The sequence below is a fragment of the Sinohyriopsis cumingii genome, chromosome 16, assembly GCF_028554795.1.
Source record: "Sinohyriopsis cumingii isolate HCF-2022 chromosome 16, ASM2855479v2, whole genome shotgun sequence".
Lineage (NCBI taxonomy): Eukaryota > Metazoa > Mollusca > Bivalvia > Unionida > Unionidae > Sinohyriopsis > Sinohyriopsis cumingii.
The window spans coordinates 31,897,134-31,969,222 of record NC_142976.1 but is presented as its reverse complement, the minus strand read 5'-3'; the positions used below and the strand labels follow the sequence as shown (position 1 = coordinate 31,969,222).

The window sequence follows — 72,089 nt, the reverse complement described above, 5'->3', positions numbered from 1 at the left end:
AAATTTAACATGAGGAATAGATCGTGGGACTGTCTAGGGACAATGGGAAATTTAACATTACGGAAACCCCTGGGGATATAGCCTCAAGGGAATTTAACATATGGAAATTGAACATGGTGGGTCTGTATAGCGTCAAGGGGAATTGAACATGGTGGGATTGTCTAGGGACAAAGATGGTAGAGGGTCAAACACAACATAGACAGAAACATACATACACTAGTACAAGCGTGAGATTTATATATAAAGCATTACCAAGACCTGAAATCTTGCTGGGGTGTTCAAAAATTTGCATAATTGTAATGATGCTATAAATAGCTATAATCAAGGAAATGCTCAACGACACAATGGATGTGACTAAATGTAACGCTAAAATGACGAAATTGTCCCAGAATTTAAAGGAAAATAAACATATCCCCGGAAAGGAAGTTACAATGGTTGAGACTAAAATGGATAAAATTAGTAACTACTTACAATATCAACTTGTGTGACGATCGTGGATAAACACCCATGTATCTATTTATAGCTATAATCAGCTAAACTTCCTATGAAATCCCACTATCTATTTATACTACAACTTGTGGGTTATTCCTTTGGAAAATCCCACTATCTTTTTATAGCCTCAGCTTGAGTGACGCTCCTGTTTATAAACTCTAGTACATATGTATAGCTACAACCTGTGGAAATCCCCAAGTCCATATTTATACTCTCGAAATTTCCAGCGTCAGTGACGTCACTGTACTGAACACTAGGGGATAAATGTCAACAGTGTTGCAAGTGGCTGACCTGAATACACGCTACTGCATGTACGTAGGTAGAGTGTATCTGATAGGGATAAAGTGAGTTTTATAGAGAAAAACAGAGACCAATACACACACACACACACACACACACACACACACACACACAACGTACGCGCGCAGACATACACACACACTATAAAATGGATAAAATTAGTAACTACTTACAATATCAACTTGTGTGACGATCGTGGATAAATACCTATGTATCTATAATCAGCTGAAATTCCTATGAAATCCCACTATCTATTTATAGCTCCAACTTGTGGGTTATTCCTTTGGAAAATCCCACTATCTTTTTATAGCCTCAGCTTGAGTGACGTTCCTGTTTATGAACTCTAGTATATATGTATAGCTACAATATGTGGAAATCCCCAAGTCGATATTTATAGTCTCAAAATTTCCAGCGTCAGTGACGTCACTGTACTGAACACTAGGGGATAAATGGCAACAGTGTTGCAAGTGGCTGACCTGAATACGCGCTGCTGTACGTAGGTAGGTAGAGAGTATGTGATATGGATAAATTGAGTTTTATAGGGACAAACATAGACCAATACACACTCACACAGACACACACACAACGTACGCGCGCAGACACACGCACACACACACACACACACACACAGAGGGAAGAGGAAAAAACAAACCCCAAATATACTATCAACGCAGAAGGGAGATAATACAAACCCCAAATAAACTATCCACACAAACGTACGCGAACGCATACAAACCCCAAATATACTATCCATACAAACGTACGCGAACGCATACAAACCCCAAATATACTATCCACACAAACGTACGCGAACGCATACAAACCCCAAATATACTATCCACACAAACGTACGCGAACGCATACAAACCCCAAATATACTATCCACACAAACGTACGCGAACGCATACAAACCCCAAATATACTATCTACACAACGTCGCTAACGTATACAAACCCCAAATATACTATCCACACTTGGGAGGAAGAAGAGAAAAACAACCAAATATACGATCTACACAACGTACGCGAACACTCACACACACACACACACACACGCACACCACAGAGGGAAGAAGAAAACCATTATAGACTATCCACACAGAGTGAAGAAATAACCCTTTATATATACTATCAGCAGAGAGTGAAGAAAATAATCCATTATATTCCATCAACACAGAGTAAAGAAGAAAAAGTTTTTTGAAAGCACCTAAGCCCTCACCTGCAATGACCAACTCTGCCAAACACCTACACCCCACACCCCACTCCCAACACTACAAAACCCATTTAACCCGTTATTTTATGGCATCAGTGTGTGATTTAGGAAACATCAAGACACAAAATGATGGATGAATAGACTGACTATTGTTTACCGACTTGCATGCCTAAAGAGCGTGCGTGAAGGAAAACATCCTTCCATTTCAATTCTAACTAAAGCATGATCCAGAGGGATAGAGAGAGGTGAAAGAGCACAATTTCATAAAGTGTGAGTAAAAGCAAAACACGCCATCCTTATTATACAATGTCAAGACCAAGAGACACTTACGTTTTCTTTCTGGTCTATTCTCTTTTAGAAGGTAGTATGAAATTTCACATCAGGGCCAACGCATCGGCTCACATTGTCAATTTTTCCATTTCCATGTCTTTACTGCCACAAATTCTTCATCTTCTTCAATTTCTTCTTCTTCTTTTGAATCCCTCTTCTCTGTTTCGTCTTGTTTCTGTTTCTTCTCTTTTCTCGTAGGGCACTGTGAATTCCAGTGTCCTTTCTCCTGACAACGATATTAGGTATCTTGACTTTTGTCTCTCTTTCTTAGACGAAGCAGGTATTCTGGAAACAAATACCCATTTACCTTTGCAGATATAGCAAACTTCATTAGCACTTACACACTTTCGTATGACTCTCATCAAATCAACGACCAAAAGAGTAAGTTTTGTTGCCACTTTCGCATGTGAATTATGCTTTCGTATGACTTTTAGCAAATATTTGACCAGCAGGTCGATCTGTGCTGACTCTTCCATCTTCTTGATCATTTGAGAGTGGAATGAATACTCTGACGCTAAGACACTCTCCTTATATACAGGGACCTGCTGCGTATGAAACCTAGTCAAATGTAATTTTGCAATAAGATGAAACGATTTCATTGAGAAAGTAAAAAGCAATGACGTGCCGTGTCGCCTCACACAAGACCTGAAGTGTTAGCTCAGATCCGGGTCAGCGATTTCGAAGACGACATAACTGAGCTTTAATCAATGCTCTCCATTTATGCCACAAAACCACGAGTCCTGATTCACGCCAAAAGAAATTTCGTTCGGTCCATAAAAAATAGTATCACATCTGAGAAACGCAAAAACGAACTTCCAGAAAACTGAGAACGACGGCTTACACCTACAATGTGAAATGTATGAGTTCAAGTAGTGCGTAAAACTAAGTCAAATTAAATTTTTATGGTCAAGACGAAACGATCTCTTTTCGAAGAAGAAGAAAGCAGACACCAAGCGACAATGGCGATCCGTGTCACACAACACTTTTCAAAATGTATATTATCAGAGGTTTGTTCTAGCGATCTGCACGGTTAAATTACATGTTGATGTATTTTGCAATAAGACGGACACAATTTCCATGGGATCGCCCATGGTACGATTGTTCGTGCATTAGTTTAATTTTTTAAAATATTTTTTTATATAAATCGCCTATAGGATAGACTCAGTAAAGCATGGCCATTCTCGCCACTGTCTGAATAGCTACTCAAGTCAATTCGAAGTGAACGCGGTAAGAAAATAAGTATAGCCAATGAAATGGCTTACAACGGGTGATGCATTGTTTTGTTCAAGGACTGTGTGGCATAATAATCCCTATGTTCTTGCGTTGTTACCATTACAGTGCAGACAGACTAAAATGTGAACTTACAAGCCCTCTTTGTGTGTGTTGTACCATTTCTTCTTACCACATCAAAATACTGAGCGTCACAGTATTGGTTCGCGTTTTCAAGCTGACCATTATTTTATATCTCACTTAAACATTTTAACATAAACACTCACACTCACATCGGTAGAGTCAGAACAGACGTGTTACAGTATTGAGGGGCATGCTATCTTTTTTTTCTTCAAACTAATAAATTTGGGGTTTGTATGAAGTAAAGAACCGAAAGTACAGTGAACCTCAAAGATTATGACCCAATCTGTCTGTCTATTGATGCGTGTATTTACTTAAGAAGAAATATGACCTCTAAAACACAAAGAGATACGGCAAGCATGATTAGATTAAACACAACGATGTTTTCCTTCACGTCAGTGTAATTTAGAATTTCAATCGTCTTTGAAGACAAACTTGGTCTCCTTTTGTAGGGCTTGAAATAATAAACAAAACTGAAAAATCTTAAGCGCTTTGCTATAGATAATTTCATCAACAGACTAAACAACATAAATACCGTTACAACAATAGAAAGCCTTAAATCTTCTATCAAAAAGAAATGCATCAAAAAATTAAAGATTAACGATAACTAACCAATGAAACCGAATTTAACAAAGGCAATGACATGTGAAGAAATGCCTCTCACTTTGGAAAGGTAGGCGAATGTACTCTGTCATGCACCATCAACTTGAAAAAAATTATAAACAGAGAGAAACCTGAATTCAAAATTCAGTTGTTTTTTTCTTCAAAATTGTTTCGTTTCTTTTTTCGTTTTTTGGAACAAATCTAAGCACTAATATAGAGTGGAAAAGGCAAAATGCACATACAAGCTTTGATATTTCTGAAAAAAGGAGGGGATATTCCTAACGTTGATAACCACCTATGGACTTGGACTTGTCTGTGACTTATCCACAAAACAAGATGTACATATTTCTGGTCAAGCTGCAAGTGTGTGCGTGTTTTTGAAAATGGTAAAAATGGGATATACAATTTTCTCGTGACACTTATAAAGTGAAGAGTCTGTGCAAGTGTCAAAAGCCAAAGTCATATAAGTTTTGTATTTTGTACGGCTTGTAAAGATTTCCACTTTAGAAAATGTGAAGTATCACAAGTTATTATCACAAACAGAAGTGGAATATAGGGGCTTGCAAGAAAGAAAATAACCCAGACAGTTGGTGTCATCAAGAGTGCTAGAGACGGTACCCGAACTTGCTTGCTTGCTTACTTGAATTAAAGTGATTTTCGCTCTAATGGAGCATGTATCACTGGTTTAATAACGCACCGCGTGATTTTTAATTACTCCTGGGGAAGGAAAGAGAGCCTCATCCCCCAGGCTTTTTTGTACTCACAGACTACTTTTAAATTTAGCCAATCAGGTGTAGGACTAACTAGTCCTTAACAACCTGACTGAAAGGCTTTAAACATCAGTGGGAATTGTCTCACCACACACTCATTTTTCTGTCCGAGCGTGGTAAAGGAGGAAAAAGGTGCTCAGCAAGACAGCCATGGATGTTAAGTACTCACCAAAACGCTAGCCCGTACTTATTTCAAATCAAGTCGTGTCACCAAAAAAGACGACGTGTACGACATCAAAGGCATTGTCAAACGCAGAATGCCTCAGTGCTAACTGGCTAGGTCTGCATTTCTTGCTCCCGCTGCTGTTGCGTATATTTCTTCCCTCCACACCGAGTTCTGGGCCTAATTCTTTTAATTTCGTTGTACCCGAACTTACATTATCCATATTATCACCAACAAAAAAAACGCACATACCTAAAAGAAACACTCACTCACTTTTTTACAGAACATTACTATTTTTAAAATTTTGATAAGCGAGGAAAACGAATAACTTAGAGTCACACTTTCTAACCAAGATAAAGAAATCATGTGCTGATAGACTCACTTCTGTATTTTTTCTTCTAACTGACTAACATATCATAGGCAATGGAATGTTATTTCTTTTCGAGAGTATGGGGTAGCCCTGAAATATTTTTTTTGGGAACTTGAAGCTATGACGATCGCTTAGGTTATAAGATGGCGGCCTACTCTGACGACAGGCTTTCTCACAGGATAAGGTCTCCTTCTTCGGAAAAGAGAAGAAGAACTCTTTGGTGTCGATACCACTGAATACAAAGCCTCTGTCAGGTTCATGCTGCTGCTGTTGCTGCTGTCTCTGCTGTTTATGAAGTCTGTACTTCTCCATCCATTCTTCTTTCTCCTTCTTGAATTCCTCCTTGAAGAGCTCTTCTTTCGGGTCTTCAGTGACTTTCAACATTATGATATTGTCTATCTCTTCAGGTCTCGGTATCAGACTTGTCATGACCCTATGCAAATTCACATAGGCTTCGTTCAACTTGGCTAATCTTGAGAACATCTTCGTAGGAATATAAGTTAACAATGGATGGGCAGACTGGAGACTACCCCGTTTTTATTGTCAAAGCGCGGACGTGAAGGAAAACATTACTACACGGTTTTCGAGCCGGAACGTTCAAATAGTGTTATGGGAGGGATAGAGAGAAGTCAAAGAGCATGAATCAAGATTCCTATAGCCAAACAAACCACAAAGGCATTTTTTTCTTCAAAACACAACATTTTGTATTCATACTAACAAACAACTCTAACATATTTAACAATAATCCAACAATATAACATCAAACATTGTTTTCAAATACCAAACATTTTTTCAACTAACACATTATTTTGGACAGGGCTGACAACGTTGTGAATGAAATTGTTGTTGTTGTTGTTGCTGCTGTTGCTGCTGTCTCTGAAGTCTGTACTTCTCTGCCCATTCTTCTTTCTCCCTGTTCACTTCTTCTCTGAAGAGCTCTTCTATCAGGTCTTCAGTGACTTTTAACATTCTCACATTCTCTATTTCTTCTGGCTTCGGTATCAGACTGTGTCTGACCCTATGCAAATTCACGTAGGCTTCGTTTAGCTTAGCTAGTTTGGAGCACATCTTCGTAGGAGGATGAGTCGACAATGGATGGTTAGACTGGAAACTCTCCCCGGTTCTTAAAGTCAAAGCGCGGACGTGAAGGAAAACATCCGTCCACGGTTTTCGAGCCGCAACGTTCAATGAGTGTCATGAGAGGGATAGTAAGAAATTAAAGAGCATCAATCAAACATTCTTATAGCCAAACAAAAGACAAAGGCATTTTTTCAAAACACAACATTTTTTATTCAATAATCACTTAACACTAACAAACAACAACACTAACATTTTTTAACAATAATCCAACCATATAACATCAAACATTTTTTCAAATCACAAACATTTTTTTTTAATTTACAGTCTACTTTAAATTGGGCTGACAACGTTGTGAATGAAATTGTGATTTCCACTGTTGGAAGTCATTAGGCCATTGATGGTCACTACGTTTCCTAGCTTGAGACAAAAGATAAGCATAATGGTCACAGAACCATCGATCTACTTTCACATCGTTTCTAGAAGAAGAACGAGGATCAAAATGAGTCACTAAATGTTCTAAGGAATAACGCAGGCTGCATTGATGCAGAAAATACACACAATATTGTCCACACACCAAGGAATCTGTGCCTTGTAATTTCACATTATTGAATCGGGTGGTCTGAGCATTTCTTCTCATAAAGTCAATGATATCGTCTTCCAAAGGGGGCAATCCGTACGAATCGAAATATTTCACACATCCTTCTTGAGGAAAGTAGATGGCTACCCAGTGGGTTCCTGGGAGATGACTGTCGTCCGTGTTGATCACATAAGCTTGATGGTTTTGAGGTGTGCAATGAGGGAGTTCATCTTTAGCACAGACGACAGGATTCCAAGAAGCAGTGTACAAACTGTGGTTCAAAAGGTAATAAAGTTCTCAGGTATCCATTTTTTGTTTTTTTCTTCTTCACAGGTAATGATAAGTGATCAATTCGATCCTGACTTTTTGCTTGAAAATGTCTGACAAGTAACCGTTTCTTCGCCTTGTCTCCCAACTCTGATCCAACAGAGCTTCGATGCGATGGATCTCTTGAGTTGTTAATGGAGGACAATAATGTTCACGCAAGCCTTTATACCACTGTTGCAACTCCAAGCTTCGTCCAGATGTTCGTCCAATTTTTCTTCTTGACTCAGCATCGGGCATTTATCGTGTTGAATTTGACTGGGATGATCGTTATGATATACATAGCAATCTTTCTTGATCAATTCCTTAATTTTTTTTCTGTCAAGACTATAGCATAACAGGAAACTAAATGTGATTCTTGTTCTGGCCATCTAGACTGCATCATGATGACTTCTTCGTCTTTGTCTTGGGGTTCTCCTTCCTCAGGATCTTCACATTCCAATTCCAAAGAATCCCTACTATACAAACATTGATAAAAGTCTTCCATGACTTCTAATAGCCTAGAATGACTTCTCTCAAACTGTTGGTTTATATCGTATTGTCCAATTCAGCATACAGGATGACGTTCACCGTAATATCTGCGGGTAGATTTTCTGCAAACTGAAATTCTGGCCGGATTTTATAGGGTGAAAATGTCCCTCCTCGCTGTCTTGACTTACAATTCGTTAGAGAACCGTTTTCGAAAATGGAGTTTCACTGTAACTTTCCCTTTGGAGAATGGAATATTTTGTCCCAGATCTCCTTTTATAGCAATGTTGACAGTGTCTAAATACGACTTACTGACGGGCAAATAGTGAGGATGTACAAATTCACGGTGTACGTGATAGGTGTTTGCACCTTCCTGGTCATTGTTTGTGGTACTATCCACTTTGAAATGAATGACACGCAGTAACGGAACATGGGTGTGTCCCACCACGTTGTACTCCACCACATCGAAATACACAAAGATCAAATTAAGTCCTTGGTTCAGTTCTACCGGGTTTCCAAAAGCTCTGTAAAAATCCATATTACTTTTGATCTTGGGGCTCAAATTGTTTGCGACCATTTCTGCATGTCCACCCAAAATTTCAAACAAACTACCATTGAACCTGAGGGACAATGTGTCCGTATCTTGAAATTTGATCACGAGACGATGAGCCACTTTATGGTACTCAATCTTCACACTTTCTTTGGCTCTGTTCAGTGCTTTGCCAAAGGCTAAGTTGAACCTGTCCGCAATAGTGTCCACCAAATGTTCACCACTAAAATAATAACCTGAAGGAATTTTCAAGGTGTAGATAATGAAGGCTGGATTGCTGGTTGGTCTTGTGTCCCCTAAAACCCCGATTTTATTGATTTCTTCCTCCAATTGGGCATTCAGGATTTCCACCTCGAAAGTGTTTTGCTTTTCGGTGATGTTTTTGATTTGTGTTGGGTGAATCATTTCTACCAAAGCCACTTCCCAATGGGCTTCGTGATTTAACTGGATGGTCTGAGGTAATTTGACCGTGTAACAGCACAACGTGTTCTTGGGAAACACCTCCATGGAACTGTCACTGGGTAAGGTTAAGTAAAATTGGTTGTTACTGCTCATAATTCCAGAATTTTGTGGCTCTCCGAGGCGATACTGGAAGTTAGAGGAGTGTCTCCGCCCAAAATGGGGTTGTTGTGAGTACTTAACATCCATGGCTGTCTTGCTGAGCACCTTTTTCCTCCTTTACCACGCTCGGACAGAAAAATGAGTGTGTGGTGAGACAATTCCCACTGATGTTTAAAGCCTTTCAGTCAGGTTGTTAAGGACTAGTTAGTCCTACACCTGATTGGCTAAATTTAAAAGTAGTCTGTGAGTACATAAAAGCCTGGGGGATGAGGCTCTCTTTCCTTCCCCAGGAGTAATTAAAAATCACGCGATGCGTTATTAAACCAGTGATACATGCTCCATTAGAGCGAAAATCACTTTAATTCAAGTAAGCAAGCAAGCAAGTTCGGGTACCGTCTCTAGCACTCTTGATGACACCAGCTGTCTGGGTTATTTTCTTTCTTGCAAGCCCCTATATTCCACTTCTGTTTGTGATAATAACTTGTGATACTTCACATTTTCTAAAGTGGAAATCTTTACAAGCCGTACAAAATACAAAACTTATATGACTTTGGCTTTTGACACTTGCACAGACTCTTCACTTTATAAGTGTCACGAGAAAATTGTATATCCCATTTTTACCATTTTCAAAAACACGCACACACTTGCAGCTTGACCAGAAATATGTACATCTTGTTTTGTGGATAAGTCACAGACAAGTCCAAGTCCATAGGTGGTTATCAACGTTAGGAATATCCCCTCCTTTTTTCAGAAATATCAAAGCTTGTATGTGCATTTTCCCTTTTCCACTCTATATTAGTGCTTAGATTTGTTCCAAAAAACGAAAAAAGAAACGAAATAATTTTGAAGAAAAAAACAACTGAATTTTGAATTCAGGTTTCTCTCTGTTTATAATTTTTTTCAAGTTGATGGTGCATGACAGAGTACATTCGCCTACCTTTCCAAAGTGAGAGGCATTTCTTCACATGTCATTGCCTTTGTTAAATTCGGTTTCATTGGTTAGTTATAGTTAATCTTTAATTTTTTGATGCATTTCTTTTTGATAGAAGATTTAAGGCTTTCTATTGTTGTAACGGTATTTATGTTGTTTAGTCTGTTGATGAAATTATCTATAGCAAAGTGCTTAAGATTTTTCAGTTTTGTTTATTATTTCAAGCCCTACAAAAGGAGACCAAGTTTGTCTTCAAAGACGATTGAAACTCTAAATTACACGGACGTGAAGGAAAACATCGTTGTGTTTAATCTAATCATGCTTGCCGTATCTCTTTGTGTTTTAGAGGTCATATTTCTTCTTAAGTAAATACACGCATCAATAGACAGACAGATTGGGTCATAATCTTTGAGGTTCACTGTACTTTCGGTTCTTTACTTCATACAAACCCCAAATTTATTAGTTTGAAGAAAAAAAAGATAACATGCCCCTCAATACTGTAACACGTCTGTTCTGACTCTACCGATGTGAGTGTGAGTGTTTATGTTAAAATGTTTAAGTGAGATATAAAATAATGGTCAGCTTGAAAACGCGAACCAATACTGTGACGCTCAGTATTTTGATGTGGTAAGAAGAAATGGTACAACACACACAAAGAGGGCTTGTAAGTTCACATTTTAGTCTGTCTGCACTGTAATGGTAACAACGCAAGAACATAGGGATTATTATGCCACACAGTCCTTGAACAAAACAATGCATCACCCGTTGTAAGCCATTTCATTGGCTATACTTATTTTCTTACCGCGTTCACTTCGAATTGACTTGAGTAGCTATTCAGACAGTGGCGAGAATGGCCATGCTTTACTGAGTCTATCCTATAGGCGATTTATATAAAAAAATATTTTAAAAAATTAAACTAATGCACGAACAATCGTACCATGGGCGATCCCATGGAAATTGTGTCCGTCTTATTGCAAAATACATCAACATGTAATTTAACCGTGCAGATCGCTAGAACAAACCTCTGATAATATACATTTTGAAAAGTGTTGTGTGACACGGATCGCCATTGTCGCTTGGTGTCTGCTTTCTTCTTCTTCGAAAAGAGATCGTTTCGTCTTGACCATAAAAATTTAATTTGACTTAGTTTTACGCACTACTTGAACTCATACATTTCACATTGTAGGTGAAGCCGTCGTTCTCAGTTTTCTGGAAGTTCATTTTTGCGTTTCTCAGATGTGATACTATTTTTTATGGACCGAACGAAATTTCTTTTGGCGTGAATCAGGACTCGTGGTTTTGTGGCATAAATGGAGAGCATTGATTAAAGCTCAGTTATGTCGTCTTCGAAATCGCTGACACGGATCTGAGCTAACACTTCAGGTCTTGTGTGAGGCGACACGGCACGTCATTGCATTTTACTTTCTCAATGAAATCGTTTCATCTTATTGCAAAATTACATTTGACTAGGTTTCATACGCAGCAGGTCCCTGTATATAAGGAGAGTGTCTTAGCGTCAGAGTATTCATTCCACTCTCAAATGATCAAGAAGATGGAAGAGTCAGCACAGATCGACCTGCTGGTCAAATATTTGCTAAAAGTCATACGAAAGCATAATTCACATGCGAAAGTGGCAACAAAACTTACTCTTTTGGTCGTTGATTTGATGAGAGTCATACGAAAGTGTGTAAGTGCTAATGAAGTTTGCTATATCTGCAAAGGTAAATGGGTATTTGTCTCCAGAATACCTGCTTCGTCTAAGAAAGAGAGACAAAAGTCAAGATACCTAATATCGTTGTCAGGAGAAAGGACACTGGAATTCACAGTGCCCTACGAGAAAAGAGAAGAAACAGAAACAAGACGAAACAGAGAAGAGGGATTCAGAAGAAGAAGAAGAAACTGAAGATGATGAAGAACTTGTGGCAGTAAAGACATGGAAATGGAAAAATTGATAATGTGGGCCGATGCGTTGGCCCTGATGTGAAATTTCATACCACCTTCTAAAAGAGAATAGACCAGAAAGAAAACGTAAGTGTCTCTTGGTCTTGACATTGTATAATAAGGATGGCGTGTTTTGTTTTTACTCACACTTTATGAAATTGTGCTCTTTCACCTCTCTCTATCCCTCTGGATCATGCTTTAGTTAGAATTGAAATGGAAGGATGTCTTCCTTCACGCACGCTCTTTAGGCATGCAAGTCGGTAAACAATAGTCAGTCTATTCATCCATCATTTTGTGTCTTGATGTTTCCTAAATCACACACTGATGCCATAAAATAACGGGTTAAATGGGTTTTGTAGTGTTGGGAGTGGGGTGTGGGGTGTAGGTGTTTGGCAGAGTTGGTCATTGCAGGTGAGGGCTTAGGTGCTTTCAAAAAACTTTTTCTTCTTTACTCTGTGTTGATGGAATATAATGGATTATTTTCTTCACTCTCTGCTGATAGTATATATAAAGGGTTATTTCTTCACTCCGTGTGGATAGTCTATAATGGTTTTCTTCTTCCCTCTGTGGTGTGCGTGTGTGTGTGTGTGTGTGTGTGAGTGTTCGCGTACGTTGTGTAGATCGTATATTTGGTTGTTTTTCTCTTCTTCCTCCCAAGTGTGGATAGTATATTTGGGGTTTGTATGCGTTCGCGTACGTTTGTGTGGATAGTATATTTGGGGTTTGTATGCGTTCGCGTACGTTTGTGTGGATAGTATATTTGGGGTTTGTATGCGTTCGCGTACGTTTGTGTGGATAGTTTATTTGGGGTTTGTATGCGTTCGCGTACGTTTGTGTGGATAGATTATTTGGGGCTTGTATGCGTTCGCGTACGTTTGTAATGATAGTATATTTGGGGTTTGTATGCGTTCGCGTACGTTTGTGTGGATAGTTTATTTGGGGTTTGTATGCGTTCGCGTGCGTTTGTGTGGATAGTATATTTGGGGTTTGTATGCGTTCGCGTACGTTTGTATGGGTAGTATATTTGGGGTTTGTATGCGTTCGCGTACGTTTGTGTGGATAGTTTATTTGGGGTTTGTATTATATCCCTTCTGCGTTGATAGTATATTTGGGGTTTGTTTTTTCCTCTTCCCTCTGTGTGTGCGTGTGTGTGTGTGTGTGTGTGTGTGTGTGTGTGTGTGTGTGTGTGTGTGTGTATTGGTCTCTGTTTGTCTCTATAAAACTCACTTTATCCCTATCAGATACACTCTACCTACGTACCTGCAGTAGCGTGTATTCAGGTCAGCCACTTGCAATACTGTTGACATTTATCCCCTAGTGTTCAGTACAGTGACGTCACTGACGCTGGAAATTTCGAGAGTATAAATATGGACTTGGGGATTTCCACAGGTTGTAGCTATACATATGTACTAGAGTTCATAAACAGGAACGTCACTCAATCTGAGGCTATAAAAAGATAGTGGGATTTTCCAAAGGAATAACCCACAAGTTGTAGTATAAATAGATAGTGGGATTTCATAGGAAGTTTAGCTGATTATAGCTATAAATAGATACATGGGTGTTTATCCACGATCGTCACACAAGTTGATATTGTAAGTAGTTACTAATTTTATCCATTTTAGTCTCAACCATTGTAACTTCCTTTTCGGGGATATGTTTATTTTCCTTTAAATTCTGGGACAATTTCGTCATTTTAGCGTTACATTTAGTCACATCCATTGTGTCGTTGAGCATTTCCTTGATTATAGCTATTTATAGCATCATTACAATTATGCAAATTTTTGAACACCCCAGCAAGATTTCAGGTCTTGGTAATGCTTTATATATAAATCTCACGCTTGTACTAGTGTATGTATGTTTCTGTCTCTGTTGTGTTTGACCCTCTACCATCATTGTCCCTAGACAGTCCCACCATGTTCAATTCCCCTTGACGCTATACAGACCCACCATGTTCAATTTCCATATAAATTCCCTTGAGGCTATATCCCCAGGGGTTTCCGTAATGTTAAATTTCCCATTGTCCCTAGACAGTCCCACGATCTATTCCCCATGTTAAATTTCCCATTGTCCCTAGACAGTCCCACGATCTATTCCCCATGTTAAATTCCCATTGTCCCTAGACAGACCCACACTATAGTCCCCTGTTCCTTTCCCCTTGTCCCTAGATAGACCCAAACTCTATTCCCATGTCCCTAGACAGACCCAAACTCTATTCCCCATGTTCAATTCACTTTGTCCCTTGACAGACCCAAACTCTATTCCCCATGTTAAATTCCCCTTGTCCCTAGAGTGACCCAGCAATTTTCCCCATGTTAAATTTACATAGTCCCCAGAGTGACCCAGGGGTGTTTTTAATGGTAATTCCCATTGTCCCTAGGGTGACCCCCTTAACTACTTAGGTGGAATAAATGGAGATCTGAGCAGATATATAGAACAGAATGACATGAGCCCCCGTACGAAAAGAATCAAAAATTAATCTGTTACATAAACACTGGAGATAATTCAATACATTAGGAAGATACACTTCTTAGGAATAAATGTTTCTCCGAATTTCAAAACACAAATACAGTTATAAAAATAGCCGAGCTGTTTTACTGACAGAATTAGTCATCATACGACTGAGTGAACAATCGAAGTCGTTGCCTTGTACAATTGCATAACCTGCTTAGCTCTGGTTCCCTCCAATTTCACTGTAGCTGTTCTCTGTCCTTCCGTCCTTTCTTTCCTTCCTTTTTCTTTCTCCTCTCCAACCTCTCAACTGCTTCGCCTCTCTTCGGTCCTTTTTCTTTGTGTGGGTAGGTGGTTATGTACGCGTGTAGGTACACATCTAATTGGTTGCGTCAGTGCGTAGGTACATCTGATGATACGTCGGAAGAGCTATTTTCCCCTTTTAAAATAAACAAAAAGCGACCTTAATTTTCCGTCGGTTATCCTACTGGGAATAAGTCATTCCTCCCCTTCTCGTTGTCAGATCTTACTATCGGCATTCAAACAGATACCAAAGGCTATTTAGTCGGGCCAATCATGGCAGACCAAACAATCCTAGTTTCATAAAGATAATGTATTTCCTAATGACTATACAATTCCATTCTCGTCTCAATTACAAAAATGAACGATTGAAATTCATTACAGGTCGTAATTACGCTATTTCAGCGAATACACACATTCAAGTCTTTATCATACGTGAAATCATTTAAGACCGGTGAATTCAAAAGGATTCCCATAACTCATATTAATAAAGGTCATACATGAATAGTTAGAATACCCAATTCCTATAAAACAGGACGACAAATTCAAACAATTCGTCAACTTATATAAAGGTTATATATAAATTCTTAGAATACCCAGTTCCTATACAAACAAGACGACAAATTCGAACAATTAGACAATCTTATATAAAGAAGACTATTGTACGTATATATATATATATATATATATATATATATATATATATATATATATATATATATATATACAACACATTTATACTCATATCAAGAGAATGGAATTGCGAATTTAAAGAAACTAGATTCATGCACATAGTACCAAATAATTCAAGCAAACATTATATTGGCATAAACGAATTTCAGGAAATTTTGACGCACATACCTTGTTTTTTTCTCTCGCTCCTACAGCCAAATTGTGACCGTTGAACTTTCAATCCTCTGGTCCCTTGGACAAGTATTTTACGAGAGAGAATATCTTTCAAATTCCTCTCGGGTCCACGTACGTTTACTCTTGCAGCAAAGCTTAGACTAATTAGATTTTTTCGATGTGGCGATATTAAAACTAGGGAATTTAGTGTGGGAACACGCCCCTGTTTTAGCGTAACCAATCAGGATTAAATGTATTTACTGCTTTTATATCAGTTTGACTTACGTTGCAACTAACGGTTTATGAAAATTTTCAATTTTTGACAGTTCCACTATGAAACTGATGTTTAACCGTGTCCCTAATAGTCCGTCCGGCGGTTATATAAACAAAAGTGTAATTAGGCTCTCTACCGTCCCCGATCAGATATTTAGAAATTCTTGCAGTATAGGAATTTAACAAGCGCCTGTCTCCATAAATCTAATTAATTGTTCTCTGGCCTCAAACTAATGTGTTTTTCATAGATCGACAGAAATTTGCTCCCTCACACCTTGGGGTCTGGGAATGCACGATGAGGTCAAAATTAGTTGTATCCTTTATTTTTTCAAATTACCTCAAATTGTATATATGACACAGGGGCTACGTTACTTACTGGTTGAAGAAAGAGTCGCTAAGGTCAAAGCAAACTGCATGTATTGTTTTCTTTCATGCTTACGAAGTGTACATGGTTATAAGGTGGGGACATCAGTAGTTTTCAAGATATAGCATAGGAACTAAGTCCCTTCGAGTAGGGATGGACCCCAGAGTCAATACCAGTCAAGTGGATAAATTTGTCTTTCTATGCCGATTACTTATATATACAGATACGTGAGGCATGGAACTCATGTATTTTATCTGAAATTATATAAAATCACATCGAACTCTTTAGCCACTCGCACCTCTGATCATGAACAAAAGTTGAAAAAATTGACATATTTTGTTACAGACACACAGTACTATCCTTAAACCAGTTCAGTGTATCTGGTTCTGCTGTAACGGTGCAGGATTTCAATCATATTATACAGTAGTTTTGTACATGTATTTTAAAAATATATCCCACCCCATTCTTCAACTTGCAATAATAATAATAATATAATAATAATAATAATAATATGTGAATAATGTTATAATGTGTATGCAACAAAACTAGAAGAATAATGATAATACAAATGATAAAGATAATATGCTAAAAATTAATGTTTTTTTTTTTTTAATGACAGTCCTTGAATTAGTTGGATTTTTTTTTGCTTGTTTGTTTTTCTAAGGGAAATAAATTGTTAACTGCGGTCAAACATTATCACCACGAAATTAGATCGTCGTTTGCTTTATCCCACAATGTTCTCATATTTCTTTCCTTGTTTTTTTTTTTTAATTTTTAATTTTTGTTTTTACCCTAAAGGAGAATTTATTTGCTACTGATTTTTTTTCAATATACAAAACACGGCAGAACATAAACGGTACCCAGTTGACATTATAATGTAGAATACGATACGAAATCTGCTATACATATTGCCAATACGTTTGAGCATAAAACAGAAAGCAAATACGTCTTTTTTGAATTAATAACAGATACATTTCATCTCCATGAGTGAAAAAGTCCAGTTATTTACAACTCAAGTATTTTCACTCACTCGATGAAACATAACCATTATTTATTCGATACAATCAAATGTTCTCTTCATTTTATGCTAGTCCACGAATGAGTGAGAATATAGAAATATACGTATATTATGTAGGTGGCCAGTTTCAGTTAGCTGATCCTACAGAAAACAATATAATTTGCTTTTTCTGAGTGAACGAACGATACATTTATATTGTGATGATGATAATGATAATGATACAATGGCAACTATGATGATAATGATAAAACTACAATGATTATTGTTACTAAACTTGTGGTAGTAGACTTTGTAAGTATAGATGTCAGAATTGATTTTCATCACTTTCTTTCCACAGCCGACCTTGACACCTTATACACCAGTATTGTGGTTTTGTCTCTGGACAAGATAATCATCGTAGACAGCAATGCGAGGAAAGTCCGTCTTCACAGTCTCCATGACGGACGTATACTTGCGGTATATATTACGGAGTCGCGTCCCTATGACATTTGTGTCTGTAATGACGACCAAACGCAACTGGCGGTGAGTCTGAAAACAGGTCGAATAGAAATCCTGTCAGTTAAATTTACAAATCAACCAACAAAAATAACCCATAACCCAGAAGAAGACATTAAACGTACAGACGGGTTTTGATTGCTGTAATGGAATGAAATATTTAAATAAAAAACTTCTGGTCAGTGATGGAAAGAGGACAATATATGTTGGGGCGTTGTGTCCATTACAGATGGACACATACAAAAAGTTCGCAACATCTGTAAATGTGGGAAGTATGGTGGGAGTTTCTTGTGTACAAACAACAAGGGCATGGTCTTTATCTCATGTTTTGCTGGTGATGAAAACCCTGACAAGGCTGGTGCTTATGGATTTAGAAATACTAGACGGGAATTTCTGTATCAACACAAGGATTTGAAGTATCCTAGAAGTGTAACTATGGATAGAAGACATGTGTACGTGCGTAACTGGTACCCTCCCTGTATTCATGAGATGACAGAGTCCGGTCAACCACTGACCATACACACACAAGGAATACAGCCATCATCAAGACTCACTGTCATACACTGGAACCAACAAGATGGACTTCTGTACGTCACAAGCTGGAAGAATAGTGATGTGATTACTCGATTCAGACCAGAGTATTCCGATTATCAAGGTAATCCATATTATTTTATTGATATGTATGTATGTATGTATGTATGTATGTATGTATGTATGTACTATTAATCTATATATGAATGTGATTATTAAATTAGATTAATGTGTTTTATTATTTTTTTAAATTGTTAATTGATTTTTCTTTGAGAGTGTGATAATATTGGTTACTCCACCCACTCTGGCTCCCAAGTTTCCAGCAATTTATAAAGGGAAGCAGGAAAAGTCAGTAGTGAAGTGGGCCACCCTAGCGTCAATGGAAATTAGCATTACAGTGACCCCTGGGCCACTCTAGCGTCAATGGAAAATTAACATGGAGAAAAATCGTGGGCCACTCTAGCGTCAAGGGGAATTTAACATGGGAATAAATCGTGGGCCACTCTAGCGTCAAGGGGAATTGAATATGGAGAAAAATCGTGGGACTGTCTAGCGTCAAGGGAAATTAAATATGGGATTTTTATTTTTTTTTTAAAAAAATAAAAAAAAAAATTTAAAAAAGGGGTAGGCAATTGAAAGTCATTCTCTTTTCGAGAAATATGGGTGGCCCTGAAAAGAGCCTTTGGTTTTTCTTCTTCTTCTGCTTCTAATTTCTTCTTTTTCGCAACCAACTTCTTATTTTCTTTCCTACACTCTTTCTCTTCTTTTCTTTCTTTTTTCCTCCTCCTCTTCTTTCTTCTTCTCTTCCTCCTCTTCTTTCTTCCTCTTCTCATTTTCTTCTTCTTTATCAATTTTTTCGTTCCATTTTCTTATTCTTATCCTTTCCTTTTCATTCTCCTTCTCCTCCTTTATCTCTTTCATGACACCAATTATTATGTCCTTTACTTTTATTAAATTGTTGATCTCCATCTTTACTCGATGGGGACTATAGGAATAGTGGTCTTCAGTGAGTCTCACTAACATCTGCTCCATCATTCCTAAATTGTCCAAAACGTCTTGTAATTTTTGCATTTTGTCAAGGTGGTTCGAAGCCATCTTCTTTTTTATTCTTTGTAGAATGGTTTGAACGACGAATACTGTGGGTTCTTATACGAAAAGCGCGGACGTGAAGGAAAACATCCCCCTAAAACATAAAATTGATCTTACCTAGATCATGATCAAGCAACGCGCGGACGTGAAGGAAAACATCCCCTACTTTTCTCATTTCATATGATCTACTATCCACATACGTGAACCATCAATAAACAATCCCCAAATCTACTATTTACACACGCAAATCATTAAAACCTAATCCATAATCTACTATCTACACAATCGTACTTGAGCTTTTACATAACCCAAACTATACTCTCCACATAAGCTAAGAAACAATTAACTAACCCATAATCTACTATTCACACAAACTTACGTGAGCGGTTACAAACACAAACACACAAACACATACACTCGCACTATGAATAAAGAGTCAGTGTTTATATTCACACTACTCTACCTACACACACACACACACACACACACACACACACACACACATTGGCAAATTGAAGGTTATTTCTTTTCTTGAGTATTGGGTAGCCCTGAAAAGGGCTGGGGGTTTTTTTGGAACTTCATGGACACCTGGTTAATGATGGCACCTTCCAGGCCTGGCGCCACATACACATCTTGTTCTCCAGTTGCTTTTTACTTTTTTTGGGGAGAGAGCAGAGGGAGGATAAATAACTTCAGAATCCCAATTTTCGGTCTCTGGGATTCTGAAATTTCTTCTTCTTCTCTGCTTTTCCTCCTCTTCTTTGTTTCTTCTCTCCTCTTCCTCTTCTTTGTATCTTCTCTCCTCCTCTTCTTTGTTTCTTCTTTTCTCCTCCTCTCTCATCCTTCCCTCTTCCACAATGGCTTCCGCGGCCAGTTCGTTCAACAGGCGCCTGGCATATCCCAGATGCACATGAAGTTCCAACAGTTTAGCTAGTCTGGTGTTCATTTTGGTGTTGATCAATCAAAGGGTAGCTGGACTGCTGAACGAGTTTCAATTTATACTAAAAGTGCGGACGTGAAGGAAAACATTCCCCTAGAAACAAAAAAAAAATGATCTTACCTAGATCATGACCTAACAACGCGCGGACCTAAAAGAAACACTCACTCACTTTTTTTATACTACCCATTCCTATTCTAAAAAATTTTTTCATTAATCACTTCAATATACTATTCACATACGTAAATCAATCCAATCAAACCCCCAAATCTACTCTCCCCACACCTCAAACGGAAAAAAAGACATGATTTTAATCTACTATCCTCACAAACGTACGTGAGCACTTACAAACACACAATCCTATACACAAACACATACCCTCACATTTAAAAAAAAAAAAGAGTTAGTGTTTATATTCACACTACTCTACCTACACACATTGGCAAATCGATGGTTATTTCTTTTCTAGAGTATTGGGGTAGCCCTGAAAAGGGCTGGTTTTTTTTTTTTTTTTTTTTTTTGTTTGCTATGGCAATCTTTTTTAGTTTCTAAGAATGCGATGTCCTCTGAGGATAGACTTTCTGGCAATAGGTCTGCTTCTTCGGAAAGAGAAGAAGAACTCTTTGGTGTCGATACGACAATCGACAAAGCCTCTGTCAGGTTCAGGTTCCTGTAGCTGCTGTTGTTGTTGTTCTTGCTGCTGTTGCTGCTGTCTCTGAAGTCTGTACTTCTCTGCCCATTCTTCTTTCTCCCTGTTCACTTCTTCTCTGAAGAGCTCTTCTATCAGGTCTTCAGTGACTTTTAACATTCTCACATTCTCTATTTCTTCTGGCTTCGGTATCAGACTGTGTCTGACCCTATGCAAATTCACGTAGGCTTCGTTTAGCTTAGCTAGTTTGGAGCACATCTTCGTAGGAGGATGAGTCGACAATGGATGGTTAGACTGGAAACTCCCCCCGGTTCTTAAAGTCAAAGCGCGGACGTGAAGGAAAACATCCGTCCACGGTTTTCGAGCCGCAACGTTCAATGAGTGTCATGAGAGGGATAGTAAGAAATTAAAGAGCATCAATCAAACATTCTTATAGCCAAACAAAAGACAAAGGCATTTTTTCAAAACACAACATTTTTTATTCAATAATCACTTAACACTAACAAACAACAACTCTAACATTTTTTTAACAATAATCCAACCATATAACATCAAACATTTTTTCAAATCACAAACATTTTTTTTTAATTTACAGTCTACTTTAAATTGGGCTGACAACGTTGTGAATGAAATTGTGATTTCCACTGTTGGAAGTCATTAGGCCATTGATGGACACTACGTTTCCTAGCTTAAGACAAAAGATAAGCATAATGTTCACAGAACCATCGATCTACTTTCACATCGTTTCTAGAAGAAGAACGAGGATCAAAATGAGTCACTAAATGTTCTAAGGAATAACGCAGGTTGCGATGATGCAGAAAATACACACAATATTGTCCACACACCAAGGAATCTGTGCCTTGTAATTTCACATTATTGAATCGGGTGGTCTGAGCATTTCTTCTCATAAAGTCGATGATATCGTCTTCCAAAGGGGGCAACCAATACGAATCGAAATATTCCACACATCCTTCTTGAGGAAAGTAAACGGTTAACCAGTGGGTTCCTGGGAGATGACTGTCGTCCCTGTTGATCACGTAAACTTGATGGTCTTGAGGTTTGCGATGAGGGAGTTCATCTTTAGCACAGACGACAGGATTCCAAGAAGCCGTATACGAACTGTGGTTCAAAAGGTAATAAAGTTCCCAGGTATCCATTTGTGTTGTTTTTTTCTTCTTCTTCACAGGTAATAATATGTCATCAATTCGATCCTGACTTTTTGCTTGAAAATGTCTGACAAATAACCGTTTCTTCGTTTCGTCTCCTCACTCTGATTCAGGAGAGCTTCGATACGATCGATCTCTTTAGTGGTTAATGGTGGACAAGAATTTTCACGCAAGTCTTTATACCACTGATGCCACACGTCTTCGTCCGAGATAAGACTCCAAGCCTCGTCCAGATACTCGTCCAATTTTTCTTCTTGGCTCAGCATTAGACATTTATCGTGTTGAATTTGACTGGGATGATCGTTTTGACATCCATAACACTCTTTCTTGATCAATTCCGTCATTTTTTCGACCAAGTGTTTGGCAAAACAGGAGACTAAATGGGCTTCTTGTTCTGGCCATCTTGACTTCATCATGATCACTTCTTCTTTTTCCATGGTCTCCTCACATTTCATGTCCAACGTTTCTCCACTAGGTAAAGAGGGATAACAGTCTTCCGTAGCTTCTAATAGTCTAGAATGACTTCTCTCAAGCTGTTGATTTCTATGGTATTATCGAATTCGGCATACAGGATGACGTTCACCGTTTCATCAGGGACTCGGTTTCCAAACTGAATTTCCACACGAATCTGGCCGGATTTTATAGGGTGGAAATGTCCCTCGTCGCTGCCTTGGTCTGGAGTGAAATCAAAAGCCCACAAAGCGTAGCCTCCTGCATAATCCTCGTACGTAATGCCGTGACTGGTATTGGTTCCTAACTGTCCGCTGGCTTCGTAGAGGGACAAGTACGATCTCAAGTAATTCTTCTTGTCAAAGTTAGGCTCGAAAGGTCGGGTACACAAGGTCTTGCCATCGCGACTGACTTCGATCTTGGACACGCCAAAGTGTCGACAGTAGAAAGGATTTTCAGCGAAGACTCTGTTGAAGGCTGAATTCAAGACCATACCAAGGATTAAACGTTTGGGTAGCTGTCCTTGGAACAGATGATCTTCGATCATGGATCGGTGTCCCCTAGGAATGGTGAAGGTTTTCACTTCTACGCGTCGGATCGGATACTTGGCAGTCGTTCTGCTCAACGTCTGACTGATGTCGTTTCCCACTTTAGGTAACACTTCCACGCGTCGTACGTAGAGCCTGGCTTCCTCGATGACAGTTTTGCAAGCAGTAGTACGTATCAAATGGAAAGCGGCACTGCTACGATTCAGTCTCAGGCGAACATCCACCCCGTTCAGCAAATATTTCTCTTGCAACCACATGTCCAAATGCAAACGATCCATCAGTTCTAAACTATCTCCACTTTTGATTCTATCTCTTCGTTCTACAAATCCCGCATTGTGTTCTTTGGTTGTATTAATTTCGAATTCTTCAAACTGGCCTGCATCGTCAGCTTCCCATACCACACAGGCATTGAGATGAGTGTTCTTGGCGTCTATTCCGTACGTCAAGAGATTTTCCAGGTACGCTCGATAAGGGTAAGTATCCATGCTGCTACTGACTAGTTTGTTATTCAAGTACAAGTCCACTCCACTGAACATGGAATGCATGAAATTGTTGACGGGAGCTATTACCTCATCACCATCTAGGGGCGTATTATCCTCATCGACAACTTTGACTTTCAGGTACAAGTAACTGCTATTCAGATCGATGTAATCTTCGGGCTGTCCTTTGATTTCAAACTCGATGGGAGCTGAGGCTGTCAAAGAGGAGACGGGGTGAAATTCCACCCACTGGGATTTTTGCATGGTCATCATGGTGGGGGGCATGGCAAACAGATCCAGTTTCGACTTGGAACAAGCGCAAGACTCTCGGTGCATCATTTTTTTCTGTTTTTTTGTTCTTTCTCAATAATCGAAAACGTCTAAGTCTCGAATGGTTCTTCTTTTCTTGGCCTTTCTCGGTTTAGACGTGTGAAGTCTGGTGAAAGGGTGTTTTCTTCGTCGTCTCTTTCTGCCTTGTCCTTGCTGAATGCCTGACTCGGTAGCGTGCAGGGCATTTATAGGTGTGTCTCGGCGGCCCAAAAGGTCTTTGCCCGTTTGCAGCAAGACATTTTTGCCTGCCCTCATGAAGGCTTCTTTAGGGTTTTGTTTGTCGATGATGACATTTTGGAGAAATTCTTTGCCTTGCGTCAGTGCCGCATCTTTCAAGACGTGCAATCCGCGTGTCACCATCGGTTTCAACACCGGAGCCACCGAACGAAAGGCCGATTTTAACATATCTCCTAAACCGTGTCCTCGCTGTCGTGCAACCCCTCGGTACACTGGATACATGACTTACGAGTCGTGAGAGAACCGTTTTCGAAAATGGAGTTTCACCGTGACTTTTCCTTTGGTGAATGGAATATTTTGTCCCAAATCTCCTTTTATAGCAATGTTGACCGTGTCCAAATACGACTTGCTGACGGGTAAATAGTGAGGATGTACAAATTCCCGGTGGACGTGATAGGTGTTTCCACCTTCCTGGTCACTGGTTGTGGTACTATCCACTTTGAAAGGAATGGCACGCAGTAACGGCACAGAGGTGTGTCCCACCACGTTATACTCCACCACATCGGAGTACACAAAGATCAAATTCAGTCCTTGGTTCAGTTCTACCGGGTTTTTAAAAGCTCTGTAAAAATTCATATTATTGTTGATCTTGGGGCTCAAATTGTTTGCGACCATTTTTGCATGTCCACCCAAAATTTCAAACAAACTACCATTGAACCTGAGGGACAACGTTTGAGTATCCTGAAATTTGATCAGTAAGCGACGAGCCACTTTATGGTACTCCAGGGTGACACTTTTTTTGATTCTGTTCAGGGCTTTGCCAAAGGCTAACTCGAACCTGGAAGCAATGGTGTCCACCAAATGTTGGCCACTAAAATAAAACCCTGCCGGAATTTTCAAGGTGTAGATATTGAAGGGTGAATTGCTGGCTGGTCTTGTGTCCCCTGAAAACCCGATGTCATTCATGGCTTCTTGTAATTGTTGGTTCAGGATTTCGACCTCAAAAGTGTTTTGCTTTTCGGTGATGTTATCGATTTGTCTAGGGTGAATCATATCTACTAAAGCCACTTCCCAATGGGCTTCGTGATCTAACTGGATGGTTTGAGGTAATTTGGCCGTGTAACAGCACAACGTGTTCTTGGGAAACACCTCCATGGAACTGTCACTGGGTAAGGTTAAGTAAAATTGGATTTGGTGACTCATAATTCCAGAGTTCTGTGGCTGTCCGAGGGGTTACTGGACGTCAGAGGCGTGTCTCCGCCTAAAATGGGGTTCTGGTTGTGGTTGTTGTTGTTGGAGTGGTGACTGGCACTGGCACTGGACACAAGGTTCCCGTGGTTCCCGTTCGAGGTGAATTTCAGGGAGGGATTAGGAAGCAGGTAACCGATGCAACTGCTTAATAAAATGGTCCACAATTGTTTGTCTCCTTGTTGCAAACTCAAATTGGCAATGGCTGCCCCGATGACACAATACACCACGAAGATTTGGCAGAAAAAGACGATTTGCACACGTTCTCCACACCACACCCACAAGGGTTGTTTTTGTAAATCTTGTACAGAAGAACTAGGTGAAGGGGGAGTGGTTGACGTAGCTGCGTCTGTGTGAAAGGGCATGATGGTCACTTCTTTTTATAGTCGATGACTTGCGAAGCGTCGATCCAAGAATCAAAACTGGTTGGATATCCTTTCCAACGTACTTTGACTTCTTTGACACGTCGTTTCCCCATTTTACGGGTTCTGCGTTCGAGAATGCTTTCGATGTCGTACACGTCGTCTTCTTTTTTGGTCACACGTTATAACTCGGGCAAATAAAACGTTCCTTTGAGCACTTCTCCGTTCATGTCTTCCAATTTATAGACGGCAGGATGACGGCCATGCACTCGTCCAGTGACGCGAAACAATTCGGTCGTCCAGTTAGGTAAGTAACCTTTGACGAAAGTGCGTTTGGTTTTGCCAATGTGCACCCAATCTCCTACGGCCAACTCTCCACTTTTCTTGGGGACAGCCCTCGTCGGGGACGTACCAAACAGGCGCTCAAACACCAACACTTCGTTGTCGGGAGTCACTTCTTGCGGGGCACGTCCGATGCTTCGATGGTAAGATTGGTTGTACGCTTGCACCAGGTGCGGTAAGATGTCGATGTACTTCAGAGTGTGGTAATGCGTAAAATATTTCCACATGCGTTCTTTCAAAGTGCGTTGAAAACGTTCCACGATGCTGGCTTTGGTTTCGGGATTCTCGGTGGTAAAAAAATGAATGTCACGTTTCTTTAATTCTTTATGGAAATCTTGGTTCAGAAATTCGGTGCCTTTGTCCGTTTGCCATCGAAGAGGGTGACGACCGCTTTGTTTCAACACCTGTTGCAGGGCTCGCACTAACTCGCTGCTGGATTTGGAAGTCAAGGGTACGACCCAGGCAAATTTGGAAAAGACGTCGATGACACAAAACAAATATTTGTAGCCACGATTGTAACTGGCCAAATGAGAGACATCGGCTAAATCGGCTTGCCATTGATGATCGATGCCTTCCACTCGGGTGCGACTTCTGGCAAACTTGCGTCGAATGGGTTTGTGTAAAGTGTAGGTAGCTTGTTCTTGTAACCATCGTTGCACTTGAGGTAAACGGAGACTTTTCAGTCGAGTTTTGGCAGCACGATACAATTTTTGAACTCCTGCGTAACCTGCAGGATGCAAAGGATCGTAGTAAATGCTGGCTAAGACTTTTTCCATTTTTTATTTTTTGTGTTGGTTGGTGTGTTAATAAGACACCCACTCTTGGAGGATGCTGCTCTTTTTCTCTTGGGGTATTTTCTTGGATTGCAATGCTTTGCGTGTGCGACCAGCAATAGGTGTTGAAGAGGAGGATGTCTGAGCGGGGCATATCGGTTCTTGTTTCACTTCTGTCTTCACTTCTGTCTTCACTTTCTTTTTCTCTTGTGATGAAGAAGGGGTGGCCATCATCTTTTTAATCCATCCAATTCTGGAGGTAGGTGGTGTTGTTAACTTGCGTACTTTTTCTGGTGGAGTTTGAAACCCTTCTTCTTCTTCTTCTTCTCCTTTTTTGTCTTGGTCACTGGTAGTGGTGGTACTGGTACTGGTACTGGTGATGGTGCTGGACTTTTCATCAAGGTTTTAAAATCTTTCAGAGTGGGTAGAGCTGTTTCGTCTAAAGCTTTCTGGTGAAAGAGTTGCAGTCGTTGCAAGAGTTGACCGTACTTTTGCGATTTTTCTGTTTCGGACAAATCTTGGCGATCCATCAAGGACTGCAATTCGTGTTGTAACTGGGACATCTCGCTCAAATGGGGATTGGGAGGTAAATGCGGGGTGCGTTGTTCTTGCCAACGATGGTATTCCATCCATCGTTTGTAAGGCACTAAAGCTAGTTTTCGTCCTTCCATGGGGTTGTCAAGGGTCAATTCTGAGATCTTGGGACTTCCGAGGGCCTTTTTATCTTGCTCCCACTAGTCCTCCCAACATGGTTCCCAAGACTCCTTTCAGTAAGGGACCTAACAAGAGGGGTAAAATGCCTCCACGTTGGACCAACATCTTCTTCTTTTGACGAATGGGAATTTTCTTTTGAACCATTTGGCGAAGAACGTGACGATGTTTGCCTAGCATTGTTTCTGGTGTTTGAACAAAGGGATCGTGCCTTTCAAGACGTTCAAAAAACATTCGCACACGATATTGATGACCTCTTTCGAGGCCGATTGAATGAGTTTTTTCGTAGAGGTGGAGAAGCTTTGGACAGGACAGATAACATGTCCCCATGTTTGACTAAACGATGAGGCAGTCCTTTCCTTTTCTTTCCTTGGGGTTTTCTGGAGGGTGACATCTTTGAGTCTTCAGGAGCACCAAAAACACTGATACCCTACTTGGTCACACACCTTTTTTTATACTGGAACGCGTCGCCACTGATTGTCTTTAAATCGTATCAGTTTGAGGACAGGCATGAAACGTCGTGCAGGGGTACGCAACGGACTAAATCGAGCCAGTTCTTGCTTGGACAAATCCAGTAAACTTTGTAACATGCCCGATCTTTCTTGGACTTTAATTTTGGGAGAAGGTACTTTGTGAGCAGCAGCCACTGCCACTAAATTGGAGGGTCCTGCCACTGGGGAAGTTCTTTTTGGTGTCATCAACGGAGAAGTTCTTGGTGTGATCAACGTCTCCAAGTACTCTTCAGTTCTTGGTGTCATCAACGGAGAAGTGGATGAACGTGAGGCTGCCGGTGACCGTGTCACCGCCGTGGCAGGTCGTGGTTTGCGAGTGTAAAGTTGCGTCCTGGCCGAAGTGCCTCTCTTGCGACTAGTTTTCTTCTGTGGACTTTTCTTTTTCTGGGGGCTTCTTTTCTTTTTCCGGGGTGGTGTCTGGTCAGAGGAGGGTCCCGCCACTACTTCTGGCTAATTCTTCGGGGGTCGGTCCTCCCAGATACTTAGGCCATTTTCCTTTGAACGATTGAAGACGATTTTCAAAGTCGCAGTATTCCGACAAACGCACAGGAAACGAATATTCGTCTTTCACAGGTTCGTTTCGATGAGGGTTGGGTGACATGAACAGAAGTTTGCTCAGGGCTGGATGACATCCGTAAGGGGGTAGACGTGAAGGTGAACATTCCCCTTTAAAACGAAACCCAGTAAAATGTCTAAGAGGACGAGCGGCATCACATTTGCATCCCTCAGGTTTGACACGCACAGCATCACTTTCCATGATAGGGGTAGTGAGAACAAAGTTCCCATGATGCTTTACGGCATCGCTAAGGTCACAACGTACAGCATCGTACCCATCGCAAGGCTCACAATCGCATTCCACTTCAGAAGCCTCACACTTGAATTGTGCCTTTCTAAACAACTTGTTTTGTGTTTCTCTGAAAGTATTCATCTTGTTCGCTTGGTCTTGGTAGTCACAATGAACTATCGATCTTGCCTAGGGTTCCTTTTTATATACAGACCAATACCGACGTGTCCATACGGCAATGTAAAGTGGTTGGGTAGTCGCACTCGCTTCTGGTACACGATTTGATAGACTTTTTCCAAGGGCCGACTGACGATGTGGTGAGTGGGTAAACGTACAATCTTGTTCGGTTGATAGGTGGTCACTTTAAAGTTTGCATCCTCTCCCGATTGCAAGGCTTCTTTCAATACCCCAAAGTTGACCACACGACTGGTACGATAATTCAGAGTCAGTCCTTTCACTTTGCACGTCGTGTGCACTTCTCCTTGTGGGTCCCGGTATTCGTAGCCGTAATTTTTGGGACCGCCACTGACGAAACTTAGAATCTTGTCGTCGGGATGCTCGTCTGTCCAGGCTCCTAAACGGTCTCCTTCGATGTCAGGGTGCTGTTGACTCGGGTGATGGATGTAAATGCAACTGTCCGTGTCAAAGTACAGGACGCGTTCCCCTAACAGTTCTAAAGCTTCGTACAATTTTAAGCGAGCATGAGCTGTCACGTAAGCCGCAATGATGACATTTCCAAAAGGGTCGTCTTGTACAAAGTCCAGATCTTCTTCGTAATTGACCAAGATCAAATCCTCTCGAACGACGTCCACGTGTTTCATGTATTTGGTTTTGTCGTGAATCATCTGGAAGTAGCGGGAAGGTTCTGTCAAATATTCCGTCTTGGGTAAACACGGTCGTTGTGCCATTTTACCCCACAAGCAATTTAACATCACTTTGGCAAACGATCGCCTGCCTTCGTTTTTCTCGATGTGGTCTAAAGAGATGCCTTCTTCTTGATAGTGTTTCTCTTTGAATTGTATTTGGTCTTCGGGAGTGTGACACCAGGAAGGATAGCCACTGGCTTCTTGTTTCAGTTTCAAAAAGGCATCCACGTAGTCAGCGAAAATGCTTTTCTGACTGGGATCACCCTTGTGGTATTGTTGTGTCTTGGGAAAGTGGCAAATTTCGTACACTTCTAACAGTTGGTATCCCATGTCCAGAGCTTTGAACAATTCTACGCTGACCCAGGTTCCCATCAAGGCACGTTCTTCCTGGGTGTGCTGACAAGGTTGGTCTTGGTTGTACGTTTCGGCACAAGTACGGCACAATGGAAACATCAGTTTGCCTTGATAATGGTGAGGTAAGACGGGATGGTATAGGTTCGTGGGAGGCAAAACTTTACACTTGATCAAGCCTTCGTATTGTCGAATGTTTTTCCGGTCGATGTGTTCCGTTAACAATTGCGGGTGCCCTACAGGAAAGCGACAATATTTGCACACGTAGGGATACAGCGAACACACGTCCAAGTATTTGATTTCTTCTCCTTTCTCTTGGTCGGCTTGGTACAGCAAACAAGTGGCATTGGTCCTTCCTCCGTACAAACTATCCCTCGGGTTCAGCGGGTCCATGAACTAGTAACTTTCCACGAGGCGTTTAAACTCGGGATCGGTTTTCATGCGGTGATCGTACTCGTGTTCCCACATTTCCACCACTTGGTATCCTTCCTGTTCCAACTTTAGGCGCCGCTGACAAGTGTCCTGGTACAAATCTTCCATGGTTCGTTGTAAAAACTGATTTTTAGTGCTACGATCAGGGTAACAGACGGGACATCCGTGAAATAAGCAACCGTTAAACTCGTACACGATCTTTGGGTTTTCTAAGTCCCAGCCATCTACCGAATACGTTCCGATGGTCTTTTCACCCCATCCGTTGCGGGCATGCTGAATCCATTTGTCTTCCTTGTCGCACAAGTAATGTAACCAGCGTAGGGCTTTGACCGAGTATTGACGTTTGACATAGTGGGTCGTTTGGGGACTGATGACAGCTACGGTGTTTTCAGGCATGAATCGTTGTCGGTACACTAAGGAACACGTTTTGGCAATGTTGCAAGCTTCTTTCAAAGGATCGACCCCTCCGTGTTCCATGAACAGTTTTCGAAATTTTCCACAGCAACGCCGTAAAATGTCCACGTCGGAACGACAATACTTTAGCATTTCTTCCTGAAAGTCGAAAGGGTCCGAGGCGTGAGCCTGGTACCAAGCGTAGAAAGCTTCTCGTTGTTCAGTACGCATGTTGTCGGGGTCGTAATAGTGAGCCTCAGGTAAATGGGGTAGAACGGCGTGTTGATTGGCTTCCGTATTGAAAAAGTGTGGAAAGTACCCTTTAGCCATTTCTGTCATTCCAACGTTTTAGGCATTCGACAAAAGGCATGGCCAAATAGCTCATCGAATCTTTAAACTGTACTTGTCCCACTTGCATGAAAATGATTTTGGCTCCGTTCAAAGTCACTTTAGGACGTTCGATGCCTTGTTCAGGATAATACCTCAAAAGAAACTGTCCATCGTATCCGGAGAAATTGTGAGCCATCACCGTGGCATGACGATGACAATCTCCGTAACGTTCGAGGTCCTCTTGGCTCCACGTCTTGTCGATGGGGTCTAAGACCCATCGAGCGAACTCGGCTAGCGTGTTCGGTCCCCGAAAGATTTTTTCACGTCCTCCAGGAATCTTGCTGCAGTGAGGGCAATGACTGAAGATAGGTTCTTGAATGCACTTGTCGCACGCTCGATGAGCCACGCAGAAATTAGGAATGTGAATGCCGGTCTCTTGCATGCATTCGAAATCGAAAAAGATGAAATTGTCTTTCTTCTTGTGACCGTCCTCTTTCTCTGGTGGGGGTTTGTAATTTTGCACGTAGCATTGGTGTTCCAAGTCCACGATGTGGTGACAAATGTGACATTTTTTCTTTCCTCGACATACGTGTGCCTTGGCATTATTGGTAAGTATGCCTTGTCCACACGTAGGGCACAATCTCAGGAGTTGACAAGCACATTTCTTCTGTGAACCTTGCGTCTTCAAATGTTGTTGGTAACAGGTAGGGCTGACAAACGTGCGCAGACAAGTTGAACAAGGCACTGGTTCTTCGCTCAGACAGGTTGGAGAGGCCAAACATCCTGAGCATTTCCATCCACAATGCTTGTGTTGCTCTCGATTATTAAAACCATAATCACATTTCTCACAGTAATATCTGTATCCCAGGAATGCAGTGATACTGGTAATGGTATCGAAATGGTCATCGTGATAATAGACATGAATGTATTTTCCGTCCTTAAAATCTTGGCCTCGAAACAACAGAGACCCACGCATTTCTTGAGGGTGCACTTTCAAGGTGTATCGTGGAGCTAGGGCATCTTGCAATTTTTGCATCTCAGGAATGCCACAGGGTATGTCTTTGGACAGTCCGGGTTGTTGTAACAGGAGTTCTGATTCGTTTCGTTGTTTGGCTCGGTCAGATTGTTGAATAGTTCTCCAGGTTCTTTTCCATTCTACCGTGTCGTTATTGTTGGCATAGGTTCGTCCCACCACGATGGCACGGGCTAAACACATCTGGTCTTGAGGGTTGTTAATTCGGACGAGACTTGTTTTGGTGTTGCGAAGGTCGTCCACCAATAACATCTTTTTGCGTCCAGTCCCTTGAGGAGGAGAGACGTGGGTCATGTCCAGTGTGGCCTTTCCATCGGTGATGTCAAACTGGTCATTAGATTGTTGTACGTGTTGAATCTTGTCCATGACTTTGGAAGCGGTCAATTCTGCAGGGGTGCTAAACTCGATCCAAACAGGGGATTTCAAACCTTCGTGTTGTATGGAAAGTCTCAAGCGATCGTCTTCTTTGGGTTGACATTGTCGCCTGAGTGTGGTGAGCAACGAATCCCACACCCCAGTGATAAACACTTCTGCTTTCTCTAACGGCACTTCAGCCTTGAAATCTTTAAACTTCACTGTGTATTTGTAAGCCGTGGTTCTAAATTTTCTAGAGGAGCGCTTTTCCGTCTCTCGAATGGAATAGTATTTTTCAGGGTTGACTAAGGGTGGTGAACTTGGTTTAGAGGGTTCTGATTCTGGTTCACTCATGTCCTCTTCAAAATCACTGGCATGAATTTGTGCCAAGATTTCAGCCCTGGTACGAGGCGATAGATCACGTTTCTGCCTCTTACTTTCTTCTTCTTTCTTCTCGAATGAATAGGATCGTTTCATCTTGAGTGAAAAAGGTCAAATGACTCAAGTTTAAACACCATAGACTAATTTATAGTAATGGCAGACCAGCGTATATAAAAGGGTGTGTGTCTTGTCCTTTCACTATTCATTTCACTCTCAAGCCGAGCACAACGATGGAAGAGACTAGCCAAATCGAGCGTTTCGTCAGATCTTTGCGAGGGGTCATTAGAAAATTCTCTTCAGACCAGCCCACGGACTACTCTCCTTCCTTTCGAGATAAAAGTCAAGATACTTGCTATATCTGTCAAAAGAAAGGGCATTGGTCTTCAGAGTGTCCAGACCGTCAAAAAAGAAAAAAAAAGGGCTAAAAAAGACAGAAGTAAAGATACCTGTTATTATTGTCAAGAAAAAGGACATTGGTCTCCAGATTGCCCAAAAATGAAACAAGAGGAGTCAGAAGAAAAGAGGAATTCTTCAGAAGAAGAGAGGGATTCTTCAGAGGAAGAAGAGGAAGAAAGAAGACAATTCTATTTACAAGAGGCAAAGAAACAGGAGAAGAAAAGAAGAAGGGAAGAAAATGAGGAGAAAGAAGAGGAAAAGACGGTGAAGAAATTCAAAAAACAGAGAGACCAAAACAAGGAGAAAGAAGAAGTAAATGAACTTTATATTAAAGTGTTCCGTTGTGAATTGTGAATTGGATTGTAAGAATAGATAAAAAAATAAATTAATTATATAAGGTAAGTGTCTTTGAGTTTTGATTTTAAGATAAGAACGTACACTCACGCACTCATACAAAGACACGTACTAAAGGGGGTAAAATGGGTTGGGTTTTTTTTGTTGTTTTTTTTTGAGCTATTGGCAAATTGAAAGGCTATCTCTTTTCAAGAAATGTGGGTGGCCCTGAAAAGGGCTTTTTTTGGTGTAGGGGTGAGTTTAAGCAATCAACTTTAAATGCCTTAAGCCTTTGCCACGGCCAAGGCCTACTTCTGGACTGCGTAATGTTGATGATGATTGGGTTGAAATCACTAAGGGTGGTACGGTAGGCTTAGTCACAGGGTTAACTTGTTTAGCTCGGGAAGGTCGTATTCTCTTCGGTGGTAATAAAGAAGTCTGATACATTTGTTTCAGACTTCTTAACTCCGCTAAAATGTCCAACAGTACCGTGACCGTTTGATTTTCACCCTCTTGTTTCTTTGCTGCTACTTCTTCTTGCTGTTGTTGCTGTTGTTTTTTTCTTACCTCTTCTTCTTGCTGTAGGAGAAAAGCTTGTTCCGCTTCTTTTTGTCGTTGTATAAATTTCTCCAATTCTTCCTTCTGTCTCTGTCTAAAATTCTCCACTTGCGGTAATGAAGAAGGTAACGAAGGTTCCGGAACAAATTCTTGCGAGGTAAGAAAATCCACAAAATCCCAATTCACCTCTTCTGAAAGTAAGTCCGGGTTCCCTTGAGCAGTTTCCCCTGCTGGTGCACCCCAATGGATCGTTTTCTGAGTTTCCGTCATGTTGAATCACTGTCGCATAGATTGACTGTACACAAGCGCTAGCGAATCTATAGAGACCACGTGACGTCACAGACTGCTCTCTTCGGATTGGATGCGGGCTGACTGAATTTTGTAACGCGTGTTCGGATTGGTGAATGAACTCAATCCGTTTCAATCCTTCCTTTACCAATAAATAAGCGCAGTTCACTGCATTGATTCACCTGTTCTCGTCGCTTCAAGATGTGGACCACAGTCGAATCATCCACCCTTGTGTCTTCAATGATGTTTAGGACGGACATGCTCATGTATGTCCAGTCCAAGTGGACTGTTGTCCACAGGACAGACACCAGTCTGTGGATACGTAGGATCTACGTAGAAAGACAAGGATGCCTCAAAAGAGTGCTGATTTACGAGCCAACAGTGAAACGCAGCCTAAGGACAAGAAGAAGACCAATGCGGTGCCCTATATGTTAATGAATACATTAACATAAACCCAAAGGCCCTCTTCAGGGCCACCCATATTTCTCGAAAAGAGAATGACTTTCAATTGCCTACCCCTTTTTTAAAACAAAATTTTATTTTTAAAAAAAAAAAAAAAAATCCCATATTCAATTTCCCTTGACGCTAGACAGTCCCACGATTTTTCTCCATATTCAATTCCCCTTGACGCTAGAGTGGCCCACGATTTATTCCCATGTTAAATTCCCCTTGACGCTAGAGTGGCCCACGATTTTTCTCCATGTCAATTTTCCATTGACGCTAGAGTGGCCCAGGGGTCTCTGTAATGCTAATTTCCATTGACGCTAGGGTGGCCCACTTCACTACTAAAGTCATTGGGGCTACTATGCCCAATTTTTTAAAGGCACGACTCTAATTTTTTATTTTTATTTCCTAAATGTCTACAAGGTTGATGTAGTAAAAATGAAAAGGCAATGTATGTACACACAAATATACAAGGCTAGCCTGTGTAAGTATTCTGGTAAACAAAGCATGGATTGGTGGACATTGCAATCAATCAGCCAATCTGAAATGGCATTGCCATAGAAAGAGAACGTTGCAACCTGAATACACATGCAGCTTCATGCTTCAGATCAACTCTGATAGACTGATACAATAAATGCAGATATAGTCTGTAATGACAGACTTATCCCAGTATATGGATTTAACCTTTGGCTGTTGATGCAGGTAATTTTGTTTGACAATCTTGCATTGTTTTACCAAATATGCAAAGGGTAACAAACATTTTGATGTACCAGGGGTCATCTCAATGCTAATCGGAGGATATTAAAAGTGGTATCATAGTACTGTGTAGTTCAAGTTTCCTCTGACCCTTCCCATTCTAGTTTTGATATTTGGACAGGGAATGTCCAGATGGGGTTGGAAGGGTAAGAGAAAACTCGGACTAAGCACTGTGTTTAATTATTATTATTATTTCTTTTGTTGCGAGTGGGATTATAGTGGTTACCCCCATCTACTCTGCCCTCAATTTTCCCTGGGTTTATAAAGGGAGGGGGTAAATGACAATGGGAACTGCCCACGGGGCTACAATTTCAGATGTTTTTATAGGGTTGTGCTTGTTGGGAGGTGTAGGATTTTCTTTTGTATTTGGATATTTTCTTTTAACTCGAGACCTTTTATTTATTCAAATACTGGATACTGTATGTGGGTGCTTTCATGTTTTTAAATTATGAACAAATTTGGCTGTATACAGCCCGATCATATTTAAATAGTTTAAATTCTTTGTATTATTACAAATTTTCTTTTCTTTTTACTTTTGGGCAGAGAACAAATTATCTTGATTCAACTAATATCTCCTGATCAGAATTGTGTAAATCTCCTGATTGATATCCCTGAGCTGTCACATGTTTGAATTCAAATGTCTTTATCAACACTGCCTCATTTGAATTCAGATCAAGTCCTTCCTGCGGAGGTTCTGAAAATGGATGCAAAGTCCCTTGATATGTACAAGGAGGCTCTTAGAGGTGGAAAGGAAAAGGTTTACAACATTAGGGTAATGGTTGTGGGCCAATATGGAGTGGGAAAAACAACGTTAACTAAGCGCCTTTTGGGGAAAGATGTAAATATATCTAAGAGAAAAAGCACTGAAGGGATAGATGTCCACATTGAATGCAGTAAAGTTTCCTTAGCATCTGGAGTGTGGACAACACCAGAGAAAAGTAAGTCATCCTTTTGTAACATGATACCCCCTGCCCCCAAACATGGGATAATTTCTTAATTCCTGTGATCTGGATTCTCACTATGAAGTGCCTCATAGTTTAGATGGTGTAAAGTACATACAGCCTTTTTTTGGTAAGATCATTATCTGCCCTTTCTTTTCAAGCTCTTTAGTGTATGGAAGTTGTGCTAGACGCATTTCTGTTAGGTATTGCTGCTTGTCGAAATTCACTCATCGCAAAACAGAATGAAGTGAATGAAATTATATTTTGTGCCATGGGCAAACTTTCCAATTAAATTCCCTAAATAAATGCGCGATAAAGTAATTTATGACTAACTTTTTAGGCACAATGGATAAAATCATATATCAGTGGGTATGTAGATAACCTGAGCATATACTTGCAACTGAAAGTTTTCAACAAAAATGTATAAGATAATTTAGGAATAATAAAATAGTGAACACACAGTTCCTTGGCAAATCAACAACAATAACAACACAATTATATAAAAACAAAAAAGCAATTACATTTAAATCGAATGTTGAAAGTAACATTTATTTAAGTAAGTCAATTCATGGTGATGTTCTTTATTATGCAAAACGCTTAGTAGCTGCACCAGATAATGAAATCCTTCTGTTAACCTTCCTTAATCAAACATTAATCACTTAAAAATTAAATAAATAATTTCCACTGCATACTTTATTTCCATTGCGTTAAAGCTTTTTACTATCCAAAAATTTGGCAGTGAACATTATTTAATGTGATATTTCCATTACTTACGACAATTGCTTACTTTCTCACAAGGGCATGTTTCATACAATTATTATTGTCAGTTTTGAAAATTAATTATCAGAGGATTTTAAAACTAGGAGTCCAGGACTCCCATTTTGATAAAAAAAGGAGTCCCACCATTAAAAGTTGCAGTCCCTTCTTTCCTACAGAATCAACACAGATGTGAGTGCATCTATTTTTAGATGGAGAGGTTTTTGTAATGTAATTACTCACTATAATATAGCTTAATTACAACAGTCCATTGACAGGATCGCAAATTTATGGTTTATTTATTTGTATACATGTAGTAATGTTAGGCAAATAAATAGTATCTGATTTGCTGCTTTTTTCCTGTATTTTCGCAAATACGTGTCAAGTCAGAAAACAGCTTAGACCTTAATGTGAATCTCGCGAATTCCACAACATAGCATTGTCCCATATATTTCTGACCTATATAATTTGCATTTTAAAGTTAAATCTGTAACAAAAGAATACCTTGGTTTTGCTTTCAATGATTTGAACATTTTACTGAATATATTTGCCTGATGATTTAAGAAAACAGACAATCTAATAAACTGGTACATCCCAGACTTAGAGAGGTCTGCCTTTATTTCCCTAATGGTTCACTTAAAGATTTAAACTAATTTTATGACGAAATATTGTTTAAGAGGCAGTTAATATATATCCAGATCACTGATTCTGATCTTAAAACACAAGTTTGTATGTTTTATCAGTGTATCCCCTAGGGGTGCAAGACTGAGAGTCAAAAATCACCTTGGTGTCAAAACTGGGGGTCAGACTGAGTTAAAAACAAACGTTGGTATCAAAAGTGGAGGTCAAATTAAAAATTTGGGGGTCTCTGAAGCACAAATGAGGGTAAAGGGAAACACTGTTTATCATCAAAGGATAGCATGCAGGAAATTGATAGTTGCTACCTTACTCAGAAAAGGGTTAATGGTCAATCAGCTATCAAAACATAATGCTTGTGAATGGGCAAGAGTTTGTTTGTCAACGTAACTGATATAAAAACTAGGCCCAGCTACCAGTGCCTTGATGAATACATTTTGTTACAACACTAGAACTAACTGGGCTAAGGTGAGGGGCATTTAAAAGAAATATGGTATGGTCAGTCAATGTACCTCTTAAATAATCACAGGACGAAGTCGTTTTCACTTTCCTAACAGAAGAAGGCGAAGTTTACATTTTTAGGTGACTTGTCAACTACTTACGAGTGGCATTTTGTCTAAGTGTCAGTATGTCTTGATTCTGAGGTCAAGTGCACTGCTTATTTTGCTAAAGTTGTTTACCGGTATTTAATGTACTTTTATATATGACCACATGTACATCTCTGGGTCTTTCTGCCTGTGAATTCAATCACTGTAAATATCAGTACATTTTCCCCCCGGCTGCCAGTCAAAGCCTTCGAACTTGCCATCCAGCTATTGCATCATGTTCTTTTTCATGTACTCTTATAAAATGGCAACATGTATGTACATCAAGGGGTCTTTCAGTCACTGAATTCTGTCATCGTAAATATCAGCACAGCTAATTAATCAACACATTTTACCACAAAGCAGGTGGCTGAAGCAGGACTGGCAAGTCTTTGAATTTTGCCGCACACCTATTACATACGTGCGGAGGACTCCCGCCTCAGTAATTTTCTGCATCCCAGATCAATTATTGGCGTCCAGATATGTGTAATTAAGTGTTTCCGAGATCTCTGATTATATTTTCTGTTGTGCAGTTCAAACAGATATTTATGAATCTGATGATCAATGAAAAAATAAAGAGCAAAAATAATTTCCATCGCTTATTTTATTTCTATTGTGTTCCATTTTTTCATTGTGTATTTTAGACATACCTATCTATAATCCATTGCTCATGTTCCACAACAATAGTTGGACCATTTATCAGTTATTTTATGAACAGCTAGCTGTATACTGTTTTATTTGTTGGCACTTTAAAGGCTTTAATGAGTTTCCGTATCCCCCATAGTTTGGGTGTTTGTTTTTCTGTAACAAATCAAAATATTTTTGAAGAAACAAAGTATTTATTATTCTTGGTCAGGGGTTGATCGTTGCTATTTGCATTTTGTTATTTTACGATGTGTCATACTCACAATGTCCCTGGAGCTGGTCCCTTTGTTTTCCTTCCTGGTATATTTCTTTATGACATATACTTCCTTCCTCAGACACTAGGTCTTGTGACTGGTTTCAATATAATGGTCCCTAAATTGTAGCGATCTTGACCAAGGATCAATCTGTTGTATTACGTGTGTTATATGTGTATGCTATTTTGTTTTAATCATGTAAAGTTATGTTTATGTTAGGAATAACCATTTTATGTATTTTAATTTACATTACATTTTTTAAAATCTACTTTATTTATTTGCATACGGAAAAGAAAAAAAAGTGTAAGGTGTAATAGTTTTATAAAGTTATGTGCTGTTATGGTTATGCGGTTTCTGAGTCTTGTAATTATTTTCTAATAGTGACGAGACTGGTGTTTTGCTACATTATACCTGTACAAAATTTTCCACATGGATTGGATATGGAATCCATACATACTTCTACAGAAATATCCATATGACATTTTTATTCTATAGCTGAACTACTCTTGTGGATTTCATTGTATCCATATGGAAATTCCTTACATACTCCGTATGGAAAATCCCACAAAATATGCAAATTAGTCCATGAGATCTGTAGGTTGTCCATATGGAATAAAATTAAAATTCTTTATGTAATTTGGTAATAATCCATATGGAATTTGTGATTAATCCATATGGAATTTGTGAATAGTCCATATGGAATTTGGTAATAGTCCACCCCATACAACATTTTTCAGGTGCACTTAAAGCGTATTTCCGACGGGTGTTTTAAGCACTTTCTGCCTAAACCATAAAAAAATCTGCTTCTGATTCCTGCCTAATGATTCTTAGATATTATGGGGAAGCAATATTCACAATAATTTTTAAAATGGATTATTTTGACAGACATTATCAAATAAGATTTAGGTTTCTTATGTCCTTGTTTTCTTTCTTGCATCCAGAACCTAAAACTTTCATTGAAATTGTGGTGAGATCTCACTAAAATTTCACTGAAATATTTGTGAGGATTCACAAAATATTTGACTAACAGTTTTGTGAGATTTCACTAAAATTTTGATCATTATATTGTATTTTACTGAAGTTTCAATAGTTTTTCAGACATTTCAGAAGGTTTCAAATTATTAATGGATATGAATTAAACAGGACTTTATTAACCAAGGTGGTATTAAGTGTGCATGAAAACAAATATATAGATGTTGTAATTATATGACATCCAAGGCAATATGGGAGTTAATAATAATAATGATGATGATGATGATGGTGATAATAATAATAATAATAATAATATTAATGATGACATTATTTAGAGAAGGTAACTCATTTAGTTACAGAACTAATCTATCTTGCTTGAGGCTTTTAAGATTGTTGGTCTGCGCACTAGAGGTTGAAGCTTGTCAGTTAAGATACATGCCAAGAATGTGACTAAGTTGGCAAAGGATAAATTAGTTATCTCCACTCAAAGAATGCTTATAAAAAATACATTGATGAAATTATTATAAAAGCTTTTTATGTCCATGAAAAGTTTGTGATCTTGAGATAGGCACTAAGCCTGTGTGTCCAGGGTTGTAGAATATGCCAAATGCATCCTCACTGCATTTGATAAGAGGTGACTGAGTGGAGGCAACCTCTTGGCTGTGGGTTGTGACTCATGTTGAGGGAGGAAAGGATCTTGTTACTTGAGGAAATGGGAGACCTTGGTGGAGTACACTACATTGGCCTCCACTTCTTAACAATCGTGTGGTCATAATGGGCCTGATCTCGACAAATCGGCTTGTCATGCTGAACCCAAGAAAGTCTTCTTCTTTCTGACCTTTTACACTTTCCTTTTAACTTTTTTTGGTCTAACTCTCTTGATACCACTGTTGTACCTACAGTTTACTACTTTGTTTTCCCTCTCAAAAGACTTCCTGGAAGGTGGTGGCTTAATGGGTCAATTGGGAGGTATCTTTACCTGCTGAATGTGCCATCTTTGTTTCCCTGGCACTTGAGAATTGTCCCATCTTTTAACTCCACAGTGGGGGTGGGTGGGTTTAACTTCTGTGATGAATATAAACATAATGGAAAATCCAATGAAAAAATTCAGCACCAAATATTTGTCCGAATCAGACAATGAACCATGTGTTGTGGTTCATTCCCACTCTTCTTTGTCATCCAGTCAAAAGATGCATCAAAACCACTTGCCGAACTATTGCAATTTATAGTTGAAAAGACTATACTTGATCTAGTAAAACGCGCACCTGAAAGCATGAAACACTTAAAACTAAGCTTGTTTGTGAAGTGTAAGCAGAGAGGGCAGACAGAAAATATCCAGAAAATTAAGACATACCAGCAATCTTATGCTCATTCATTACTAAATTCATCCAAAGGCAAGATACGCTGTTTTAACTTGGCAGGAGAAATTACTGACATCATCAAGAACCAGAGCATCAGTGCTATTCATTGAAACAGTATCAAATGTGGCAGAAATCAGCAGGACACTAACACCATCATACTTACCTTCAACACAAACACAAATGAAGGTGGTAAAAGTTGGATTTTTACAGATCAAGGTTGAGATATATATCTCAAATCCAGTTAAGTTTCAAATCTCAGATGTATGGTCACCATATGCTGCAAAAGCCCTGTGTGTGGCCAATGCAGTGACACTTTATACTAGAAACCCAAGTGTAAAGCCACCCCACACAGTATAAAATGTGGAAATGGCCTCACAACATATCAAAGGACTGTAGAACTTGGAAACAGGAGGAGGAAATTCAAAGGGTGTTATACACCTTAAACATCCCATTTCCAGAGACCAGAAAGTTGATATAATCTAACATCTACCTACATGGCCCAATCTTCTCAACTATACTAAAGACCAGTCTGAGGATAACAAAGCTTGCACATACCCAAACAAGTGTACCTGATGTAGCAACACCTAAGTCTCAGATAAAACACAAGCTCTACACAGACAACATTCAATAATGCCTAAGCAACAAAAAGAAACTGAACCCCAGCAGGCAGTACAAGGAGTCTATAAAGCTGCATATATGTACTAGGTTTGGTGACTGTGAGGACATAGATGCAGAAAAACTCCTTTTTTTGTGTCCTCAAGGCAGCTTGAGACATACAAAAAAATGAACCCAGTACTTCCTCCTGATAAATAAGCATATAAAAGTGTTCCACCACAAAATGTCTGAACTAATTACTACACCATTGCTGCTTTTAATTCGTAATGAACAACACAGTTATTTCTTTTAATACTTTCATATCACATGTACTGTTACTCACCCTAATTTGTCATTTATTATCATATTACCCTTTATAAACACCATTTACATTCTCCATTGATCGCGAACCTTCATATATTATCCTCACTATCTAATTGTTGTGTTTTTGTACTCTAATCGCTCCTTGGCAATAAACCTTTTTGATACATAAATTTTTGTCATATAACCTTTTTGTGGCATTATATACATGTAGCCTTACAGTGCTAATGAGCTGTAAAATGTCCAATTAACTAATCACTACAACATCACTGTTTTTTTATTTTTACATCCATGTATTTTGTATAGTCTGATGCCCTAATCTTTTCTCCTTATACATGTACTATGAAGTTAGCAAAATCAAAATAGTTTATGCCAGGTCAACTTTTGAATAAAAATATATCAAATATGAAGAAAATAATTCCCCTAGTAACCAGTCTTGATTATTATTATCTCTGTGTGGAAGTGACATAAAGGAAATGCAGTTTTGGGTTATTTTTATTATTAAATGAATGAAATTTAAGAATATGTATAACAACTTTTTCTTTTAATTCCGATTTCATAATTTTCTAAAGACTAATCAGTGCACACTGCTGCTTGCATTGTATATTGCATTTATATTCTATTATTCTTTGACCTCTTGCAGTCCTTATATAGCCTTTCTTGTACATGAGACTAACATAATAATTATTCCCAGTTTTTACTAATCAGCACATTTTGTAATGTTGGGTATTGGCTATTCTAACCTGCAGCTATGCAATGTAGACTCGTATGGCTGCCTTGTCTGTCCATTCATCTTCAGTCAAGCTTTATTCATTGCTTGTAATCTTTATGCACCTTTTGGCTTTTAATCACCCTCTGTCAGTACCACTCTGCATATTTATAAAGTAAGGGAATAATAACTTTACCGAGAAAGGCAGAGACAGTTTTCTGTGATTATTGTCAGGTCCATTATGATAAACATTAGATAATAACAACACATACAAGTTTTATTATCAAAAGACAATTTTATTGACATATACTTGCCTAATTTCACTGCAATATTTGATTCAAAAGTGATCATGGAATCTGTAAAATTTATTATTCATTAATATCAATTTTCAACTCCATCTTTCATTAACAAGTTACACATACTTAAAATTTTAAGTAAAATTTCATTTAAATATTTGAAGTGAGTGCTGGGTCTGCAAACACCATTTGTTAAATCCACATAAAAGGCAAATATGTAGCTGTCATTCTTTTCCTTTGCTTGATTCAACATTATAAATATTAGGAGCAGATGACATATTTACCTTCTTGCGTAGTTGTACCTTAACAGCTTTGATAAAAATTGACTTATCCAAGAACCGGTAATGACCGTGGAGCCACAGGTGCTTGACGCAAGCTTGATGTTGAGAAAAAAAACAATCTGAAGAAAAAGAATCATACAGAGTGACAAAAATACCTTAGATTACACCCATGACCCGTTCTGACATAGGACCATCTCTATCATACTATGTAAGAGAGAAGGCACGTAACTTCCAAATAAATCTTTAAAGGCACATGACCATAGTCTGTGGCTTGTTTTACTCCTGAGATGTATTTTGTCTATTCATCAAGCCATTATTGACTTTTCTGCATTGTACCAAACTAAATTTATGGGCTCCGAAATATGAAAATTTTGCCTGCTGGGACAACTCTGAGCTCATATGACATATGGTGAAAAGAGCTTCATATACATGTACTATGTTTGTGACTCTACGATACATCCCTTCTTTAATTACAGAACAGTGGTAGATGCAAAAGTAAGTTTTTACTTACCATTAACTCGATTCAAATTTAGGAACCCTGTTCCATGGAAGAATTAGACATTGTCTTCTTCACTGCACACATTGTAAACAAGCAGCTCTCATTTTCAAAATGGGTAAACTATGCGGCACACACGTCAACGCCGAAATATGATTGGCTCAAAATGTTATACTTAAATAACATCCATGCATCAGAGAACCATTTCACGATGATGTAGACTATTTATACCCAGGCAAAATTAGATAATAACAGGATGACATCATGTTAGGAATCATCTGAATGTGTTCAGTTAATGAGAGCATACATTAAAGTATAACCTTTCTGTGAATCTCGTTGAATCGCACCATTGCAACAAAAGAAAGACATAGTGACCTGCATTACATGTTACTGGTGTAGGTAAAGATTTTTTGTGTAAAGCTCATAACCACATTCTTCTAAAAAATGTTCTCCATATAGTGCACTTGTACCTCAAATAATAAAATTTGAAAAGAGGATACATCTGTATGAATAATACAGTATCTTAAAAGTTCAGTATTGTTTTCCTATACATGTCACACTGCATTTACTTTTTTCAGTTTTATGTTTATACTTTTCACACTTGAATTATTAAACTTTTCTCCTTTTTTTATCCATATCCTAAAGCTTGCGGTGACAAGTATATTACATTTACTGGCTTGTGTGTAGGTTATATATTTGCATTTAGTTCATGACCATATAGGTGTTTCATATGCTGTGTGCTTATGGAAATGGGTGATGGGTTGTATCTTAACACTAATCATTTAAATAGTAGATCATTATGACTTATAAGGGGCCCCGAGTGGCCGAGTGATCTAAAGCGCTCTCCATTACGGATCACTGCCATCTCACATCTGTCTGCATGGGTTCAGGTCTCAGATTCTGCCAATGTGGGTATGTGAGAAAGCTTGCCAGTAGCTTCTCGTGGGTCGGTTGTTCTTTCCTGGGTTTTTGCGGTTTCTACCTCCACCATTAATGCTGGCCGCCATATATAGCCTATCGTGTGCTGAAAAATGGCGCTAAACCCTACAACAACATTATGGCCTATACGTTATGCTTCACCATACTTATGAAATTTTCTATTTAATGGCCACATATTAGGCACTTTTCATGCAAGAATACTGAATGTGATAATACCAATGCAGCGAAAGAAACTCAATATAACCTAAGTAGTAAAGGGGGCCACTATAGCCTCAATGGAAATTAGCATTACAAGACCAAACCTGGGCCACTATAGCCTCAATGGAAATTTAACATGGAGAAAAATCCTGGGCCACTATAGCCTCAAGGGAAATTTAACATGGAGAAAAGTCTTGGGCCACTCTAGCCTCAAGGGGATTGAACATGGGGAAAAAAGCATGGGCAACTCTAGCGACAAGGGAAATTGAACATGGGGAATTGTAACAGGGTCCAGACCTGATGGGTCTATGGAAAGGGAACAGGGGGAGAGGGACATAACACACACACACACACACACACACACACACACAACGTACGCGCGAAGACATACACACACACACACACACACATATAAAATAATAATTCGGGGTTAGGCAATTGAAGGTCAATCTCTTTTCGAGAAATAGGAGTGACCCTGAAAAGGGCCTTTGGATTTATGTTTAATATGCCCTTAACATAAAGGGCATCTGTGGCATCTTCTTGTCCTCAAGCTGCGTCTTACAGCAGGGCCATACATCAGAGTCCTCTTGAGGCAACCTTGTCTCTCTATGTAGACTCTTCCTATCCACAGACTGCTGGTGGTCCTGTGGACAACGGTCCACTTGGATCGGACATACATGAGCATGTCCGTCCTGAACATCATTGAAGACACGAGGGTGGAAGATTCAACGTCAGTCCACATCTTGCGGCTACACGAATAGTGAGTGAGTGATTGCACTGAACTGCGCTTATTTATAGGGAGAGGAAGGATTGAAACAGATTGAGTTCGTTGACCAATCCAAACATGCCTGACGAAATTCAGTCAGTCCGCATCCAATCGGAAGTGAGCAGTCTGTGACGTCACGTGGCCTATATACATTCGCTAGCGCCTGTGCGCTGTCAATCTATGCGACAGTGATTCAACATGACGGAAACTCAGAAAACGATCCATGGGGGTGCACCGACGGTGGATACTACCCAAGGGAACACGGACTTACTTTCAGAAGCCGTAAACTGGGATTTTGTGGATTTTCTGACCTCGCAAGAATTTGTTCCAGAACCTTCGTTACCATCTTTACCGCACGTGGAGAATTTTCGACAGAGACAGAAAGAAGAATTGGAGAAATTTATACAGAGACAAAAGGAAGCAGAACAAGCTTTTCTGCTACAGCAACAGCAGCAAGAAGAAGAGGTAAGAAGAAAAAAACAGCAAGAAGAAGAAGAAGCAGCAAAGAAACAAGAGGGTGAAAGTCAAACGGTCACGGTACTGTTGGACATTTTAGCGGAGTTAAGAAGTCTGAAACAAATGTATCAGACTTCTTTATCACGACCGAAGAGAATACGACCTTCCCGAGCTAAACACGTCAACCCTGAGACTAAGCCTACCTTACCACCCTTAGTGATTTCAACCCAATCATCATCATCAAAAGTAGGCTTCGGACGTGGCAAAGGCTTAAGACAGTTAAAGTTGATTGCTTAAACTCACCCCTACACCAAGAAAATAACGGCCCTTTTCAGGGCCACCCACTTCTCTCGAAAAGAGATACCATTTCAATTGCCAATAACTCAAAATAACAACCCATTTTACCCCTATAGTACGTGTCTGTGTATGAGTGCGTGAGTGTAGGTTCTTATTTTAAAATCATAACCCAAAGTCACTTACCTTTTATCATTAATGTATTCTGTTATCCATAGTTACAATTCAATTCACAACATAAACACTCTTAAAAAAGTTCATTCACTTCTTTTGTGTCATTATTTACTCTCTCTGTTTTTTAGATTTCTTCACAGGCTTTTCCTCTTCTTCCTCCTCACTTTCTTCCCTTCTTCTTTTCTTCTCCTGTTTCTTTTTCTTCACCTGTCTGTTTTCTTCCTCTTCTTCTTCCTGTTCTTTCTCTGAAGAATCCCTCTATTCTTCTGACTCCTCTTGTTTCTTTTTGGGGCAATCTGGAGACCAATGTCCTTTTTCTTTACAATAATAACAGGTATCTTGACTTTTGTCTCTTTTAACCCTTGTTTTTCTTTTTTGACGGTCTGGACACTCTGAAGACCAATGCCCTTTCTTTTGACAGATATAGCAAGTATCTTCACTTTTATCTCGAAAGGAAGGAGAGTAGTCCGAAGGCTGGTCTGAAGAGAATTTTCTAATGACCCCTCGCAACGCTCTGATGAAAAGTTCCATTTGGCTAGTCTCTTCCATCGTTGTGATCAGGTAGAGAGTGAAATGAATAGCGAAAGGACAAGACACGTACACTTTTATATACGCTGGTCTGCCAGGATTATAAAGTAGCTCATGGTGTTTAAACTTGAGTCATTTGACTTTTTGCTTTCAAGATGAAACGATCTAATTCATTTGAGAAGAAAGAAGAAGAAGAAAGTAAGAGGCAGAAACGTGATCTATCGCCTCGTACCAGAGCTGAAGTCTTGGCACAAATTCATGCCAGTGATTTTGAAGACGACATGAGTGAACCAGAATCCAAGCCTTCTCAACCAAGTTCACCGCCCTTAGTTAACCCTGACATATACTATTCCATTCGAGAGACGGAAAAGCGCTCCTCTAGAAAATTTAGAACCACGGCTTACAAATACACAGTGAAGTTTAAAGATTTCAAGGCTGAAGTGCCGTTAGAGAAAGCAGAAGTGTTTATCACTGGGGTGTGGGATTCGTTGCTCACCACACTCAGGCGACAATGTCAACCCAAAGAAGACGATCGCTTGAGACTTTCCATACAACACGAAGGTTTGAAATCCCCTGTTTGGATCGAGTTTAGCACCCCTGCAGAATTGACCGCTTCCAAAGTCATGGACAAGATTCAACACGTACAACAATCTAATGACCAGTTTGACATCACCGATGGAAAGGCCACACTGGACATGACCCACGTCTCTCCTCCTCAAGGGACTGGACGCAAAAAGATGTTATTGGTGGACGACCTTCGCAACACCAAAACAAGTCTCGTCCGAATTAACAACCCTCAAGACCAGATGTGTTTAGCCCGTGCCATCGTGGTGGGACGAACCTATGCCAACAATAACGACACGGTAGAATGGAAAAGAACCTGGAGAACTATTCAACAATCTGACCGAGCCAAACAACGAAACGAATCAGAACTCCTGTTACAACAACCCGGACTGTCCAAAGACATACCCTGTGGCATTCCTGAGATGCAAAAATTGCAAGATGCCCTAGCTCCACGATACACCTTGAAAGTGCACCCTCAAGAAATGCGTGGGTCTCTGTTGTTTCGAGGCCAAGATTTTAAGGACGGAAAATACATTCATGTCTATTATCACGATTACCCTTTTCGATACCATTACCAGTATCACTGCATTCCTGGGATATTACTGTGAGAAATGTGATTATGGTTTTAATAATCGAGAGCAACACAAGCATTGTGGATGGAAATGCTCAGGATGTTTGGCCTCTCCAACCTGTCTGAGCGAAGAACCAGTGCCTTGTTCAACTTGTCTGCGCACGTTTGTCAGCCCTACCTGTTACCAACAACATTTGAAGACGCAAGGTTCACAGAAGAAATGTGCTTGTCAACTCCTGAGATTGTGCCCTACGTGTGGACAAGGCATACTTACCAATAATGCCAAGGCACACGTATGTCGAGGAAAGAAAAAATGTCACATTTGTCACCACATCGTGGACTTGGAACACCAATGCTACGTGCAAAATTACCAACCCCCACCAGAGAAAGAGGACGGTCACAAGAAGAAAGACAATTTCATCTTTTTTGATTTCGAATGCATGCAAGAGACCGGCATTCACATTCCTAATTTCTGTGTGGCTCATCGAGCGTGCGACAAGTGCATTCAAGAACCTATTTTCAGTCATTGCCCTCACTGCAGCAATATTCCTGGAGGGCGTGAAAAAATCTTTCGGGGACCGAACACGCTAGCCGATTTTGCCCAATGGGTCTTAGACCCCATCGACAAGACGTGGAGCCAAGAGGACATCGAACGTTACGGAGATTGTCATCGACATGCCACGGTGATGGCTCACAATTTCTCCGGATGCGATGGACAGTTTCTTTTGAGGTATTATACGGAACAAGGCACCGAACGACCTAAAGTGACTTTGAACGGAGCCAAAATCATTTCCATGCAAGTGGGACAAGTACAGTTTAAAGATTCCATGAGTTACTTGGCCATGCCTTTGAGTCGAATGCCCAAAACGTTTGGAATGACAGAAATGGCTAAAGGGTATTTTCCACACTTTTTCAATACGGAAGCCAATCAACACGCCGTTCTACCCCATTTACCTGAGGCTAAAGATTACGACCCCGACAACATGGGTACCGAACAACGAGAAGCTTTCTACGCTTGGTACCAGGCTCACGCCTCGGACCCTTTCGACTTTCAGGAAGAAATGCTAAAGTATTGTCGTTCCGACGTGGACATTTTACGGCGTTGCTGTGGAAAATTTCGAGAACTGTTCATGGAACACGGAGGGGTCGATCCTTTGAAAGAAGCTTGCACCATTGCCAAAGCGTGTTCCTTAGTGTACAGACAAAGATTCATGCCTGAAAACACCGTGGCGGTCATCAGTCCTCAAACGACCAACTACGTCAAACGTCAATACTCGGTCAAAGCCCTACGTTGGTTACATTACTTGTGCGACAAGGAAGACAAATGGATTCAGCATGCCTTCAACGGAGGAGGCGAAAAGACCATTGGAACGCATTCGGTCGATGGCTCGGACTTAGAAAACCCCAAGATCGTGTACGAGTTTAACGGCTGCTTATTTCACGGATGTCCCGTCTGTTACCCTGACCGTAAAACTAAAAATCAGTTTCTACAACGAACCATGGAAGACTTGTACCAGGCCACTTGTCAGCGACGCCTAAAGTTAGAACAGGAAGGATACCAAGTGGTGGAAATGTGGGAACACGAGTACGATCACCGTTTGAAAACCGATCCCGAGTTTAAATATCTCGTGGAAAGTTACAAGCTGGTGGACCCCCTGAACCCGAGAGATAGTTTGTACGGAGGAAGGACCAATGCCACCTGTTTGATGTACCAAGCCGACGAAGAGAAAGGAGAAGAAATGAAATACTTGGACGTGTGTTCGCTGTATCCCTACGTGTGCAAATATTGTGGCTTTCCTGCAGGGCACCCACAATTGTTCACGGAACACATCGACCTGAAAAACATTCGACAATACGAAGGCTTGATCAAGTGCAAAGTTTTGCCTCCCACGGACTTGTACCATCCCGTCTTACCTAACCATTGTCAAAGCAAACTGATGTTTCCTTTGTGCCGAACTTGTGCCGAAACGTGCAACCAAGACCAGCCTTGTCAGCACACCCAGGAAGAACGGGCCTTGACGGGGACCTGGGTCAGCGTAAAATTGTTCAAAGCTCTGGACATGGGATACCAACTGTTAGAAGTGTACGAAATTTGTCACTTTCCCAAGACACAACAATACCACAAGGGTGACCCCACGCAGAAAGGGATTTTCGCAGACTACGTGGATGCTTTTTTGAAACTGAAACAAGAAGCCAGTGGCTATCCGTCCTGGTGTCACACTCCCGAAGACCAAAAGACATTCAAAGAGAAATACTATGCACAAGAAGGCATCTCTTTAGACCACATTGAGAAAAACGAAGGCAGGCGATCGTTTGCCAAAGTGATGTTAAATTGTTTGTGGGGCAAAATGGCACAACGTCCGTGTTTACCCAAGACGGAGTATTTGACAGAACCTTCCCGCTACTTTCAGATGATTCACGACAAAAACAAATACATGAAACACGTGGACGTCGTTCGCGAGGATTTGATCTTGGTCAATTACGAAGAAGATCTGGACTTTGTACAAGACGACCCTTTTGGAAATGTCATCATTGCGGCTTACGTGACAGCTCATGCTCGCTTAAAACTGTACGAAGCTTTAGAACTGTTAGGGGAACGCGTCCTGTACTTTGACACGGACAGTTGCATTTACATCCATCACCCGAGTCAACAGCACCCTGACATCGAAGGAGACCGTTTAGGAGCCTGGACAGACGAGCATCCCGACGACAAGATTCTAAGTTTCGCCAGTGGTGGTCCTAAAGGTTACGGTTACGAATATCGGGACCCACAAGGAGAAGTGCACACGCAGTGCAAAGTGAAAGGATTGACTCTGAATTATCGTACCAGTCGAGTGGTGAACTTTGGGGTATTGAAAGAAGCCTTGCAGTCTGGAGAGGACGAACACTTTAAAGTGACCAAATATCAACCCAACAAGATTGTACGTTTACCCACTCACCACATTGTCAGTCGACCCTTGCAAAAAGTCTATCAAATCGTGTACCAGAAGCGAGTGCGACTTCCCAATCATTTCACCTTACCGTATGGACACGTCGGTATTGGCCTGTATATAAAACGGAACCCTAGGCAAGATCGATAGTTCATTGTGACTACCAGGACCAAGTGAACAAGATGAATACTTTCAGAGAAACACAAAACAAGTTTAGAAAGGCACAATTCAAGTGTGGGGTTTCTGAAGTGGAATGCGCTTGTGAGCCTTGCAACTTTTCAACCTGTGTTAGTGACAGTACCAGAAGAACCCGTCACCCAGGACAGGACTGTCGTGGACATTCCTGAAAGGTCATTCCGGGAGGACACTTGTGTGACCGTACCTCATGTAGAGACTGTAAGAACATTACACACTGTCCCTAGGACATCTTGCTTACCCAGAACATGTTCACAGAGACTTGTTTATATTCCACTTTGATCGTTTTGATGTGTTTTTTATTCCTGTACATCACTATTTGGCTTTTTTGTATTTTTGTCTTTCGTGTTGTTCATATTTGAAACATTCAATAAACGTGTCCTGAAAAAAGTATATAAACTCTCGTCTTGTTTTTCTCGTGTCACAAGTGACATTCCTAACACTATGGCTACTTCTACTGTCTCTGCTCCCTCTTCCTCCACTGTCAAAGTCATCGACGAACACTTAGATCGTACCAGTTGGGAGGCTTTGTATCTTCGTCATCCCTTTAACATGCTCATTGCTAGACCTAGCGGTTCAGGCAAAACCGAATTTGTCAAACGTTTGATCGAACATAAACATCATTTGATCGATCGACCACCTCAACGCATCGTGTGGTGTTACAAAGAGTGGCAATCGGCGTACAGCCTCTTGCGAGAAAGTCAAGGCGATTCCATCGTGTTTGTGGAAGGCATTCCTAAAGAAGATGACGGCATCGTCTCTGACTCCCGTCTAACCCATTTGGTCATTTTCGACGACATATTAGGAGAAGACGAAGAAGAAATTAAACTGTGGTTCACGCGCAAAGGGCATCACCGTAATGCCAGTGTCGTTTACATCACTCAAAATTTGTTTCAACAAAGTAAAGCCCATCGCACCATCAGTCTCAATGCGCATTACGTGGTCTTGTTTAAAAGCCCTCGAGATAAATCGCAAGTGCAAGTCTTAGCCAAACAGTTAGGAACGCCTTGGCTGACTCAGGCGTACGATGATGCCACTCAAACTCCACACGCCTATTTACTCGTCGATTTGAAACCTACGACCCCCGAGGATTTGCGATTTCGTACCCACTTGTTTCACCACTGGTGCCAAGACGGAGGGCCTGTCCTGTACACGTCTCCGTCCTCGACTTCATTTCACTCCACAAAAAAAATCTATAAAAACCTCAGACCCTTTTCGTCTGTCTCACACACAGTGTGAACATGACGTCCCTTCAGTCGCATCTTCCCGTCAAATTGATTCGTGCCTTGTACGGCATCAGTCGAGAAAAAAATCCACAAATACGAGCTCGTGTCTTAGAAGCTAGTCTCAAAGACGTCTTACAATGGTTCACGGTGACGGCACGTCAATTACTCCAAGGGATCATTCAGATTCCTTATCAAACCAAACGCTTTTTCGATCGAAACAAAGTCGCTTTAACCCAACTGGCCGATCCCGCATTGACACTCAAACCAAAAAACATCATTTTGAAACCTGGAGGGAGCGGTACTCTAGGAGGGGTCATCATTCGCTCTCTCTTAAGATGGGATCCTAATGCTCCCAAAGTTTTCCCCAAGACAAAAAAAGCAGTCAAACGAAGCTCCAAGAAGAAAAAGAAAAAGACCAGGTCCCCAAAAAGACCCGTGTCTGCAAGAACTTCTCCAGTGGCGGGACCCTCCTCTTACCAGACACCACCCCGGAAAAAGAAAAGAAGCCCTCAGAAAAAGAAACAGAGAAAAAGTCCCCAGAAAAAGAAAATCCCACAGAAGAAAACTAGTCGCAAGAGAGGCACTTCGGCCAGGACGCAACCTTACACTCGCAAACCACGACCTGCCACGGCAGTGACTGGGTCTCCGCTAGCCTCAGGTTCCATCACTTCTCCGTTGATGTCACCAAGAACCGAACAGTACTTGGAGACGTTGATCACACCAAGAACTTCTCCGTTGATGACCCCAAGGACTTCCCCAGTGGCAGGACCCTCCAGTTTCGCAACAGTGGCTGCGGCTCACAAAGTACCTGCTCCCAAAGTCAAAGTCCAAGAAAGATCGGGCATGTTACAAAGTTTACTGGATTTGTCCAAGCAAGAACTGGCTCGATTTAGTCCGTTGCGTACCCTTCCACGACGTGTCATGCCTGTCCTCAAGTTGATACGACGTCAAGACAATCAGTGGCGACGCGTTCCAGTATAAAAAAGGTCTGTGACTAAGTAGGGGTATCAGTGTTTTGGTGCTGAAGACTCAAAGATGTCACCCTCCAGAAAGCATCCCTCTTCTAAACCCCAAGGAAAGAAAAGGAAAGGACTGCCTCATCGTTTAGTCAAACATGGGGACATGTTATCTGTCCTGTCCAAAGCTTCTCCACCCCTACGAAAAAAACTCATTCAAACAGCCTCCAAAGAGGTCATCGATACCGTGTGCGAATGTTGTTTGAACGTCTTGAAAGGCACAATCCCTTTGTCCAAACACCAGAAACAATGCTTAGGTAAACATCGTCACGTTCTTCGCCAAATGGTTCAAAAGAAAATTCCCATTCGTCAAAAGAAGAAGATGTTGGTCCAACGTGGAGGCATTTTACCCCTCTTCTTAGGTCCCTTACTGAAAGGAGTCTTGGGAACCATGTTGGGAGGGCTGGTGGGAGCAAGATAAAAAGGCCCTCAGAAGTCCCAAGATCTCAGAAGTGACCCCTGACAAGCCCATGGAAGGACGAAAACTATCTTTAGTGCCTTACAAGCGATGGATGGAATATCATCGTTGGCAAGAACAACGCACTCCGCATTTACCTCCCAATCCCCATTTGAGCGAGATGTCCAGTTGCAACACGAATTGCAGTCCTTGATGGATCGCCAAGATTTGTCCGAAACAGAAAAATCGCAAAAGTACGGTCAACTCTTGCAACGACTGCAACTCTTTCACCAGAAAGCTTTAGACGAAACAGCTCTACCCACTCTGAAAGATTTTAAGACCTTGATGAAAAGTCCAGCACCATCACCAGTACCAGTACCAGTACCACCACTACCAGTGACCAAGACAGAAAAAGGAGAAGAAGAAGAAGAAGGGTTTCAAACTCCACCAGAAAAAGTACGCAAGTTAACAACACCACCTACCTCCAGAATTGGATGGATTAAAAAGATGATGGCCACCCCTTCTTCATCACAAGAGAAAAAGAATGTGAAGACAGAAGTGAAGACAGAAGTGAAACAAGAACCGATATCCCCCGCTCAGACATCCTCCTCTTCAACACCTATTGCCGGTCGCACACGCAAAGCATTGCAATCCAAGAAAGTACCCCAAGAGAAAAAGAGCAGCATCCTCCAAGAGTGGGTGTCTTATTAACACAAAAACACAAAAAAAATGGAAAAAGTCTTAGCCAGCATTTACTACGATCCCTCTCATCCTGCAGGTTACGCAGGAGTTCAAAAATTGTATCGTGCTGCCAAAACTCGATTGAAAAGTCTCCGTTTACCTCAAGTGCAACGATGGTTACAAGAACAAGCTACCTACACTTTACACAAACCCATTCGACGCAGGTTTACCAGAAGTCGCACCCGAGTGGAAGGCATCGATCATCAATGGCAAGCCGATTTAGCCGATGTCTCTCATTTGGCCAGCTACAATCGTGGTTACAAATATTTGTTTTGTGTCATCGACATCTTTTCCAAATTTGCCTGGGTCGTGCCCTTGACTTCCAAATCGAGCAGCGAATTAGTGCGAGCCCTGCAACGAGTGTTGAAACAAAGTGGTCGTCACCCTCTTCGATGGCAAACGGACAAAGGTACCGAATTTCTGAACCAAGCTTTCCAAAAAGAATTAAAGAAACGTGACATTTATTTTTTTACCACCGAGAATCCCGAAACCAAAGCCAGCATCGTGGAACGTTTTCAACGCACTTTGAAAGAACGCATGTGGAAATATTTTACGCATCACCACACTCTGAAGTACATCGACATCTTACCGCACCTGGTGCAAGCGTACAACCAATCTTACCATCGAAGCATCGGACGTGCCCCGCAAGACGTGACTCCCGAGAACGAAGTGTTGGTGTTTGCGCGCCTGTTTGGTACGTTCCCGACGAGGGTTGTCCCCAAGAAAAGTGGAGAGTTGACCGTAGGAGATTGGGTGCGCATTGGCAAAACCAAACGCACTTTCGACAAAGGTTACTTACCTAACTGGACGACCGAATTGTTTTGTGTCACTGGACGAGTGCATGGCCGTCATCCTGCCGTCTATAAATTGGAAGACATGAACGGAGAAGTGCTCAAAGGAACGTTTTATTTGCCCGAGTTACAACGTGTCACCAAAAAGAAGACGACGTGTACGACATCGAACGCATTCTCGAACGCAGAACCCGTAAAGTAGGCAAACGACGTGTCAAAGAAGTCAAAGTACGTTGGAAAGGATATCCACCCAGTTTCGATTCTTGGATCGACGCTTCGCAAGTCATCGACTATATGCCCTTTCACACAGACGCAGCTACGTCGACCACTCCTTCACCCAGTTCTTCTCTGCAAGATTGACAAAAACAACCCTTGTGGGTGTGGTGCGGAGAACGAGTGCCTAAAACTGAAATCGTCTTTTTCTGCCAAATCTTCGTGGTGTATTGTGTCATCAGGGCAGCCATTGCCAATTTGAGTTTGCAACAAGGAGACAAACAATTGTGGACCATTTTATTGAGCAGTTGCATCGGTTACCTGCTTCCTAATCCCTCCCTGAAATTCACCTCGAACGGGAACCATGGAAACCTTGCGTCCAGTGCCAGTGCCAGCCACTACTCCAACAACAACCCCATTTTGAGCGGAGACACGCCTCTGACGTCCAGCAACCCCTCGGACAGCCACAGAACTCTGGAATTATGAGTCACCAAAACCAATTTTACTTAACCTTACCCAGTGACAGTTCCATGGAGGTGTTTCCCAAGAACACGTTGTGCTGTTACACGGCCAAATTACCTCAGACCATCCCCTTAGATCACGAAGCCCATTGGGAAGTGGCTTTAGTAGAAATCATTCACCCGACCCAAGTCCTCAATGTCCTTCCCAATCAAAATTTTTTTGATGTAGAAGTTCACGACGAACAATTGCAACAGTACTTGGATACCTATGGCAAATATGACAAGAAAACCCCTGGCACAAAAAAATCAAAAGTACACGACCTATCACTTGTTCATTCCTCCAGGCTATTATTTTAGTGGTCAACATTTGGTGAGCACCATAACCTCCAGATTTAATGTCGTGTTTCTGAAAGCTTTGGAGAGTGTCAAAACAAGTGTCACCATGGAATACCACAAAGCAGCTCGTCGCTTCTTGATGAAATTTGACGGGAGTAAAATCCTGTCCATTTTATTTTGTCCTGAATTGTTTGACATGTTGGGCGGAGACATGGACATGAGAATGGCCATGCTCAAGAAAAACGAATTACCAATCGTTTACGACAACGAGTCTTTTAGCAAATTATTTCGTGCCCCGGTAGAACTGAGCCAAGGACTGAATTTGATGTTTGTGTATTCCGATGTGGTGGAGTACAACGTGGTGGGACACACCTACGTACCGTTACTACGTGTCATTCCTTTCAAAGTGGATTCTGCCACGGCCACTGACGAAGAAGGTGGAAACACTTACCACGTCCACCGCGAATTTGTACATCCTCACTATTTGCCTGTCAGCAAGTCTTATTTGGACACGGTCAACATTGCTATAAAAGGAGATTTGGGACAAAATATTCCATTCACCAAAGGAAAAGTCACGGTGAAACTCCATTTTCGAAAACGGTTCTCTCACGACTCGTAAGTCATGTATCCAGTGTACCGAGGGGTTGCTCGACAACGAGGACACGGTTTAGGAGATATGTTGAAATCAGCCTTTCGTTCGGTGGCCCCGGTGTTGAAACCGATGGTGACACGCGGATTGCACGCCTTGAAAGATGCGGCACTGACACAAGGCAAAGAATTTCTCCAAAATGTCATCATCGACAAACAAAACCCTAAAGAAGCTTTCCTGAGGGCAGGCAAAAATGTCTTGCTGCAAACGGGCAAAGACCTTTTGGACCGACGAGACACACCTATAAATGCCCTGCACGCTACCGAGTCAGGCATTCAGCAAGGACAAGGCAGAAAGAGACGAAGAAGAAAACACCCTTTCACCAGACTTCAAGCTAGAAAGGCAAAGAAAAGAAGAACCGTTCGAGACTTAGACGTTTTCGATTATTGAGAAACAGACCAAAAAAAAAATGATGCACCGAGAGTCTTGCGCTTGTTCCAAGTCGGAAGTGGATTTCTTTGCCATGCCCCCTACCATGATGACGATGCAAGAATCCCAATGGGTGGAATTTCATCCCGTCTCCTCTTTGACGGATTCCGCTCCCATCGAGTTTGAAATCAAAGGACAACCCGAAGATTACATCGATCTGAATAGCAGTTACCTGTATTTGAAAGTGAAAGTGATCAAAACGGACAACACCAATCCAGGAGGCGATGCTAGAGTAGCTCCTGTCAACAATTTCATGCATTCCTTGTTCAGCGAAGTGGACTTGTACTTGAATAACAAACTGGTCAGCAGCAGCATGGATGCTTACCCATATCGTGCCTACTTGGAAAATCTCTTGACGTACGGAAAAGAAGCCAAGAATACTCATCTGGATGCTTGCGTGGTATGGAAACCTGACACGGCAGGTGTAGGCACGTTTAGCGACACAGTCCTGACAGAAGATGACAATCCTCACAATGTGGGGTTTAACCACCGTCGTAAGAAAATTCTGCAAGGGCGAAGTTTAGAACTGATGGATCGTTTGCATTTGGACATGTGGTTACAAGAAAAGTATTTGCTGAACGGGGTGGATATCCGTCTGAGATTGAATCGTAGCAGTGCCGCTTTCCATTTGATGGCCCATGCCAACGAATACAAAACTATCATTCAAGAAGCCCGGCTTTACGTGCGTCGTGTGGAAGTGTTACCTAAAGTGGGAAACGACGTCAGTCAGCGTTGAGCAGAACGACCGCCAAGTATCCGATACGACGCGTAGAAGCGAAAACGTTCACCATTCCCGCTGGACAGCGATCTATGATCGAAGATCATCTGTTCCAAGGACAGTTACCCAAGCGTTTGATTGTTGGTATCGTCAGGAATTCAGCCTTCAACGGAACCCACGATCAAAATCCTTTTGAGTTTCAACATTACAATGTGTCCAAGATCGAAGTCAGTCGCGACGGCAAGACCTTGTGTACCCGACCCTTTGAGCCCAACTTTGGTGTCGCAAAGAATTATTTGAGATCGTACTTGTCCCTGTACGAAGCCACGGGACAGTTAGGAACCAACACCAGTCACGGTATTTCGTACGACGATTATGCAGGAGGCTATGCTTTGTGGGGTTTTGATTTCACTCCAGACCAAGGCAGCGACGAGGGACATTTCCACCCTATAAAATCGGGCCAGATTTGTGTGGAACTTCAGTTTGCAAATCCACCTCCAGATCACACAGTGAACGTCCTCCTGTATGCAGAATTCGACAATACCATAGAAATCAACAGTTTGAGAGAAGTCATTCTAGACTATTAGAAGCCATGGAAGACTGTTATCCCTCTTTGCCTAGTGGAGAAACTTTAGACATGAAATGTGAGGAGACCGTGGAAGGAGAATCCCAAGACAAAGACGAAAAGGACATCATGATCAAGTCGAGATGTCCAGAACAAGAACAGCAATTGGTCTCCTACTGTGCTACATACCTGGCAGACACAGCTAGGATATGGATGAAGCATGATTACTATGAATGTCAAATCATCAGTCAAGAAGAAAAATTCAAAGAATATCTGGACGAAGCTTGGAGTCTGTTTAAATAAGACGTGTTACGTTGGTGGTATAAAGACTTGCGTGAACATTTCTGTCCTCCATTAACGACTCAAGAAATCCATTACATCAAAGCCCTCTTTGACAAATTCAAAGAGAAAGTCGAGATCGAAATTGATCACTTATTATCAGCAAAAGAACATTTAGTGACTTATTTTGATCATGGTTTTTCTAGAAACGATGAGAAAGTAAATCGTTGATTTTGTAACTAGTATGCTTATTTTGTTGTCTTCAGCTAGGAAACGTAGTGTCCATCCATGACTCAATGACTTGCAACAGTGGAAATCACAATTTCATTCACAACGTTGCCAACCCTGTTTAAGGTAGAGTGTAAATTGAAAACATGTTTGGTATTTGAAAAAAAATGTTGGATGTTATATTGTTGGATTATTGTTAAAAAATGTTAGAGTTGTTGGTTAGTGTTAAGTGATTTTGAATAAAAAATGTGTTTTGAAAAAAATGCCTTTGTCTTTTGTTTGACTATAAGAATTTGATTCATGCACTTTGACTTCTCTCTATCTTTCTCATGACACTCATTAAACGTTGCGGATCGAAAACCGTGGAGGGATGTTTTCCTTCACGTCAGCGCTTTGACTTTAAGAACCGGGGTAGCCTCCAGTCTAACCATCCATTGTTGACTCATCCTCCTACGAAGATGTGCTCCAAACTAGCTAAGCTAAACAAAGCCTACGTGAATTTGCATAGGGTCAGACACAGTCTGATACCGAAGCCAGAAGAGATAGAGAACGTGAGAATGCTAAAAGTCACTGAAGACCTGATCGAAGAGCTCTTCAGAGAAGAAGTGAACAGGGAGAAAGAAGAATGGACAGAGAAGTACAGACTTCAGAGACAGCAGCAACAGCAGCAGCAGCAGCAACCTGAACCTGACAAAGGCTTTGTCGATTGTCGTATCGACACCAAAGAGTTCTTCTTCTCTTTCCGAAGAAGCAGACCTATCGCCAGAAAGTCCATCCTGAGAGGACGTAGCATTCTTAGAAACTAAAAGATTGACATAGCAAACAAAAAAACAGCCCTTTTCAGGGCTACCCAATACTCTAGAAAAGAAATAACAATCCAATTGCCAATATGTGTAGGTAGAGTAGTGTGTATATAAACACTGACTCTTTTATAGTGTGAGTGTTTGTGCTTGTGTATATGATTGTGTGCTTGTAAGTGCTCAAGTACGTTGGTGTGGATAGTATATTAAGATCAAGTTTTATTTTTTTTTGTTTTTTTGCTGCTTGACGTGTGGGGAGAGTAGATTTAGGGTTAGATTGCTTTGAGTATGTGGATAGTATATTGAAGTGATTAATGAACATTTTTAGAATAGTGGTGGGTAGTATAAAAAAGTGAGTGAGTGTTTCTTTTAGGTCCGCGCGTTGTTGGGTTATGATCTAGGTAATATCAATTTTATGTTAAAAACTAATCGTCAGTTGGGCTACCCATCGTCGACCTGTTAACAGCAAGACAATGAATACAAGGATTGTGAAACTGCTAGAACTCCAGATGCACCTGGAATATGCCAGGCGCATAGTAAATGAACTGTCCGCGGAGGCTATCGTAGAAGAAGCAAGAATAAAGAAGGAAGAGGAGGAGAGAAGAGAGAGGGAAGAGGAGGAAAAGAAAATAGGAGAGAGGATGACTTACAAGATACCAGAGACAGAGGATTGGGGTGCTGAAGCGAATCATCCCGCCTCTGCACTCTCAAGACAAAAAGTAAAAAGAGACTGGAGTCGAAGATGTGTGTGTGGTGCCAGACCAGGAAGGTGCCAGCATTAGATAGGTGCATCTGAAGTTCTAAAACAAACAGCCCTTTTCAGGGCTACACAATACTCTAGAAAAGAAATAACCATCGATTTGCCAATGTGTGTAGGTAGAGTAGTGTGTATATAAACACTGACTCTTTGTGTGTGTGTGTGTGTGTGTGTGTGTGTGTGTGTGTGTGTAAGCGCTCAAGTACGTTTGTGGGGATAGTAAATTTGGGTTTAATTTTATTGCTTTGCGTGGTTGTGTGTGTGTGTGTGTGTGTGTGTGTGTGTGTGTGTGTGGATAGTAGATTTGGGGTTAGTTTATTGCTGATTTAACTTATGTGGATAGTATATTATATGAAATGAGAAAAGTAGGGGGATGTTTTCCTTCACGGCCGCGCGTTTTAAGTGATGATCTAGGTAATATCAATTTTAAGTCTTAGGGGGATGTTTCCCATCACGTCCGCGCTTTCAGTATAAGAACCCACAGAGTTTGATGTTCGAACCATTCTACGGAATAATAAAGACGAAGATGGTGGTTGCAAGTCAGTTGTTTAACAACTTGGTACATATATACTATTGGATAATGGATGGTATCTATGTAGTGAAGAGACTAGAAAAAGAATGGAAGATAGCAGAGTACCTGTACTACGCTAAATGCCTAAACGTAGCAAAAGAAGTGATAGCAGGAATGATAGAAGAGGAGGAAAAGAGATTGAGAGGTATGATAAATCCCACCTATGTCAGAGTGGGAAGCCTAAAGGAAGCACTTGACAATGCAAGCAAAGTCAGGTGCTTTCTTGAAAATATGTCACATGGGACAGAGTGCTCTTTTGTGGAGAGAGGTCTGGACAGACTGAAGAAAGGAGAGGAGTTGATGAGAAAAGTGATGGAGGTAGAGGTCAAGAAGATTAAAGAGAGATGGAATAAAGAAAGAAAAGATCAGGAAAACAAAAAGAAAGAGGCAGAGTTTGAGCGGCTAAACAACAATTGGATCAAAGTCCAGGAAAAGTTCAGAGCCATGGGTCATCCTGACTGGATAACAGAGAAGAAGAAGAAGAAGAAGAAGAAGAAGAAGAAGAAGAAGAAGAAAGGAATAACGGAAAAAGTGAGATCTTGGTGGAAGAAGTGGAGGAAATAGAAGAAGAAGAAGAAACACAAAGGCCCTTTTCAGGGCCACTCCTATTTTTCGAAAAGAGAATGACTTTCAATTGCCTACCCCCGAATTATTATTTTATATGTGTGTGTGTGTGTGTGTGTGTGTGATTGTGTGTGTGTGTGTGTGTGTGTGTGTGTGTGTGTTATGTCCCTCCCCCCCGTTCCCTTTCCATAGACCCATCAAGTCTGGACCCTGTTACAATTCCCCATGTTCAATTTCCCTTGTCGCTAGAGTTGCCCATGCTTTTTTCCCCATGTTCAATCCCCTTGAGGCTAGAGTGGCCCAAGACTTTTCTCCATGTTAAATTTCCCTTGAGGCTATAGTGGCCCAGGGTTTTTCTCCATGTTAAATTTCCATTGAGGCTATAGTGGCCCAGGGTTGGTCTTGTAATGCTAATTTCCATTGAGGCTATAGTGGCCCCCTTTACTACTAACCTACACTGTATCTTTTACTGACCAAATGAGTTTGGTAGACTTACAAAAATGGTACTTACAGCTGCCTTGCGAAACGCTCAGCATTAAGAGATTAGTGTTAGGACTGGTTGGCCTGATGTCAGGATAATGTGACTGGGTGGGACATCATGCTACATGTCCGCATCATGATGCTCCAGTACTAGACATCACTATAAACTGCCACACTGCAGACGTTGTAGCGATATGACTGAAAACTTGTTAAAGCTACGTTAAAAATCCTAATCACACACAAACACACCAACTGAGTTTGGCCATTTCATTTGTATAGTATCCAGCCTGGATCCATACAACTTTGTGATTAGATGCATATTGATAACTTGTACATTCTTACTGCAAAAAAGAGGAATATGTGATGCTGTTGTTCCCATCACAAAACTTGATAATTTGATGCATCTCTGTTAAAGCCCATGCAAACATATGTATGTATGTATATATATATATATATATATATATATATATATATATATATATATATATATATATATATATATATATACATATACATACACCGCTCCCTCGATAGCTCACGCCCGGATAACTCGCGATCCCGCTTATAACGCGGTGTCCGTCTTGGCTCCCGATTTTTTCCAGAGAAAATGTATTTAAAATATCTTTAAAATATGCTGAACATGAAAAAATTCCGATAAGAATTGATAAATTAAACCTTGATACATTGCTCGTTTTATCATCGAAAATGGTGATTAATGCCGTAAAAATATAATCCATATTTTGAAATTTGCAAGTTCTAAAGAAGAATTAATTTCAGAGATCTCGAAAACGCTTAATTACGCGTATTTGAACGCCAATTTTTGATCTGGGAAGCAGAAAATCACTGAGGCGGGAGTCCTCCGTACATATGTAATAGGTGCGCGGGAAAATTCAAAGATATGCCGGTCCTGTTTCAGCCACCTGCTTTGTGGGAAAATGTGTTGATCAGTTAACTGTGCTGATATTTACAATGACAGAATTCAGTGACTGAAAGACTCTTTAATGTACTGTTGCCATTTTATACGAGTACAAAAAAAAAAAAAAAAAAAAAGGTGCAACAGCTAGGCGACTAGTTCAAAGGCTTTGACTAGCGGCCGAGTGAGAAAAGGTACTGATATTTAGTGATTGAGTTCAGAGGCAGAAAGACCCAGTTTTGAAATCCTAGCGAGACATCTGTTTAAAGATATTGTATATTATTATTGCCATAAGGTGGCTGGAGACCCAAAATGTTGACTATGTAAAGCTCATACAGTTGAGAAATCTGAGGGATTTTGCTCGGCGGCAGAGAAACCAAGGAGTAACACACACAAAAAAAATAACTGATTTTTTCAAAAAGTGAATTGATATTTATCAAGCGTGGCACAAACGGCAAGCATTAACTTGTTCTAATTTACGTTGTTTTAAATTTGTAGACCAATTAAATATGTTAGTACTGATTAACCCTTGTTTTTTTTTTCCATTTTACTTCTATCACATTCAAAAATATTTATCTATCTATCGTTCGATCGACACTTTCTCAAAAAGAGTCGATCTTTTGTATATAAAAAAACGTCTAATTTGGATCAAAGAATAAAACTAGAATGTATCCAATTCAACATAAAAATTAGTGACGTAGTACACAATGTGTGAAGTGGTACACATATTAAGCGAACGGAAACCACGTGGAATAATGTTTTCGATGATCGCCTCAATATACTGTAATTTATCCTGAAATTAATGTTGTCCTATGAGGAAATAATAAAGTACACCGTTATGAAGAGATATTTATTAACATTTAATCTCAGAACGATTATAAAATGAGTTTTCAACAGTATAATCTGTCTACCCGACCCCTTATTTCTCCGTTATGTCGACAATCACTTTATTGGTTTTGGGCTTATTTTATAGGTCCCTCGATAACTCGCGCCTCACTTATAGTGTGGTCGATGTTTCTGGAACCCGATGTGCGCGAGTTATCGAGGGAGTGGTGTGTGTGTGTGTGTATATATACATATATATATATATATATATATATATATATATATATATATATATATATATATATATATATATATATATATATAGTCTACTTCAATAGGTTAAGGTTTATTGTCCATATGAATGTGTATAGAAATTACAGATTTGACTGCATTCTGCATGGTTTTCATGTGATGTCTAACCCCTTTTGGATAATGAAGGAAATTGGGTATGAATACTGTAAATCTGGTTGTAAAAGTTACATGTGGTTTCTAAGGGTGAACAGTAATAATAGCTTTTCAAGCACAATGGCTTATGATGTAGAAAAGATCATAATATAAATATAACATTGATATCATGTTTTTTTCAACTCCTTATAGTATTTCTACTTCGATCATAGGAAATAATGTTATTTTTATAGTAGTTTGTCTTTTAACGTTTCACCATGTCAGCACCGTGGTTGAAGTTGAGTGAATCCTGCCAATGAAATGTTACTATTTTCAATTGAAAATTCAATTAACAGTTTCGAAGTAAACATAAAAAGTTACAAAAGTAAACCTCGGTCTGAAAAGGGATCATTTTTAAGATCAGTTTAATCACTATTTGCTTTCAGCATGATGAATTTTTTAATGGCTACTGGAGATGACTAAAATATTTTAGAGGTGAGGTTGCCACGGGAGATGACTAAAAACCACATAAGGGTGATGAGCTATGAAATCAGCATGATAATGTTTACAATGACTACTAGATTTGTGTATTATGTGCTATATCTAGCTTGATTACATTTTCATGATATTCTGTTCATTTTGCCTTTTGTTTTCAGGTTCGGAACAGGACTATCGACTCCAGCGCCTTGCCAAGGTACTGAATGAGAAGCAATTGGTGAGGGATGAGGAAATATTTGTGATCGCATCCCAAAGGGAGAAAATTTCTGATGGCACAACCAATGTTGGAGAAGAGGAACTTGTCACAATCCCTCAAGGGAAAGGAATTCTTAACAGCAGTGATGGGGTCCATGCTGCTGTGGATGGCAAGGATACAGAAGTACTATACCGCCATTCTTCTCACCAAGGCATTGGCCAAGATATTTCACCTACTGCTACCCATCAAGAAAAATCCCACTCTGTGGTAAAACAGAGTAAGCAAGCCCAATCTGACACATTTACAGTGGCCAGATCACAGTCTGTAGACAATATTACTAGTGGAAGTCATAAGATAGATCCAATGAAGGAACTGATACAGTTATTACAAGCAAATCCTGATAAATTGAAGCAAGATACAGACAAAACCTCGCCAGTGTCAGTATGGGACTTCGCTGGTCAGTATTCATTCTACACGACACACCAGACATTCCTAACGAGACGAGCAATATATCTCTTGGTTTCAGATGTCAGTGGACATATTACTGATCTGGTAGATGATGATTGTTATTTTGATAGTGAAGGGATAATGAAATGTAGAGTTCGTGGTAAGTTTTTTGATCTACTACCACTCTACCATATCAAATATCAACAATATTACTACTCTACAATATCAAATACTAAATTCCTTATTCTAAGTTAATTTATACAACACTACAGAGAGCACAGCTTAGGCCACAGTAGGAAGAAAAAAGATAATAGGGAAAGAAACAACATTTTGTCAAGTCATCAGTATTTTGGTGTCCATGAACATGGCCTGCCTTTGTGCAACTTACTTTGACATAGGAATCGTCATTACTTTGGTGTCAATGTGCATGTCAGTACATCCATCCACATCCTATATTAACCTCAATGTTGAAATTGTTCACTTTCCTTTTATTTAAGTATGTTTTCATCATTTTTCACTGAATTCAGAATTTAGCTTCAAAATACATATAGCTTTTAGAAGTGAAACAAATCCCCTCATTATCAAAAGTTTGAGGTAGCCTTGACTTACAGTACAGACTTGTTTCTTGCTGCAGTATTTGAAATTATTGACAGGTAGCCTGAAAATATCATATAAAAGAATGTAAAAGGACATATTGTTCTGAAATAGCCTCACACTGTATCATATTGAATTATTTAAAGGGAGTATATTGAAATAGCCTAAAAATATTTCAAGAGGACATGTTGTGTTAAAATAATCTATCAAAATATCATATTGAAATATTTAAAATGTATGTTATGTGGAAATACTTGTCATCCTGTTTGTAATTCCTCAAGCTTACAAATGGTTTATTTATGACTCATTTTCAGAAATGATTGAAGTGTGGCTAAACTCCATACATACCTGTGCATCATCTCCTGAATCTGGCATCCCCCCTGTCATTTTGGTAGGAACACATGTGAGCAGCAGGGAAGTTGAACAGACCAGAGTTTCCAGCCAAAATAAAGCTTCCTACGCGAACTTTCTCCGTAGAAGCCTCAGAAATCAAAAATAAAGCCTTCTACGGGAGCTAATTTTCATGCATTTCAGACCAAGTGCATCGGGTGGTCGCGCCGTGTGTGTTAGTAAATATAGCGTTAAGGACAGGAAAAATAAATTATCAGGGAATAAATTTTTGTGTTATATTTTTTGTTGCATGGTGGGGCTGTTTTTTCATGAATAAATTTGATCAAGACCAATTCGATACCGACTTCGTGGATCATGAAGATTTATCGTGATGAAACCATGCGGCGTTGCCTGAGCGCGGCTGAACAAATTTTTAAATTTATTTATATCCATGTCACCGTTGCACCAGGTCTGATGGATATTTCTCAGCGTGTGTGTGTCTACGCCATTGAACACAGATAAAATGTTGCAATTGTCCCTAATCACCTTTGGAATCTGCGTGTATCTCTGTGTTACGTAAATAACATCGGTGTTCTTGTGTCTGCCACGCGAGAATATCCTAGCCGGATTAGTTTGTTTGTCCAGCATAACGTCATCGAAAACAACAAGATTATTAATATCGCCGTCCAAATTCTCTACGGTTGGAGCTTCATTGATGTCTGTGATAAATTCGATTGTGCCTTCGTCGGTATTGTCACTGAATTCTTTTAACACTTGATAACAACGTTGATCGTCCACGGATGGTGCAACCAAGTACAATTTGTCCCATTTCAGCCATCGCATGATCAAATTCAATAACAATTGTGTCTTACCAGATCCAGATGGGCCAATGATTATCATTCTAATCGAATTTGGTAATGCCGCATGATGTTTTACCTGCTCGCGTCGTTTCGTGTCTGAAAAATCAATTACATTCATGTTACTAAAATACATGGATCTATATTGTGTTAAGTGTCGCACACACACAGCTACGATAAATCCAACCGAAATCGTTACACGCAATAACAGAAACGCAATTGCAGGAGAATGCGAAGTTTGTAAGACACGCAAGTTCAGATTTGTAAAAAAAAAAATAGAAGAACCGGAGGAGATATCGCAGCCTCCTTGACAAATCTACCTGGGACCCCCTGGGCAAAATATCCCGGAGAAAAGCATCTGCCAGGGTATAATTATTGTGGACCCGGAACGAGGCTCGATATCAGACTCGACGATAATGACCAACCAAAGCAAGGTGAAGATCCGGTAAACGCAATCGATAAAGCTTGTTACTACCACGACCTCGCATATCGCAGCGGAGATTTACAACAAAGACATCTCGCTGATATCAAGCTAATTCACGCACTAGACACAATTCCCGATAAAAGTTTCAAAGAGAAATTGGCATCCTGGTTGATAAAAGGCGCGATGAAAGGTAAATTAGTATTCGGCGCTGGTAAATAATATGGAGCAGATATATTATTCTCCGCGAGGATTTTGGCGAGGAAAATCAGCGATTGCCAAACTCGCCAAAGCCGCTAAAGTAAAATCATCCGTCGCTGAATCGTGGTTATCAAAACAGGCAATTTGGCAAATATATCTTCCTCCGCCTAAAAAAATACCTTACGCAAGTTTCACCGTCAGTGTCCCTAATGAGGTCCATCAGGCTGATCTAATGTTTCTTCCTCATGATACCGTTGACGGCGTCACATACAAAAACGTTTTGACAATCGTCGATATCGCTAGCAGGTATAAAGAAGCCGAGCCATTATCGAATAAAACAGCAATGGAAATTGCTAAGGCATTTAGCGAAATTTATTCACGATCCCCGTTAACATGGCCGAATCTTCTCCAGGTTGATCCAGGTCGAGAATTCCTCGGCGCGGTTACTTCATTGATGAAAAAAAATAACGTTAAAATCCGTCGCGGTATTGTAGGTGTTCATCACAATCAAGCTATCGTCGAAAGATTCAACAAAACGCTCGCAGAACGATTATTTGGATACCAATACGCGCGTGAATTTATTCAAGATAATCGATCTCACGATTGGGTATCAAGATTGCCTCATGTAATCAACGCGCTGAATAATGAGACGACTCGAACAATAGCAATGAAACCCGCAATTGCAATCACAAAATCGAATATACCCCTAAAGCGAAATTCCACAATTCAACCTGTACTAGGTAGCGTCACAGTCAGATATTTACATAAAGAAGGCGAGGCTGAAGGAGGCAGAAAAAGAGCGACCGACCCAACCTGGAGCGTCACAACTCACAAAATATCCGCCGTAACAAGATCGTCAGGAAGGCCAGCGATTTATATCCTAGATTCGTTAGCGCCACAACGCGGATTTACCAAAGAAGAATTACAAATAGTCCCCGAAGATACTCAACTACCGCCAGCGTCACTAATGTAATTTACTCGAATTCGTCCTAGCTGAGATAATTTTCTTACTCTCGATACGGCCAAATATACTAGATTTGACCAAGAAATTCTATCATCGACGATCCAAACTTGGCCATCTACGGTCAATCCTTGCGACGAGTGTATCGTTGTTGCGTAACCTAATTTCCACGGTGATTTTTCTGCATTTAACGCTTCATTAATAAGGTTGATATCAACAAAGATAATATCATTCAGGACCAAGTTTTTTTCCTTTCCACATGGCAAAGTAACGTTGATATTTTGTCGCCTAGTATTAGCGGGCCTATAGCATAACGGTACCTGCAGCGTTGGAAATTTCTCACAATGCAGCTTGAATAACATTTCCTGAATAATATCACGAATAATTTTTCTACTAGCGACAATCAAATGATCAGGACGCCACAAATTTAGAAAATCGCTCATCGGAGTTTCGTCGATTATTTTCCTCATAACGTCACACTGAATCTTATTCGGTTGTAATCGAATCAATTTTTTAAATTCGGTCAACAAAATATCCGTCGATCTATAATCAGCGTCAATTTCCTCATAATAATCAACGAAGTTTCTAAGCCATTCGTGAGGCGATTCACCATCGATAGGATCAGGTTGGCCATGATCGCCGCACATTATTACGGCGGTATTTTTCCCTCCCAGCCAAGCTAATATCGATTTTAATATATCTAAATTCACCGTGCAAATCTCATCAAATATTATGATCTTGTTGATATATTTATCGCCCATGCGTGCCGAGTCCCATGATCCACCGCTGTATTTGAAATAGCTATGATACGTGCAAGAATTAACACCGCGCTGCTTTATTTCTCGCGCTAATCTATGTGTCGGAGTCAATACGATCATATCGGAGTTCGCAAATAAGTTTATTACTCGCGTTGTTTTACCGCTACCTCCAGGCCCATTTAGGTAAACAAATTTGCTGCGTGAAATTGGATCGAACGCAGATGCGGCCGCCGAAGATTCTCCAAATTTACCTTGATGAAATTCATCGCAATCTTCGACATCGGCGTCTTCACAATAATCTAGGATATCCTCGTTTTTTATCCTCCACGTTCCCCACGAGCTACCGTCGGTAATTAAATTTTCCAGCCTATCTTGGTATTTTTTATCGATATAAAACGAATCCGTCGCGACCCTTACTGCGATATCAGAAAATTTGTTTATCATTGACAGCAAATTTATACTTACATAAGCGAGCATCGACGATCGCAAATGAGTATATTGCGCTGATTCTCCATCGAGATAGCTAATTACGGTACCTAACTTTGCTCCATCAATGATAATATTCTCTCTGTTGCAAAATATTCCTCTTGATACCGTATCGGCGATTATAAAATCCATCTCCGCATCGTTGATAAACAACCTAGCGTGTCGATGTTTATGAACAACAGATCCACCTTGAGTAAATTTGCCAATTATTTTTCTTCCGATATCTTTCGCGTTATCACAGTCCGTCGGCAACCACACATCGGTTTGTTTTCTGTAAGATATAATCGCCTCACTCACCGTCAACGACGCTAACATCGACGAATCCAGCATATATCTCAACAACACCGTAGGAACCCAACGGCGTTGAGATAAATGCCTTCCGAACCAAATGTAGCAAATTTTATGTAAATTTTCAGCAAACTCGAACGACGTTACACAAGTGAATCCGGTCATGACAAAATCAGGCAACGGTCCGTTAATTGCTACTCATGTCATCTCGCTGGTAGGATGGCCGAATTTAGCAAAATAATCGGCACAATCGCCATATCCAAGGAAACTTCCAGGATAACACGCGCTCATGTCAACGGAGATCATATCTTCGAAATCATACCTGGTATTCCACAGTCCGCCATGGCCGTATTCGATACAACTAAGTTGAATATCAGCGAGAAATTCGTTCCTTGTAGGCTTCCACGAGTTTTTCTCTCTAGCGGCATGAGCGGCAACAGACGGAACTGTAAAGCAATTCGTTAGTAACTGATCGGGAT

At 40.4% G+C, this 72,089-nt stretch overlaps 1 protein-coding gene across 1 annotated transcript; it reads left to right on the top strand.

Moving 5' to 3' along the window:
• The first annotated feature begins 17,620 nt into the window (after positions 1 to 17,620).
• On the top strand, positions 17,621 to 67,883 carry LOC149780158 (uncharacterized). Its single transcript, XM_089936911.1, has 4 exons — positions 17,621 to 18,421; positions 36,441 to 36,707; positions 66,230 to 66,874; positions 67,623 to 67,883. Exons 1-4 carry the CDS (start codon positions 18,076 to 18,078, stop codon positions 67,805 to 67,807), a joined length of 1,443 nt encoding a protein of 480 aa, XP_089793037.1. The 5' UTR covers positions 17,621 to 18,075; the 3' UTR covers positions 67,808 to 67,883.
• Positions 67,884 to 72,089: the final 4,206 nt, after the last annotated feature.

Excerpts from the sequence above, each read along its gene's own strand:
- LOC149780158 (XM_089936911.1), top strand. The coding sequence starts at position 18,076 with ATGGTCTTTATCTCATGTTTTGCTGGTGATGAAAACCCTGACAAGGCT. Across the intron at positions 18,422-36,440 it reads AGAGTATTCCGATTATCAAG|ATCAAGTCCTTCCTGCGGAG; the intron begins GTAATCCATATT and ends ATTTGAATTCAG. Across the intron at positions 36,708-66,229 it reads GTGGACAACACCAGAGAAAA|GTTCGGAACAGGACTATCGA; the intron begins GTAAGTCATCCT and ends TTTTGTTTTCAG.